Genomic DNA, 72,089 nt, shown 5'->3' on the forward strand with positions numbered 1-72,089 from the left:
AAATTAAAAAATCTAAACAAACCATATATAAAGTGCTTATTGAAAAAACTGAGCAAACTATTACAGCATCAGCAATTAGATCTATTGCACATATATAAATCAACCAAAATCACAAAAGTTCTAATTCTCAATCAACATATATAAACTATTGCAACATGGCAACATTAGTAATTAGAACCCAAAAGTCAATAACGATTTAAAATGAAAAATACAAAATGAACTTTATGTAATGAGAACATTCACATTTTAACAAAGAGTCAATCATGAAACATATTTATTTTTATATAAAATAATCTTATAATCATCATGAAAAATATTAGTTTATAATATCAACAGAAATCATTGAAATGTAGATTAGACTCACTGGACACATATAAACAAAATTACAATACAAATTCACAACTTCATCAATAAAATTGCAACACAAACTCACAACTTCACCAAGTACAGATTCAATGAAATACAGATTCAGTCATTCATAATGTGAGAGAAAGAGGAAAACTTATCTACGGACAGATAAACAGAGGAGGAAGACAGCGACACGCCAGGAGAAAGGGGCTCCGGTGACAGACTCACACAAAGCTGCAGCGACAACCAAGTGATGAGTCTGTGAAAGAAGAAAAGAAGAATTTAACAAACTCACAATGTGATGGGAGAGAGAGAGGGCGAGAGGAATTTACCTAGAGAAAAGGGGCTCAACAGGAGGAAGGCGGCGACAGGCTTAAGGAATTTACCTAGAGAAAAATGGGCTCAGCTGGAAGATAGCGACGGGCTCAACAACGACGGTGACGGGCTCAACAACGACGGTGACGGGCTCAGCAACGACGGCGACGAGAGCTGTGAAGGTAGGCAGTGACGGGCTCAGTAGCGAGACGACGGAAGCTATGACGGCAATGAGAGCTGTAAGGTTTTCTGTGGAGAAGTCGAGAAGAAGAAGACCCTGGAGTGAGGATGACTGAGTCTCTCTGACGTGGCTATGGAGTATGGACTCAGACTGTAAATCAATAAATATGTGATGTGAGGTAAATTCTAACCCATAAAAGGTGTTTATATGTATATACCCTGAGGGGGGTACACCTTAAACCTGACCCCATTCTTCCCTGCTCGAACACTCGCCCTGAACGAAACCTGCCTCGCTTCGGGTCGAGTTATTATTCGTCTTGACCGGGTAGGGACGGGTCGGGTACTCACGAATTTCGATACTCCTGCAAAGTCTAACCACGTAGTAATACTCCATTTATTAAGGGTCAATCGCTTGCCAATAGATTGCTATGCACGCAAAGCGAGATTCGAACATCCTAATACTTGCTTTAAGCGGATGAGTGAGATGGTCACTCAACAAACTCAAATTGATTAAGACAAATATTAATTATTTTTAATATTAAAAATCCTTAGAATTTAATTTTAATTATAACTTTGTAAAATATTTATAATAATTATTATATATATTTTTATTTATTTTTTTTAATAAAAGTTTTTATATAATTTTATATATTATCCCGTACAGAGTACGGAAACACTAGTAAAAATTAATTTTTGGAAGTTACCTGCGGTAGAAAATTTTCTTTCATTGAACGTTTTAAAAGTTTTCAATTTCAAATTGTTTAATAAAAATTTTCTACATTAATACTTTAACAAGTACCCTTAACAAAAAAAAAAAAACTTTATAATTTACTATCCTAGTAACTTTAGAAGTTAGAACTGTTTTTTATTTTATCTGATTTTAAATTAAGTTTTGCAATTTGGTGACGGCAATAACACACTCATATTAGAGTTAAAAAAAATCAGATAAATAATTCTTAAAAATTGATGCTGTTGTTAGGCATGCTTAAGTTCTAGTAACTACCTTTAGCTAAGTCAGTTAGAATGCAACCAGTTCCGTTTCAAGTAGGGGTGGCAAAGCGGGCCAGCCCGTCCCAACCCGCCCCGCCAACTAAAATGGGTTCAAAATGCTAGCCTGTCCCGCTTTATGGCGGATTGGCGGGTTGGCGGGCTAGCCCGCTTCTTTTTTTTTAAAATAAAATTCATTAAAATTAACCAAAAAATAATAATTAAAAAATCAAATACAAATAAAAAATAGTCAAATTATAATATAATTTTTTTATTATTATTTTTTTAATTTTTAACTTCAATAAAATTGTTCAAAATAATATTTGTCAATAGAATCATCTTTATTTTAAAAAATAAGTCACATAATTTGAGCATATATACGAAATTGTAAAATAAAATAAATAAAGTTAATAACTAAAAGAAGAATAAAAACAAAAAATGAAAAAAAAGTGTTTAAAAATTCTATAATTATTAATTTTATAATAGTAATCACTCTTTTATTTAATAAAAAAAATAAAAAATAAAAATCTTCGGCCCGGCGGACCGGCCCGCCCCGCCCCGCCAAAACCCGCCAATTTGGCGGTGCGGGTTTGGCGGGTTTTTTTAATTTGGCGGGCTCCAAATTCTAGCCCGACCCGCCTTTTTTAGCGGGTTCAGCGGATCGGCCTGACGGGCTCGACCCGTTTTGCCACCCCTAGTTTCAAGTTAACACAATAAGCTTGAGATAATTGGTTAGCCCATTAGATTGCTGAACTGGAATTAGTTAGTGGTTAGAAAACTCTAGAAACTCTTGACTATAAGTAGCAATACCCACTGCTACAGTAACTACTTTTTGGTTCACAACACAATTCACAGATTCATCCCTTTCTCTCTCGTCTCTACTTCTCTCTCTCTGTTCTCTAAACCTTCTCATCAGATCTCTGAGTTTTCTTGGTTCAGGTTCTTGATACCTTCAGCTGTATCAAGATTTGTTTGGACGCTATTTTTGAAGAAGATATTTTTTAAATAAATTTTTTTTAAAAGATCTTTTACAAAAATAAAAGTGATTTTATGTTTAGATATCTCATATAAAAAAATCTTTTATTTATCAATTATATTTGGATAAAATAAGATAAAAATATTTATTTATTTATTTATTATGTGAAAAATATCTTTTTTTTTAAGAAAAAAGATCTTTTAAAAAATATATAAATTGTAGCTTTACAAAAAAAAATATTTTTTATTTTTCTAGTATATTTATTTTTACTATTAAAATTTGCTAAACACACTAAAAAATAAAAAAAGAATTTTGTATTTAAAATTTTTTTTATTTATTAATTTAATAGCGATCAAACAAACACTTAATTATTTTTTATCAACAATTCAACATAATCAAGTAAAGTTGTATGAAGCCAATGAATTATAACTCAAATAACATAGTCTCTTCATACTCAATTAAGAGGTTGTGGGTTCGAGCCTCCTATTTTTGGTGAAAAAAAAAAGGTTGTACGAAGATTATGGGATGCATTTGTTTTAAAGAAACATTAAAATATAGACATAAACACTTATATATTTTTTGAAAAAAGTGGTATTGATTTCTTATCTAAAAGTTTCGTGCTTGTCCATATATATATATATATATATATGCTTAATGTTGTGCTTAATTTTTCTTATTTAAAATGAAATTTAAATAGTTATTTCGTTAAAATCAACAAAGACGACAGAAAAACATGGACATGTAATTTTTTTTTTTAAAAACAAAAGCCTATATGTACAAGAGTTTTTGAATTTGTTTAAAAGGTTAGAAATTAGAATTTACTCAATAGTTTTTTTTTTTTAAATAACTAAAACTAAATGATTTGAATTCCTTTGGAAATTTCAATTTCTATCTTTTTTTTATTTGTAGATCGGACCAAAAAAAGTCTGATATTTAAATTAACTCTTACATTCTTAAAATTTAATATGTTAAATATCAAAAATAGAATTCCAACCTATTAATATATTATAATAATTTTAAATTATAGAATTAAATTTTAAATAAAAATGAATTTTTTTAAAAGAAACAAAATTCTTTTTTCTCATATTAAATAATTTCTAAACAAATTCTTTGTGAATCAAGTCCAATTAAGTTGAGCAATAAAATATAAGTGAGTAAGAATAACTTTTGTTGATATTACACCGATTTAGTTAAACTTCGTTTACAAAAAATTTTATACATGTAGTATTACTTTTTTTTTGTTACAATTTCAACTTCTCTATTTTTTTTTTTTATAAATCTATTACATAGTGTCTCCATTTGCTATCATCAAACACTTACTAAATACAGCACAATAGTAAAATAGTAACACATTTACTTGACAAAGGATAAATTTACCATCTTAAAAATTATAATAAACTAGTTCATCCCTCAAAATTATTTTAACCAAATGACTCTTTTAAGTGTTTAAGTGTTCAAGAATAAAAGAGGATAACGGATCAACTAAACATAACAATAGAGTTATAGACACAACCTTACCTGCTTAAGCTATTGTCCCCTCTGAATTACTCCTAAATCCGAAACCAAAAGCAAAGGGAATTATTAATTGAGCAAAAGTAAGGGGGGGAAAATGTGTTGCATGGTTTGGATACAGCCACTGCAATGTCTTCAACTTATGCAGGACTACACTAAAATATGTTAAGGAAACACTGTTTTTGTGTTTCATTGTTATATATATAGTTTATTACTCACACTGCTTTATTTAGAATAAATAATAAAATAATTTCTACTATTTGCTTTTTGAGATATATTGTTCATTTTCACATAAAACAATATCATTTTCATGAAGAGTCAGAATTATTGAGTTCCTTCAAATTACATCTGATCCTGTGTTTGGATGAAAAAATATTGAAATACCTCAAAAAATAATTAATTAGAAATTGCATGGTACTTTATAAAAGAGTAAATTATTATTTTTGATAATAAAAAATTTAAACGTTTACAAAATTAATAATAGAAAAATTAAATTAATGTTATACCCATAAAAATTAAATTTCATTAAACAAAAATGATAATCATCAAATTTTTGTTGATTCTATTAAAAAGATATTTTAAATTTCTAAATTTCTCTTCAATCTTTTAAAACCATAATTTTTCTTAGAACATCCAAAAAGTCAAATCAATTCATCTGGTTAACATACACAAACTATCATTACCCATTTTAAAGGACAAATTATTGGATTTTTATATTTAAATTAAATAATTATGTAATTTATCGAAATACATAAAATACAGAATAATTACTTAAATAAACAATATATCACATCTCAAGTTTGAGGCAAATGCGAATATGGGCTATCCTGAGTATTAAGACTCCAAAATAAAATATCTAAAAAATCTAACGTATTCAGGATATAGCTGGAATACGTTGCAGGAAGAAAAACGGGTACTGAGTATTCGAAATACGTTCAACAGTTGATGTGCATTACAGTACCCGAGATACAGTCAAAACAGGAATTGGGTTCACAGCACCCGAGATATACTCAGAGGTCTATATATATTGGTTGTAGTCGAGATTTTCGTTCATTTAAAGAGTTTTGAAAAGTTTAGTAACTTTGTAACACCTTTAGTTCGAATTTTTTAAGTACAAGTGGCTTCCTGACAATATGCTCGCAACGGAGATATCAACTGACTGAATGCGATTTGGCATATAGCTAGAATTTTGGATTTTAAGGTTAGTTATATTTATTTTTTCCTATCTTTTATTTTGAGTAAATAATTAGTTTATGTATTTAGGCTTTATTAATTTAGTTAATGTGTAATGTATTTTAAGTCGGTTAGTTAGAAGTTTTATCAATTTAGGTAGGTAGAGTAGGTGTTAATATTTTTAGAAATAATTTTAATTTAACTTAGATAAATATAATAGTTAAACGAACAATAATATATTAGTTAAATTAAAAAATATATTATTCAAATAAAATAGTTGTTACATCATATTTTTTTTGCTAAAATCTATTGTTGGATGGATATCAACTAAAAAAAATCAGTAGTTAAGTTAGAATAGTAGAACATGAATGACTTATTTTTTAAAACTTGCTTCAAGTTCTTTTTTTTTATTTAATACTTTGAATATTAGTAATGAATATTAATATTGTATAAAATATAATATTTTATTAACGATATTTATCTACTAGGTTTAGAATATTTAATAATTATTAAACCTATATAATAGGTTAGAAGAGATTAATTTGCGAGAGTAAATGTTGCGACTATCGCAAAGACCTCGGTTACTGTTGCCATGTTGTTAACCTTGGGTGTCCCCTACTGGATATCCTTTTGCTTTATATTAGGGATGTTGGATTTGGACATGCAGTAGAGTTGAGGGATTTTATGTTTGACAATTTCTTGATATCTACATTTGTCGAGCTGTGGAGGCCTAAGACCCACAATTTCCATCTTATCAAGGAGGGAATGCCCAAAAGACCTTATCAATCTAGCTCCAAAATCCGTCAACCATGTTGCAGTTATAATAAGGAACAACGTAATCGTGTATCGTACCGGAGAGGTATTCTTGCAAAACTTGTAAGTGACTGGGTATCTTGTTGTACGAATCTTTTCAATCACCATAAATCTTAGCAATCGTTTTCTACTTTGCCATCCACACATTTCGATATGATGGCTTTAAATGTTAACTCTGATGCACCACACTTTGCAATACTGGGATACAGATAGAGGGATCAGTATGTGTTATAGGTAGGATGACCTTGCAAATTAAACTACTATCCAATTGAGTATGATCTTAAGACATAGTTGGTGCCAAATAGGTGTATGATCCACCAAACCTACACACCTTCCTACAAGATTACTCGTGCATGTCAGCATTTAGTACATGACATAATCAACGCTTTTAATTTCATAAAAGTTAACAAACAAAATATACAAATAGTTCAAATTCTGACAAAGTACCACACGAAGACTCCATAGACACCCGTTGGTGAATTACTTGCAACGACAATGGTATTTAAGCATATCCGACTCCAGAACTCTGTACTGCGCATTTCTTCAAATACTGTAGTTCTTCACCGCCATCAGAACAACATGACGGTTCTTGAACCTATGGCCAACCCGGAATTCTAATCCATCATTCGTGTTGTAACCCTCCCCTTCGTCGATATTGAAAGGATCATCTAGCTGCATTGCGTCCAAATTCAAAGTGTGATAATGACTTGGAACTTCTGACAATTGTGGAATGGTGAAAGGGGGAGGCAGGAGAAACTGAGCATGCCCGCCGGTGGGAGTCTCTGGCACATACTCATCAGAGGATTCTGTCTCGTTTGACGACCCAGTTTCGCCACATAATCCAAATTGCCCTCGCTGTCGTCTTCTTCGACACTATTACGAGGCTGGACGAAGTGGATTGGTCTTGCATCCATCGAGGCCACAACTGGACTCGAGGAGGACGGCCCACCACCACCACTCACGTCACGAACCGCATCATACTACTCTATCACATGTTGTGGTATTAGCCTTGCATGTACGTCGAACATTACCTTCACATGTTAATCAGCTTCAAGCTAGAATAACTTGTTAATAAATCCACCACTCGAAAGTGCTAATAAAAATCTATATGCAACCCGCTTAACCTCATTGGAACCTATTCCCCTCATGTTGCTTAGTATGACTGTTTTTAGCGCATGTATAGTATTAACACAACAAGTGCGCAACATCACAGTTGAATTAAACTCAAAAATCACTTATTCATCATCGTTTTTTACTATTCTATTGGGATAAATTACAACAAAAAAGAACTAATTATTATCCATACGAACAAAATAGAGAGAGAGAGAGAGAGAGAGAGAGAGAGAGAGAGAGAGAGAGAGAGAGAGAGAGAGAGAGAGAAACGAATGAATTGTGATTAATAGTTAAAGGTGGGAGTCTATATATATAATTTTCTCCAAGATATTTAGGGTGCGGAGACACCTACACCGTAATATACGTATCTCGAGTACTGTGACATTTATTCGTATCCACACGTATTTCGGATACTGTGATCACAATTCCTATTTTGACCATATATCGGGTGTTGTGACCCGCATCAGTTTTTGAACGCATTTTAGATGTTCAGTACCCATTTTTCCACTTGCATGTATTCCGACTGCACTCTGGATACATCAGATTTTTCATGCGTCATATCCATGGTTTCAATACATGAGATACACCCATATTTGCATTTACCTCCGAGATGTGGTACATTGTTTATTTAAATAATTATTCTGTATTTCAATAAATTATATAATTATTTAATTTAAATAAAAAATCTTAAATTATTAAGAAGAGTAGAAATTATCCAAATTACGAAGAATCCAATCCAACTTTTAACCAAAGCACTCACATGTCAAATCTTTACACTTTAATTAAAGGAGTGAGCTCAGCAGTCAGTGATACTAAAGGGAGAGTGGGTTGAGTGTCAAAGTAGAGCCAGAATGCAAGGAGCATGGAGAAAATAAGTCAATAAGGAGCGTGGGCATGTGACGGCGCAATAGGGTTTGATCCTGACGCCTCCGAAATTGCAAAAAGGCACTGGATCTGTCCGACGAACTCTGGTGAAGAGGCGAAGAGGGAAAGGCAGTTGCGACGTCTTTCACTATCATAACCGTTTTATTCTTTCTAATAGCAGTGGTGTTTCCTGTGGGTACTAATGGCGATGATTATTTCATTGGATTAGAGTGTCTTAAAGTGGTTCCTTTTAAATTTGTTATGCAGGTTTTTGCTAAGTTTAACAATAGTGGATTCAACGATGATTTTAGTGTCTAATGCTGTTTTTAAATATGTCAATTTACTTGACTTGTCTTTTGATGAGTTTGATTGATTTTTTTCTATCAACTCATAACTCCAAAGTTGAGTACATTTTTCTACATTTTCTAATTAAGAGTAACATTACATTTTTTTTTGTCTAACTTTGAAAAATAAATTAATAATGGAATTAAAAACAACGCACGGCATGAGAATGCTTTTTTTAACTGCTTTGTTTGTTCTTAGCTTTTTTTTTTTTTTTTTTTTACCGAAAATAGGAAGACTCGAATCACAACTTTTTAAATGAGTATGCCATTTAAATTATAATTTATTAATTTGTTATAACTCATTTGTTCTTAGCTTCTTGCCAACTTAAAGAATAGAGTCTTGATGAATATAAATTTTTATAAGAAAAGACAGTTTTATTTTAATATAGATAGTTCACAGATGACTTTTGATTTTTTTTTTCCTAATGTTCTTAGAAAAAATAGGATTTTAAGAGGTTAAAGATGACCATTGAAAGATAATTTAAAAATTTAAATTGTTTTTTAATAGAATTAATAAAAATCTGACAATGAAATATTTTTATATTTTGTAGGTATACTATTAATTTAGTTTTTTATGATTAATTTTAAAACATTTAAATCTTTAATGGATAAAAACTGTAATTTATTCTTTTGTAAAAATAACAAGAATCAGTTGAATATTTACTCTTTTATTTTACACAAATATATTATATATCTAAAAATTAATTATTAAATTAATCACTATATATTTATATATATTCTTTTGTTAAATAATTAACCGTCAGAATAATCAAACCTCTAATAACCAAATATTCAAAATTATTTACATATTATAATTTTTTTTTAAATTGCAAATACATTTTTATACTTGATGACTAATTGGTGGTTATTTTTTTTGTATATATATATAACGTGACAATTTTATAATACTACTGTTTATATATCTTATATTTTTTAAAATGAATAATAATTAAAAAAAACTAAAAGATCAGTACTTTTAGTAAAAACTAAAGAATTAGCTAATATTTACTCAAATATAAAAAAATTAGTCATGCACATTTTATTTTAAAGTAATAAATAAAAATATTAAATGGATCCAACAACCCTAAAAAGCAGCCCAATCGGATTTGAATCAACCCGCTAACCCGAAAATCCGAAATAGCTAAAAACTTGTGTTGTGCCGCCGCATTATAATGCAACAAACGAGACGAGTTGTTGGCGCAACGCTGGGGTTCGAATCTTCGCGGATAAGCACATCAAACGGACACAAATGGAACGTGGTCAATAGTCTGAGGGCAATTCCGTCAATGTAAAATATCGAATTCAGCTATATAAACACTCTTAACCCTATCAAACTCGCACACTCTGCTCCCGTACACTCTCCACGCACACTTGCGGCTAGGGTTTTTAGCTCAGCTCCTTCTTCCAGGTTCGTTCCTTTGTTTTTCTTTCTCTCTTTCCGTTCCTTTGATTCGTCGTTGTTGTGTTGTGATAATCCATGCAATAGTTTATTTTTCGATCTATTTTTTCAGCAAATTATAGTTTTTCGATTTTTCTTGGAGTACTTTCTTTAGTATAAATGTTCTCTTCGGTTATTCTGGTTTTCTTGATTTTTATGTTGAATATTTGAATTGATTTGGTTCTTGTTTCGATTTATGAGCATGTTTAATTGAAACAATAGATCCAGAATTTTGAAAAATCGTATGTACTTTTGAATCTGGATATTCGCCTTTTTATCTATGTATAGATCTGGGGGATTTGGTTTGAATATGGTTCACAATGATTTGCTAAAAAGGGTAATTATTGGTTCGTGGTGATATTCGTTCGATCTGTTGTGACGCATCTCTTTGCTTTTGTGTCTTGAACATTTCAAAAGCGTTAATCTCTACATATTTTGATCAAAACTTATTATTTGATTTTGCGAGTATGTATTGTAATTTTATATGTGAGTAAGATTGTTCTGAATGCGAATCTCACGGGTCTATTTTATTTGGCAGATCTTTGTTTAAGGTTTTAAGAAATCATGGGTAAAGAGAAGACTCACATCAACATTGTGGTCATTGGCCACGTCGACTCAGGAAAGTCGACCACCACCGGTCACTTGATCTACAAGTTGGGAGGTATTGACAAGCGTGTGATCGAAAGATTCGAGAAGGAAGCTGCTGAGATGAACAAGAGGTCCTTCAAGTATGCCTGGGTGCTCGACAAGCTCAAGGCCGAGCGTGAAAGAGGTATCACCATCGATATTGCCTTGTGGAAGTTCGAGACCACCAAATACTACTGCACTGTCATTGATGCTCCCGGACACAGGGATTTCATCAAGAACATGATTACTGGAACTTCCCAGGCCGACTGTGCCGTTCTCATCATCGATTCCACCACTGGTGGTTTTGAAGCTGGTATCTCGAAGGATGGTCAGACCCGTGAGCACGCTCTCCTTGCTTTCACCCTTGGTGTCAAGCAGATGATTTGCTGTTGCAACAAGGTGAGATGATTAAACAGAATATCAGTTGATTGTCCTTTTCTGATTACTTATTCATTTTCTAATGCTAGCTTTTCTGTGCTATAGATGGATGCCACCACACCCAAGTACTCCAAGGCCCGTTATGATGAAATCGTGAAGGAAGTCTCATCCTACTTGAAGAAGGTCGGATACAACCCAGACAAAATCGCATTTGTTCCCATCTCTGGTTTTGAGGGAGACAACATGATTGAGAGGTCTACAAACCTCGACTGGTACAAGGGACCAACCCTTCTTGAGGCCCTTGACCAGATCAATGAGCCAAAGAGGCCATCAGACAAGCCCCTCCGTCTACCTCTTCAGGATGTGTACAAGATTGGAGGTATTGGAACTGTGCCAGTGGGACGTGTTGAGACAGGTGTCTTGAAGCCCGGTATGGTTGTGACCTTTGGACCTACTGGACTGACAACTGAAGTTAAGTCTGTTGAGATGCACCACGAAGCTCTTACAGAGGCCCTCCCCGGTGACAATGTTGGGTTCAACGTCAAGAATGTTGCAGTGAAGGATCTCAAGCGTGGTTTTGTTGCCTCAAACTCCAAGGATGACCCTGCCAAGGAGGCTGCTAACTTCACCTCCCAAGTCATCATCATGAACCACCCTGGCCAGATCGGAAATGGCTATGCGCCAGTGCTTGATTGCCACACCTCCCACATTGCTGTCAAGTTTGCTGAGCTCGTGACCAAGATTGACAGGCGATCTGGTAAGGAGCTTGAGAAGGAGCCCAAGTTCTTGAAGAATGGTGATGCAGGTCTTGTTAAGATGATTCCCACCAAGCCCATGGTTGTGGAAACCTTCTCTGAGTACCCACCTCTTGGTCGTTTTGCCGTCAGGGACATGCGTCAAACTGTGGCTGTGGGAGTTATCAAGAATGTGGAGAAGAAGGATGCTACCGGAGCCAAGGTCACCAAGGCTGCCCAGAAGAAGAAGTGAATCGTGCAGGGTGGTTTGAAGCAAGGGTACCAGCACCATCTCTACAATAAGTATTTGTCCCTTGTTTGCAGTATCTGTGTTTCTCGATTAGGGAGCTTGTTTATTGGACCTAGTTTCAAGTCTTCACCCTCGTCTCGTAACTTTTGTTCCCAGAACTGGGTTCTAGATCGACGGTGGCAAGGCTTTTTGGTTTTACCATGATTTTATTTTCTGCCTGCTTTTAGTTTTGATGTGTCTGAGAATACTTTTAAGTTTTGTAAACTGCAGTGAATTTTAGGACTTGTCCTACACTGCTAATTTGGATTTTGAACATCGAGTCTATATCATGTGCTTTAAACTTTAATTGTATCGACTCTTGATTGTGTTTTAATCAATATCCTCTATGTTTTAGTTTACTTTTGTTTCGTGATGGGGTTATGTTTTGTTATATTAAGTTGAAATTAGTTGTTCAAAAATTTTTCCCCGGTTTTCGTTAAATGGTCTTTTCCGAAACATTTGTTTTTGAAATTAAAGGACCCAAAACCTATCTGAAATGTCGTACCCCGATATATATTACAAGTTGAAATTAGTTCTTAAAATTTCTTCCAGTATTATGCATAGTTTTTTGTAATCTTTTGGAGGAAAAGTGTAAAACTTACATTTTTGCGAGTATCAGTTTTCTTTTATGCATCAAGGACTTCAAATTTGAACAACGCAGGAAAGAAGAAACAAAAATGCAAATCGAAGGAAAGAAGAAACAAAAATGCCAACTGAAATAAATATTTTTAATAAAGAACGAAGGAAATTGCAGAAAAGAAAATGGAAGTCTTCAACGAAGTTAAGGGTTGAAGATAACAATTCGAAACTTACAGAAAAATGAAAATGACTTTGCGAAGAAAAATAAATTGCTTGAAGAGAAATGACAAGAATTTGAAAAGAAAATATTAAGACATGGAAGGAACCACAGGGAATGAACTAGTGACAGGCTCAGTCAAAAGAATTCGAAAATAACTGTTCTCCCCTAATGCAAACTAAGTAATTGCTCGTGCATTATATTGTTAAACTCCACATGTCAACTGTTATCTTCATTCTTCGACGAGTTATATCAAATCAAGTCCCTTTTGACAACAACCTCACAAATTCCTCTTCTCGAATTGACCAGCAATTTTTCTACTTACAAATTGTCCCTTAGGATCGTTATTATCTTCGAGAACGAAATAAACGAGATCCTAAACAGGGCTCATTTTAAATCCTAATAAAAATAAAAAATCCGTTTATATGTTTAATAATTGTCCTCATCATCACGATCCCATTAATTACGTGCATATCGCGCATCTAATTATTTGCTCTTTCTTTCTCTCTCTTTTGAACTTCAATTTCCAATATATATATATATATATTTTGAAACAAAAAATTTCAACACACTAAAGTGGAGCAATAAACAAACCAAATATAACAAGAAAATAAACCAAAAAAGGCAAACCCAACACTAAGAATCAATCTCCTGGTATTTTTAACATTGTCATTAACAACCAAAATGATTAATACCAGTCCATTCTTTGTAGCTCAAACATTCTTCTTTGTATAAACTTAACACCTGCTTCTTTATTGTTAAAAATTCTTTCATTACATTCCAACCATATGTTTCAAATTACTGCAAAAAACCCAACTAGCCACGTCTTCTACTCCTCTTTTCTATGAGACATGTCAGTCCAATTTTCAAACAATTCTTTAACGGTTCCAGAGATCGTCCAACTCTATCAAAACACCTCAACCAAGCGCACCAGCCAAGTAAACTCACAAAAGAAAAATAAATAAAGGACAAATTCCATCTCTTTTTTACACAGCACACATATCCAATAATTATATATTAACCCAAAACACTCTTCATCTTCAAAAAAAATTTTTCAAACAATCAACCGTCACTTTCAGCAACACAAGTTCTTTGCACTCTTTCTTCTGATCCACCACCATTGTTGTCAAAGATTTTATAATTCCCTTGCATTTTTCTGGTACGTGCTACTTTGTTCTATTCTCATTTTTCCATTCAAAACTACCCCATCATCTTTACCAAGAAGGGCAGACCATCTCAAAAACTTCTGAGAGATCAAGCTTAAAAATTCTTTCAACCACCATGGACACTATCATCAAAGACCCAGTCGATACCACGAATGACAAAAAGATTATTTTCTTCCCTTTCTCTGTTGAAAACAAACTTCATTATTTCGTCAGCCCTCTAAACTCCCGAGAACAAGCAAAAAAGGCTTTTCATTATTTTTCTTGTAGTGAAAATCAAGACCTGCTGAACAAACAAGATTTATTTGTAGCCTCTTTCATCGACCATGTCGAACCTTTTGTAACAACCCTAAGATTTCTTTCAAAAATGCAAATTTTCTTACTTTAAAAGAATGGAACCCTTTAAGACAGATGAGTGAAAATTTGCAAGAATCTATGACCTTCTCGTACTCTCTCAATTCCAACTTTCAACGCATCATTTGATGATTGGGGCTGCATTATGTTTTTGGAATAAAACCACCAACAACTTTCATCTATTTTGTGGTATGGTGGGACTCACACTTTTCGATGTAGCAACTATCACAGAGCTTTCCCCAATCGGGCCTATAATTACTTTTGATATGAAACCTGAGTACAAATACAATATTGTCCTAAAAAACTCTTATTGGAAATTTATCTGGCAAAACATGGGAGAAAAAGATAGTCCAATCGTAAATGATGAGCATATAACCTTTCTATGCTATTGCCTCAATGCTATAGTCTTTTGCTCAAGAAGTGTTTCAATACAAAAACTATACATCACACTAGCTGCTTTGATTCATGACAAGCGCAAACTTAACTTGGCCAAGTTACTTTTGGGAAATCTTTATGATGAACTCGGACAAATGGTCGATAGCCTCCGTAATAAATCTTCAATCAACATTGGGTAACCACTCTGGCTATTGCAACTCTGCCTGAATGCAATTTTTGAGAAACACATGAAGCACAAAGGAGTGGCTCCTTCTGAAAGACAGAGTCTTGAAGAACTCCGATTGGTTACTTTGCAACCAAATCTTGCTCATTCGTATCCACCAGTGAGCTTTTTTGGGAAGTTGTTTTCAAAACTTCATTCAAGCAAAAGTTTTCAAAACAAAGATCTAAATTTTGCTCCATTTGTCGACAGCAAATGTGGACCAACCTGATTTCGACACCCTATAGTTCGAAAAGATGAAGATGAAGATGCATAGCGGGTGAATGATGAAATGTGGTCTAACTTTCTCACCATTCAAGTGATACTGACAGGTATTCCTCAGTTCAAAAAAGATCAATTCCGAGTCACTCTCCATGCTTCCCATTATGTTGTAAGATAAATGGATTTTTCTCAAGCTTTTTCCAGCACCATTTCCTTGCAAAACCCCTCCTCTTTGTCAAATAAATTTTAACAGGAAGAAAGAAATTGACAAGTGTCTTGATTATAATGAGAGATGTCAAAGTCATTACTGTCCTCTCTCTTTCATTTGTAGCAGCTATGTCACTAAATCTTTTGTCAAGTGGTAGACCAACTACTATTCTCACTATGATCGATGACTAGAGAACATCTTTAAGGGATTCATCAAATCTTCTTCAGGTACCCTTGAAATGCCGATTTCAAAATCTTCAAAAAGAAAAATAAGCCATCAAAGCATCAAAAAGACAAAAAGACACCAAAACTCTCACCAGCAAGGTAACTCACCCAATTTCGTATCCATTTTCTTATGAAAATTCTATTGTCACTCTCTTTTGGTAACTATGTGCTTATTTCATCAAACTTCAATCTAAGGGGATTCTTCCATTCAAGAAGCTACTGACAGACCTACCATCTTACCCACAAAAGAAGCTCTCAGCAACTCTAGTGAATCTTCTACTAATTCAGACACCTTGAGTTCTAAGAAAACTTCAACAAATTCAATGCATTCATCGAGCTTTCAACCCCAAGAAATTGAGGTATTCCAATGATCTTCAACTTTTACATTTTACAAAATTATATTATCACCTACAAGGATTGATGTCGATCTTACTGAGTTCCTTCTTCCCCTTCCGTGGAAAGTAGTCCGACTGAAAAAGCCAAGAAAGCAAATAAACCTGCCTCTAATGCTAACCTGCAGACTGATGAGACACAAAACCTTGTTGACAAAGTCAACCACGATATTGCCCCACAACAAGGATGCAAATGATCTGCACCAGACAAAGTTTTCAGTCCACAAGAGGCAGATTTAGAGGAACGTCTTTTTGCTGTATCAAGTTTATCTCACAAAATAGAAGTAGGTCCTCGAGTTCCATCTACTAATGAGTCATCAGGACATGGACTTTTCAAAGAATTGACTCCCCAGGATCTTGAGAGTTTAAAGATGCTTCTTCATCTTTTAAAACATACAATTGATGAATGAAAAAATCGAGACGAATACTTTGCTTTCCACCATATGGAGTACCACTCTCGAATATCAAGTACCTATAAGCTTTTCTGAGCAAGTGAAGAAATTTGAGAAAATTGCTAACAATTTATTTATTTCTCACAGCAAGCTCACTGACTACAGGAAAAATATAGGAGAAATCCAGACAGAATATGCGCAAGTCGAAGCTTCTTTGGCATCGACACATAAAACTTATAACAAATATGAAGCAAGTGTTGCTTGGTGACGGGTAGAAATTAATGTCGGTTTAGAATTTCTCAAAATAATTGAATCACTTTGTTGCAAGCATAGTCTAGATGAACAATGGATTCTCTATCAAAGATTAACTTATTGTCCCAAGTTCAACCCAATAAAAGTGCAAAAATTTAAATAAATAGAAAATAAATCAAACAACTAAAGATAACAAACACTAAAGAGACATTCATTGCAAGGATTGAGAATCAAGGTTTTCTATCTTAGTCATTAATCATAATACAATAATTATCAAGAGCTAAGCCAATTACGTTATCTTTCCATTGGAAGAAAGTCAAGTATGCCTAGTTAACCCAAATCCATAAGTAATGTCAATGAAAATAAGATTAACTAACTCTAGATCATCAATATAAATTGGGTATCAATGACTCAAGATTACCTAACTTCTCTTTCTAAGCCAAGAATGCTCAAAATCTACTCTAAAACTAAGCATTTTATCAAACATTTGGTGTGCAATAAAAGAAAAGCATATTAAATTGCAATAATAATAAAATCTACTACTACCAAATGCAAAAAAATAACAATAACAACTCAATTAAATAATAAGAAATATAGAAAGACACTAATTACATGAAAGAAAATGAAAATTAACAATAGTGTTCATAAACTAAAAAGTAGCTCAAATGAGAAATTAATAAGAGAAACTAAGAAAATTAAAGTAATGGAACAAGGAAAAGTAAAAGGTACTAGATCAAAGCAAGAATTAAAATCTAAATCTAAGAGAGATTAGCCTAAATCTACCCAAAATCTTCTCTCTCTAAAAAATTATCCTAAAACATGTTTCTACACTAATCTAATTGCTCTCCCCTTGTTCCTCCTTGAATTTGGCTTCAAATACTTCAGAAATGAGTTGGATTTGGGCCTGGATGAGCTTAGAAATCGCCCTCAGCGTGTTCCTTTAATGAAGTCACGTGACAAGTGTCACACAGATGCGTAGGCGCTTGACAAAAACTCTGATCACACGTGCGCAGAATTGGGCAGATTACCAAAACCTCATTTCTTTATTAATTCTTCATTTTTGCATGCTTTTTCTTCATTCCTTCAACCAATCTTTGCCTTCTAAACCTGAAACCACTTACAAATACATCAAGGCATCGAATGAAATTAAAAGAAATTAAATTTAGCAATTTAAGAGTCTAAAAAACATGTTTTTAATCTTAAACACAATTTAGGAGAAATTCACAAAACCATGTTATTTCATTGAATAAATGTGAGATAAGTTGATAAAATTCATTAAATTCAACACAAGATTAACCCTAACATTAGGGTTTATCAGTTGCCAATGCTCTTGAACAATGGGCTCGATCCAGAGAAGAGCTCAAAAAAGAACTTGCTAAAGTTCGTGCAGATGAAGCTCTATTATAAGGACCTTTCCTCAAAGCTGATAAAAGAAAAATATATCTTAATCGAGAATTATGTGAAATGAAAAGCACTCGAGTTAAAATCAAGAGAAAATATGAGAAATTACAACTTGAAGAACACGATGAAGTTGTTGTCTATAGCTTGATCGATGAAGAGAGAGTGCGTCTTAGATTCGATTTAGAAAAACTATTGGAGCCTTATTTATAAAGTCTTAGAATGCTAAGCTTCCTTGTATTTAGTCTTTACTCTTTATTATCTTTATGCTATCAACGATCCGCTCTTTATTTTAAATATTATCTTCCAGACACCGATATTATTTAAATATTTTTTATTGGTCGATTTAACTTCGGCACCAATATTAATATACTTGATTTTATGAGCATTTCCTAAATACAATTTAATTACCCGATAAGGTCCTTCTCAATCAGGAGACCACTTCCCATGCATAAACCCTCGATTTCTTTTCTAACAATTAAATAACTTTAATAAATAATTCGCTAATATAAAAACTTTTTCCTTCACCTGTGGATTATAAACACGAGCTATATTCTCTTTTTGTCAAATAAGATTATCGAGTGCGAAAATGCACTCATTATCTAAATCACTTAATTTGTCAAACATAGCACTCCAATAATCTTTAATTGGCAAATCATCTTGTCCCATTACTCGCATAATATTGAGGTTAATGTCCAAAGGCAATATTGTGATCATAAACCAGCTTATAAGGGGATGTATTTGTTAACCCTTGTAGTGAGTTTCAATAAGCCCATAAAACTTGACTTAATGTTCCAAGCCAAGTTTTTGGTTTTATACCAATTTTCTTTTTGATCAAATTAATCAAAATCTTATTTGCAGTTTCGACTTGACCATTTTCTTGTGCATAGTATGGTGTCAAAGTTATTATCTTTATGTTCCTCGATGCTGCAAAATTATTTATTCGTTGACCAGTAAACATTGTCCCTTTATCAACACTTAAAGTTTGAGGAATCCCAAAATAATAGATTATATTTTTTCGATAAAATTATAATTTCATTTTGATTAACTTTTACTATAAGTATAGCTTCTACCCACTTAGTAAAATAATCAATTTCCACTGGAATGAATTTATGATTTTTCGACGATAGAGGATGAATTATACCAATCAAATCTAAACCCAACCTCTAAACGACCAGGGTTTAATAATTGAATGCAATTAAGAAGCAAGTGCCTATTGTATTATTCCATATTTTTGACATTCTTGACATGATTTTGCATAGTTAGTACAATCTTTAATCATAATCGGCCAGAACACTCGATCACGCCGTAATACCCATTTCATTCTTTCACTTATTTGATGTGTTCCTCAAGTACCCTCATGAATTTCTCCAAGAGCAACTGTAGGTTCAGAATTTCCTAAACATCTCATAAGGCTTCCTTTAACACCTTTCTTATATACTTCATCCCCTAAAATCACAAAACTCATCGCCCTTAATTTTGTTTTTTGTTTTTTTATCAACTTGAATATTAAGATTCTCTAAATAACTAGAAATTGATTTTCTCCAATCATCATCATCACACTCATCATTACCAAAATCTCTCGTTCTTTGACAGGCACAAGAATTTGTTGCACCTTTGCCAGCTTCTCCAAAGTCCCAGGAGAAATTTAATATTTTAAAGCAATCTAAGCTAATTCATTTGCTTTTTCATTTTGAACCCTTGGAATTTGTGTTAGTGATACCTTTCGAAATAATACCAACAATTCTCATACTATAGACAAATACTTTTGCAATACTTCACTTATATATTTAAATTCTTTCGACAATTGTTTTAAAACCAATTGAGAATCTCCTAAAATCTCAATGTCCTGTGCCCCTTTGCTAGTTAAAATTTCTAATCTTAATATCAAAGCCTCATACTCAGCCATATTAGTCAAACATGGATATTTTAATTCAAACAAGAATTTCAATAGAATCTCATTTGAAGATATAATTAAAATACCCACACCAGCACTGTCTTTGTGCTTCGAACCATCGAAATACAACTTTCAAGGTTTAACCTCAACAAGGTTTCCCCTGATCATTTAGATTATTTGGTCTATCGACCAAGAAATCTACAATAACCTAACCTTAAACTGCTCTAGCAAGAAGATATTGTAAATCATATTCTGTCAAGGTAAGCACCCATTTTTCAATTCGACCAAGCAGAATAGGGTAGAATAACATATATTTAATAAAATCAGTTTGTGCAATAACCTTGACAGTTTTGGCTACATGTAACACTTGAGTTTAGTACAAGCATAATATAGAGATAGACAAAGTTTTTCGATAGGGGAATACCTCATCTCAATGTCAGACAAGACTCTGCTTAAGTAGTAAATAGACTTTTCATTTCCTGCTTCATCATCTTGTGCTAACATATACTCAATCGTATTCGTCAAAGCTGTGATATACAATTTAATTTTAATGGTTCTAAAGGGCGAAGAGCAACCTTGATAGGTGCATTCAAGAGATAGGCCTTAATTGAATCAAATGCCTCCTGATGATCCTTAGTCCACACATATTTCAAGTTTGACCAGACAAATTCGAAATAAATCGTAGTAAAAAATTTACTTTTTCCAAAAAAAGATTGAATTGCTTTTTTCGTTTTTGGCGGTGGTAATTCCAGAATAGCTTTAGCCTTATTTTTTGGTCTATGGCAATCTTTTTTCTCTGAACCACAAAACCCAAGAAAATTACCTGCAGACACACCGAATGCACATTTTAAGAGATTCATTTTTAAACCATTTCGACGCATCGTATCGAAGGCTTTGCGCAAATATTCAAGATGTTGATCGAATGAATTTGACTTGACCAGCACATCAAGGATATAAAACCTCCATAAAATTTTCAATGTATTCGTGGAAAATTGCGCTCATTGCGTATTGATATGTTGTCCCTGCATTCTTTAAACCAAAAGGCATTATTACCCACTCATAGGTATCCAATGCACCTGGGCATCGAAAGGCTATTTTCGACACATCTTCCTCGATAATGAATATTTGGTTATAATCAGAATAACCATCCATGAAACTTAGGATTTCATTACCGGCTGCAAAATCAATTAACATATCTACTATAGGCATAAAATATTTATGTTTAGGAGTTTCATTGTTCAAATATTGAAAATCAATACACACTCGCAACTTCCCATTTTTTTTCATTAGATGAACAATATTCGACACCCAATCAACATAACGAGCAGTCCTAATGAATTTAGCTTTGATCAATCGTTCAACCTCATTTTTAATTTTGAGATTTATTTCAAGTGCAAAACCCCTAGGAGCTTGTTTTACTGGTCGAGAGAACAACTTTAATGGCAATCTATGTTCGGCTAAAGATCGATCAAGACCAGACATCTCATATAAACCCAATAAAGCAATCTTTGTATTCATTTCAAAAGCTTAATTAATTCCATTCGAAATTCCAAATAAATATGTTTACTTATGTAAGTAGGCCTTATGACACCATCAACTCCTAAGTTAATTTCTTCAAGTGAATCTTTGGATTCAAATCCCCTTTATGATCATGATTAATTAAAGTTTTTTCAAAACACAAAGGTTCAAGATCATAGATACAATCGAAAAAAAAATTAACTGAGTTACAAGAGGAAATACAAAGCTTATTAGGATCATCAATCAAATCAGCTATCGAGTCATTTACAATACAAAGATTTTGAGATATATCAACATTTGGCTGACTGATGATCTTAGACTTATCAATCAAAGTAGTGCCTACGACATTATACTTAAAAGGGAAAGTACATGCTATAGAAGTAAATTTCTATCAGGTTCGATCTTAGTAATCAAAATTACCCTAAAAATTGAATTACATGTCGCAGAATTGAAATCCTAATAGATTTAACTTTATCAGGAGAATCATTGCTAGAAGAAGAAAAACATGAAGCAAAAGTTAAATTATTCAAACAATTTTTTAAAGACAATAAATAGTTTGACATGTCCTTTTCTTTAGACATTTCAAAATGTTGCTAATTGAACTATTTCTCAGACATCATAATTACTCCCAAACTGTAGGAGTATATTCCAACTTCGGGTCCTAAGCTTTATGTTGAGCCCCTTAGAAGTTAGGAAACAACCTTCACAGTTGTAATAATTAAGATTCCTATCAACATCAAGAGGCTTTAGCTTGTCATTGTAAACTTTGAAGTGGATGTGTATCTGCTCAACATAAAGACTATAATAAGCCACTACCACTTCAGTTTTTCCCTCACAAGTCCAAAGGAGAAGTTGTTAGTGCACAATCAAAGGTATAACTCCGACATCGTGAATCCAATCTTGACCTAACAGTGCATTATAGCTAGCCCTCGATGATACCACTATGAACACAATTGTTCGTATCGAAGAATCAACTTGAACTTGTAGAGTAACCAATCCTTTTGCTGGTGTTGAGATACCATGATAATCAGTAATTAAGATAATGGTGGGAACAAGATAATCAAAATGCTTCCTGGCCTTGACTAACATTCTTTCCAGAAGCAAACTGATCGTTGCACCACCATCGATCAACACTTTGTCGACAGAAATACCTCTTATCGTGGCCTTAATATGCAGTGGTCGAAGATGTGCTCTTTATTTATTGGTAGGCTTATTAAAACATCCTACTTCTTCATATTCACAGATGAATGCAAACGCATCCTCATCTCCAAACTCAACATCATAATCCCCACTGAGATTTTCTTCATAATCACCCAAAAATTCTGAAGGAATAATGGAGACTGTACTGACCATCTCGTCATCCCCTTCCTCAAAATATTATTCATCGAGATCAGGGTTTAAAACAGCATTCTCGTTAGGCTTAGCAGGAACTATTTCGACTACTTTTTCTTTTTCCATAGAACTTGAAGGCTTTTTGCCTTTAGGAATAGTCTCACTATTAGTTGGGAACACAACCCTCGTTAAAGCAGAAAGTTTTTCCCCCTTGTCCATATAAGTCAAAGGCTTATCTGACACAACTCGACAAAAATGCCTTCCACCTCGATTACCCCCTCTCCTTCCTCGGGGATACAGATATCGACCACAACCATGCCCTCGACGACCCCTCTGAGCTTGTTAGTGTTGATATTCTTGAAATTTACACTCCGAAATTCTTGACAATTTTTTATCCATCTAACTCTAATAGCTTGGGAACGACAGAATGAAGGAGAACAATTTTCTTGAGGATTTCAAGAACTCTGACCTTCTGGGCGTTGAGGAGGGTGCCTCTGACGAGCTTGCTCCTCCTTATGAGTTAGCTCTTTCTTCATCCTTTCCTTCTCGAAGATTGCTGCAACTTCTGTATCAAACACAACATTGTACCTTGGACAAAATGACACGTCTCTATCCTTTAATTTCTAGTGCATTAAGAAATCCAACATCCCATCACCAACACTAGGGCATAGTTGTAAAAACCGGACCGGACCGGCCGACCGGTGAACCGGATCCTATATTGGTCCGGTCCAGTATTTGAACCGCACAAGGAATTGAACCGGTCAAATTCGGTGTGAACCGATCAAAACTGGTGAGGTGGTCTGACCGAACCGCTTGGAAGAAAATATTTCCAAAATGCTTGAAGTAGGGTTTGAACCCCTGCCCTCAAGGAAACCAAAAGGCTCCACAACCACCAGACCACTATGTTTTCTATTATAATTTATGCAAATTATAATACATATAGATATCTTCTATCAAATAGTTTACTTTTATTTAATTTATTTTAATTTTAATTATAAACTCACTCATTCTTAAATTAATTAGATTTTTATTTAACAATAATGATACTCACTTATTTTTTTATAATTATATAATATCTATTAATATTATTTTTTAATAAATACTTGTAGTATATAATAGTATAAAAGATATAAACTAATTAATAAATTATTAAAATTTAAAAATAATAGTTATTTTAATATAAAAACAAAATAAAAATATTTATGATAGAGTAAAAATAATAAAATATTTATTGTTCATGTTCCATATTGTTTTAAAATAACTTGATATTTTAAAATGTTAGTAAAAATATGTATTTTAAATTTTAATTTTAAACTTTTAACTATTTTTTATTTTTTATTTACATAGGACCAAGTCAACCGGTTCAACCAGTAATCCAACGGTTGAACCAGTGACCCAGTGACCCAATGACCTGACCGGTTCGATCACCGGTTCGGTTCTGACAACTATGCACTAGGGTACACTTGTCAGACATTAGTCTCAAAATTTTCCAGAGTTGAATCGAACTCAAATAAAGTGAAACCAGCCATAGTCATCCCCAAGAAATGAGGATCAGTAAAATTTGCAGCTATATCAAAAGGTTCAACATCAACCTTCATGTCCTTTTTTCATCGTCAAACTTCAATCTTCCTTCTATAATTGCTTCTTGAATAAGATCTCTGAACCGAACACAATTATTAGTCGAATGGCTAGTTGCATGATGGAACTTACAAAAAGTTTTCCTTTTAAATCTTTAATGAGGGCAAAATTTTTTCCTCAGAAAAAAATCAATTGTTTATCTTTAAACAACACATCAAATATTTGTTCCGACTTTGAAATATCGAAACTATATTTCTTACCACCCTTAACTTAGTTTCGCTAAATTTATAAATATTTGCAACTTTTTTCAGCAAAGCACAAACATAAGGTGACCCTTCTTTAATTCAGCCAAATCGACTTCAAGATATTTGTTTTCCGAATCTTCACTCCACGATTCCATTTCTATCTAAGCAACTTTTTCCTTTCGAGCAAGAGATTTATAATTCTTAAATTTACTCTCATTTTTAAATTCCTCTTTTTCTTTCTTAAATAATTCAACTTGTTTGACTCTTTCAGCTAGATGAGCCAAATCAGGAATATGAACATTCAATAATTTTCTCTCATGGTTGCTATTTTAACTACTTCACTCTCGGGAAGTGATACATAGTATCAATTACATGCGTTTTTGAATCAAATCATAAAATCATCGATTGATTTACCAGTGCCACGCTTTATTGCAACCAAATCTGTTACTATTATGTTTAACTCTCCTCTATAAAATTGAGTATAAAAAGTATTCTCTAATTGTGCCCAAGTCAAAATTGAGTTAGGCCTCAGATTCGAAAACCAAGTAAGTGCATTTTTTTTGTCCTCACCAATGTAATCATGTAAATTTCCTCGATTATTGCCTAAGTTTTCTGGATCTACTCTAAGATTTTGATGAAGAGGTCGCCCTTCATCATAATCAACAATTCGAGCAATTCGTTCGACTTGCCTAACCAAACACTCATACTTTGTTTCATTATCAGCCACTATAGGATTTAGAATAGTAGTCATTTGTTGAGTTAACAAATTGACTAAATCATAATGGTTTTCGTTAATATGCTGTCGAAAGGTAGCAAAAGACCCTGTGCTATTCGACGTCAAACCAATTTGGTAATCTTGACTCATATTAGAATGAGAGAAACTTGGTTTATTATTTACTGCAACTAGCTTATTTTCAAATCGAATTGGAGGCGTATAACCACCCATAGGTGGGGTATAACTTGGAGGAAGACCAAAAGGAAGCCAACCTGCAGTTACCGGCGATTGAATTTGAGTTAGAGAAATTCGAGGACATGAGTTATGCCCACTATTCCGAGCGGTTGCATTATTAACCGCAGCATTCTCCCAAAACTATTTCCAGAATTCTGAATATTTCCGTCTATGTGGGATGTTGAACTTGCAGAAGTCTGTGCTGCAATTACAATTTGATGATGACTCAATATTATTGTTTGAAGTTTCTTCAGTCATATTGATGATCTTACCACTCTGAAGTTGCATACACTAAATCAATACCATGATAAAAAGAAAAATATTTGACACAATTCAAAGAAAAGAGTCCTACCGGATGTGCGAATTTGTTATGGAAATTTTTCTGTAATCTTAGTTAGTTCGATATCTATTATTTGAGAGCGAAACCTACTTCTCTTATGCGAGTACCAATTTTCTTTTATGCACCAAAGACTTTTACTTTGAACAACTGAAGAAAAAGAAGAAACAAAATGCCAACTAAAATAAATATTTTTAATAAAGAACAAAAGAAATTGTAGAAAAGTAAATGGAAGCCTTCAACGAAGTTAAGGGTCTTTTGAAGATAAAATAACAATTCAAAACTTAAAGAAAGAAAAATGACTTTGCGAAGAAAAATAAATTGCATGAAGAGAAATGACAAAAATTTGAAAAAAAAAATATAAAGATATGGAAGAAATTCTACAGAAAATAAACTCGTGACAGACTCAGACTTAGAAAGTCGCTGAAATGCGAGGTGCATGAGAATATTTGCCGAAGAAGAATTCAAAAATAACTATTTCGTCTTAATACAAAACTAAATAACTGCCCTTATGCATTACATCATTAAATTTGACATGTCAATTGTCAACTTCATTCTTCAAACATGTTACATCAAATCAAAACCCTTTTTGACAACAATCTCTCTTCAAATCGGCATTTAAAAAATTCGACTAGCAACTCTTTGACTAACACCTACTTTTCGTTAAATGGTCTTTTTTATTTTTTAAAACTTGTTTTGTATAAATAGCCTAACATATCAGAAAAATATGAAACGTCAAGGCAAAAAGAAGTGGAGCTATGTACTCAGGAAACCTATAAGCAAGTAGCTAATCCCAACGAGTCACAATGTTGGCATCTCTTTGAAAGAAGAGTTCCAGACTCAGCTTCGTCATTGTTTGTTGTTGCTCATGGGTTTTTCGCGCGGCCTTCTAGTGATGTTCAAGATTGTAAAGGCGTCGAAATCTGCTCCTCTTATATAAGTATTCAAAATAAAAAAATTAAGTTAAATAATATTCATACACAATTGTATAACAATTAATTTAATATTTAATTATATATATATATATATATATATAATATTTTTACTAAAAATATGAATACTAATAATACAAAAATATAAAAAATCTAAGATAAAGAGTACAAAAGATACCAAAAATTTTATAATAATAAAAGCTCAAAAATATTAAAATATAAAAAAAAAAGCAAAATTCAAGAGTAAATTAAATTAATAAGCATCTATTTATATGAATTGTTCTATTTAAGTACTATTTCAAAGTGAATGAAAATGTAAATCGAATTTACTAATTCAATTTACATAGAGGAAATTGTAAATCGAATTAACTTCATTTATTTAGTAGTGTACTATGTAATTTGAATCATATTGATTCGATTTAGTACTATAATAGCTCATTCAAATTCAATATGAATTTGATTTATATAGAATTATGAATGAAGACATACATGTAACATTATTTGATTTAGAACTTTCATGTAATATTATTATGTGTTTGGTTTATGCATGTGTTTTATCCTATTATTACATATAATTTAGAGAGAATACTAATGTTGTGATTAAAAGTTAGAATCAAGATTCAATTGTTTTAAAAAAAATAATTTGAGTTAATTTTATAACTATCAATATGATTTTTTTTGTGCTAATATCTAATTATATTTTTATATACATAGAGAGAAAAAAATATTATTTTAAATATCAAGCATAAAAATTAATTATTTTTATTTGTACAACATACTTAACACCTAATCAAATATAAAAATATACACGTTAAATTCTTTCAAGTTTAGAAACGAATATTAAAATTAATTATTAGTAAAAAAATTAAACTCTTTTACATTAAAATAATAACTAAAAATCATATTATTTAATTTTTTTAATCTACAGAGATCTTCTTAGTCAACGAAAATTGTCACTTACAACTTTTTTGTAAAAATAATTTAATTCTATAAATTTTTTGTGGCATAATTTATAATATCAGGAACTTAAGATAAAATCAACATAATTTTAAAAAATTTATATTAAAATTACGGATAAAAATACTAGTAAACTTCTAAAACACATCCTTGATGTAATACCATAACTAATCAACTTAGTAATTATCATTAAACTTAATCAGAACATGGTCATCCTATTTAAACATATGAAAGAAAGAAAGTTAAGCAAGTCACAGCCAGCTTTTTAAAGGCACACCAAATGGAAAACACGTCTTTCAAAATATACTCCCATAGTTTTAACATCAAAATAAACCTAATTTCAATACAAAAAATGCTCTTGATGACTGGTTTTAAGTTTTAACTTCCCCTTGGTATTTTTGGCTGATTGCTCTTGATCCACTGCCACGTGAAAAAATTCATTACGATGGAGCATAACTAGTCCTATATTCTTATTGAGAAATATACTAACGATTAAATTATTTGTTTAGTCCTTATAATTCATTCAAATTTGTAATGAAATTCTTACATTTTAGAAGTTTTTAATTGAGTCTTTATATTATTTTAAATTTGTATTAGATCTTTTTCAATAATTATGTTCTAAAAATATTTTCATCCATCTTACACTATTCGCAAATATTTCTTAACATATATAGTTAAATTAAATGCTTTTGGAATAATTAAAGTTAGTGCAGAAATCTAATTTAAAACTTTTAAAATGTAAAGACTTAATTACAAATTTAATAAAATTATAAGGTTAATCAACATAACATGCTGTCTTTATTATGTGTTAATTGTTGATTGGAGGCTATTTTTTTTTAAATGAAAAAAAAAAAGAATAAATTAAAGTAATATAATAAAAAATTTATTATAATAGTTTATTATAATAATACAAATTTTGAAAATTTTTTTAAATAAATAAATTAAATATTTTATTTATCAAAATATATTATTATAAGAATATTTATTAATTAATGTAATATTATTTATTCTATTTATATTAAAAACAAGATGTTTATACATATATTTTGTTTATATTATAAATAAAATAATATAAACAAAATATTAAAAAATTCTATTAATGTTTGAAATAATAATAATAAGTATAAAATTAATTAAAATAATAAATATTTGATATTTTTTATTATAAAATTGTTAAAACATAAACTTAGATGAGTTATATAAATCGATTTTATTTTTTAAAATAATCCAAAATAAACTATAAATACTGTCTTTTTAGTTATCTAATAGTCTATCATAAAAATTAAATACGTATCTCATTTACATCCTAAAAGAAAATTAAATTAAATGTCACGATAAGAATTTTAGTCAGGTTAGGATTGCTGCATCCATAGCACCATCATGAATAAAAAAGGAATAAAATATTATTTATTAAAATTGTATTAATTAATAAAATTAAAAATTATTCAATAAAATTATTTATTATATCATTTTAATAATTTTATCAAATTTAATTTTAATGAATATAAAATTAATTTATATATTTTGTGAATTAAAATATCAATGCTTAAATATTTTATATTAAAATTTATAATGATTAATCAAATTATTTAAGTTCAATTATTTTTTACGATAAAAAAGTAAAACGAGGACTCATATTATATTTGTATAGATAACAACGCTAAAAAGATTATACAAGATCAATAGTTTAGAGTTAAGTATTAATTTCTCGTAGAGCCATATTTTTTTTTTGTCGTACTTAAGATGTAAACGAGATACATATTAAATTTTTTTTAGTCAATTTTATTTAAAGTGTAAATGAAATATTTATATATCTATTTAATTTTTATGATAGACTATTGGATAATTAAAAAGACAATATTTATAGTTTATTTTAGATTATTTTAAAAAGTAAAATCGATTTACAGAACTCATCTAAGTTTATGTTTTAACAATTTTATAATAAAAAATATTAAATATTTATTATTTTAATTAATTTTATACTTATTATTATTATTTTAGACATTAATAGACTTTTTTAATATTTTGTTTATATTATTTTATTTATTTTATTTATAGTGTAAATAAAATATATGTATATACATCTTATTTTTAATATAAATGAAATAAATAATATTACATTAATTAATAAATATTCTTATAATAATATATTTTGAAAAATAAAATATTTAATTTATTTATTTAAAAAATTTCTCAAAATTTTTATTATAATAAACTATTATAATAAAATTTTTATTATATTACTTTAATTTAATATTTTTTTTCTCTTTTTTATTTAAAGATATAGCCTCCAATCAATAATTGACACATAAGGATAACATATTATGTTGATTTTCTTAGTAAGCACCATAGAATCTCCCAATAATTTAACCTATGGCGACATACTCTTATGTTCTTTGGGGAAAAAAATCGGTTAGTTTTCATTGTTTGAGATACATTGGCAAATTTGCAATCATGTTGCTTGGAGTTACCAGCAACTTTTAGTATTTAAGGTTTCTTCTTATCTTCAAAAAATTAGTATGATTTTAGTGCCTGATCTTTATGAACTTGTCGGTTAGATCCTGCTGTGAAAAGTGAAAACCACATCGTTAAGTTTGATAGTATAGCTAAAATAAAAAATGAGGTAATGTACTTAGACTTCTAAAATTGTATCATTTTTAGTTTTGGGACATGTCATCTAAATCTAATCTATCACTTTTTCAAAACATTTCACATAATGAGTTACAATGTGGCACCCTTTGCTGATCTTGATCCTTCAAATAACAACTTAACTGGAAGGGTACCTTCAAGCATAGCAAATTCTTCTTTTCTCAATGTACAACTCAGATCAAAACCCCAACCCTGAAGATTCATTTTGATGAAAGACGCTTCTTTTTCTTCTTCTTCCAATTTGGAAACAAATCAAAGGGTAGCCTGGTGCACAAGCTTCCGCATTAACGGAAGGTCCAAGAAAAGACCGCACTCAAAAGATGTAATTTGGACAGGCTAACCTGTTAATTGCATATTGCTAGCTGCTTCTACGTTTTGAACCTGTGATCTTGAAATCACACAAAGACAGCCCAACTTATCTTATGTTTAACCAAGATCAATTGTTTGGAATATGCAATATTTAGTATTTCCCTTGTTGTAGCTTGAGGCTTAGTTCAGATGGCACATTAGGATGTCTCTTAAATGCTGCATCCGAGTTCAACTTTCATCTAAGACTGGATGTAATTTAAGAATCTCATATAGTGTCACGCTTTGATATTTTATAGTTAACTAATATGCAAAGGATGTTCTAAAAACCCTGCTTTGCATCTTTAAGAAAAATATAATAAGATAGTATTATAGCAAAAGAATCAGAATTATGAAATTACATGATTGCATGAAAGTTCCCTGACAAAACAAGCCATGCTAGATTAGATACAAAAAAAAGAGTATTAGAATGATACATTTCCTTCCACAAGTCTCTAGGAATGTGCTTAGAACCAACTATTTTCTTCATGATGAAACTGAATTGTTGCTGCTTTTGTTCTCAGAGGAACTTTGCTTCCTTTCTGCCTGAAGCGACCGGCATAACGACTCAAGCTTCTCCTTCTGTTTCGTTGTTTTCTCCAGTTGTTTCTTCAACCGCTCGCGCTGCTCAGATCAGATGTTAACAAGTGAAATTTCACACATTTTGACAATGAAAACACTCGTGGAAAACAAGCAATACGCGCAATGAAAAAATGGAACTGCAAGCTATACCTCATCAACTAACTCTATAAGCGTAATATCAGACTTTTCAGATTTACTCTTCAAGAATTGATTTTCCTTCTTGAGTTCCTTGATTGATTTCGCCATCTGGTAGTTACAACCACAATAGAGGAAAAGATCAAAGACTTTATATATGCACTCAACATAGTAAAACCAGCATTACTCCAGGAAGAACCCAAAGAGAAGTGAAGTATACCTTCTCAATTTCGTTTTTAAATGTTTCGAAAACTTCATTGCTTTTTGACAAGGCTTCCTGAAACTCAATGCATCAAAACTTGTAGTCATAAAATATAAGCATCTAGCAATGATATGTACAACAAGTCTCTGTATCCAAACATCACGTCAATATCAACATAACATAAGATAACAATGAACTCATTGGCGTAAAATAGATTTTAATACAAAGAGAATCAAATGAAACCTGGAATTGTTGGAATTTTTCCCCATCAGTCGTCAGCTGCATGCGTAAATTCTTTTCTGTTGCTAATAGCTGAGACACTTGTTCTGCATATACTTTAATCTGAGACTGTTCCTGAACCAATTTTTCCTCGTGTTGCTTAACTCTTAAATCAGCGAGCTGAAGTTCCAATGTCTTTTGCTTCAACTGTTGATTCAGACATAAAATAATCACTACAGGTTATCGATTCCAAAAAATGAGTAAACATGACTAATCGTAGGATGATACAAACATTACCTTCTGGGCGTACTGCTGTTCAGATAGTTCATATTGATCAGCAAGCTGCTTTAGCTTGTTTCTTAACCTGTATTGGAATCATGGCAAATTATTTTCTGCTCAACTAAATACAATTCCACAGTTAAATAAAACAATATTGTAGGCATTCAGTTACTGTTTTTTTAAAGAATAAATGTACCGTACAATAAATAAATAAATGATAAATAAAGAACAAAGCACTACGGTGAGCGGATTGAGACAGGTTCAAGACTCATGTTGTGTGCAATAATTTTTTTTCCAGAAATTATATAAATTCAGTGACAATGGTTGGATCAGCTAAAAGAGCAAATCTATGCACAGGTTAAAAGTTTTGATAACAAAATTCTGGTTATTATTGTGATTAAGTATTTTCCAAAAATAAAATATGCACATGTTTGAACATAAATATATCAGCTGTCGAGGTCTTACATGTCATTTTCCTTAAGCTGAGTAAGACACTCATCCTTTCGCTCTTCAAGCTTATTGCTCACATCCTGCAACAGAAATTGGTGAGAGAAATCACCAAAATACTAATCGTTACAAATGAGAAAAAGAAATTTTAAAAGGAAAAAAAGTTTCATTTATGGTATTATTACATTGAAACATATTATCTCAATCTCAATCATTATTGCTGTGCAAATATCTGTGACCATTACACCAACTGTAACTTTGTGGTTTCTTTATAACAACTGAAAAAGCTAATTGATGATACAATCATGGGGCAGCTAGGAAAAAATATTTCTTCTTTGTTAAAATCATGGCCCTTTTAGGTGATACTTTTTGTTCATGGTAGCCAGTGTTTCCTCTTTATAGAGTATATTAGACTGTAGTTAGTTAGATCTGATTGAGGTTTATTGTTTTGAGGGAAGTTCGTATAAGATAAAGGTTAGGAGTTAACTTGTTTAGGGATCACACCGCTTTATGTTTGACGAAGATTACACTGCTCGAGCAGCAATTGTATTTCAATGACAAGGGAGATATAAGATTCCCGATCACAGAGAAAGGCAACTCATCTGATCCTCTCAGACCTCTATGCACAGCTCAAAGATTAAATTGAATTAATGTGTTATACATTTTTATTGCTAAGTTAAACTCAAGCCTTTAAGTATCCTTTACATCTTCCTAATATACCAAATGTGCACTATATTTCAGTATCATACACGCTAAACAAGAGAGAATGATCAAACCTTGATTGCATCTTGAAACTTGGCTGAAAGGTCCAGCCTCAAGTTTTGCCCCTCGGTCGATACACGTTTGCATTCTTCCTGAAAATAGTTTTGATACAGACCATAAGATTGGCCCAAGAAAAGTAGCCACTCTAAATGCAAAGATAAGAGAGCTTTAATTTGGCAACTAAACAATCTTAAGATGTAGCAGCGCAACAGAAATATACCATCAACATTTTATTTTGACGTTGTAACTCCCTACAAAGTGACTCAAGCTTATCTCGAACAGCAAGAGCTACATAAAGAAGGCAACAGTCAGTGGAAAGAAAAAATTAACATCAACATTTTATCAAATGAGATGCTTCCCTTTATTTGAGATTCCATAAGAGTATAAGGAATCGACGGGTATTTCCAGATATATTACTTAAAAGAATCAACACAATACGCCCAGTCGATTAGAATTAAGAAAATATGTCTTACACATATATCTAATTATTAATAAAATTGGATTTCGTTTTTTATTTTATTAATATATATTATTCTTTTTGAATAAAAATAAGTATAAAAATAAATATAGAAATATAAAAAGAAATATATAAATAAGATATTATATAGATATCTTTCTATTAAACATAGCTGCGTGCGCAGCAGCACCAACTATGAGAAATCCACCAATCCACATGTGATGTGTGAACAATGATAGTTGGGTCCCATAGTCGGTAGGTAGGTATGGATAAGGAGGAACGTTACTGTTCTTTTTTTGTTCTTTCGTCCTCCTCCTTACTTTCTTTTGTCTTAAAAGATACTGGAACATAACGTTGGAAGAGATGATGGAAGCGGTAGTTCATTTTGGCCATGGTACTAGAAAATGGAAAGATCTTGTTCTTTTGAACATAAAGAAATAAAGAAGCCATTGCAAGTGCCGGAAATACTAGGCCCACTAAAGGCACAAAAATGGAAGGTAAATTTATCATAGAATAGGTACCTCAATTTAATATTTGTAAGAGAAATAACATAACAACAACTAAGCTTTTTCCTGCTAAGTAGGGTTCAATAAAAGAGAAATCATACATACAGAAGGAAGACCAAAACAGCACAATAAAATGACATAATCCATTACAAATTACCACTGTACGCACTCAAATTACTGAGGTAATTGATCAATGCAGCAAAAATCCCTTAAAATTCTCTAGTCTAATACTGATATGAAGTAAAAATTCCAATAATTTGAAGCTTTGCAAAGGCTTTGTAGAGTATATTTCAAATTAATAAGCAAAGTCAGATTACTCATTGCAACATACCAGCATCTCTTTCTGCCAACACTTGTTGATACTTCAGTGAAAACTCCAAAAGCTCCTTTTCTGATTTAAGTGTACGCTTTGCACTCTTACGCTTTTCACCAGTTTCCTAAGAAATTAAGTTTAACTGTTCAGTCCCCTCCAAAGGTTGTCTCATTCTCATATGTTCATATGTAGTATTAAACAAAAATAAGGGAACATGACACATCTGCTAATACTGACGAAAATGAGGAAATATATAGCAAAAAGTATTCACCCAATCAAATCTCTTTAACTCAAATATGAATACTGCAAAAACAATCCTTTTAAACTTATTGAGCAAGAGCATCAGAATGTATAGAACGGCTGATATATTTATATGTACTAATCCATGTGTGAATAGATGAGAATTAACAGGATAAATTTACTAACTGGTTTTCTGTTTTTTGAAGAGTCAACCATATCTGGTGAAGATGTATCCTTTGCTGCTTTTGTCTCCGAAGGTTCAACAGTTGCTGCAAAGGAAAGGATAAAAAAGAAACAAAACCATGTCGGATACTATAGGAAAGCACTAGAACACATAAATGCAATGAGGGGATATTGTAACAACTAGCAAATAAATATTTTGCAGACATGAGCAATTCTTTACATTTATCTCTATTATTTTTCTGTTGTATAAAAAGCGCACATGAAAAATTATCTTCTAAGTTCAAGCAAGCATGAATCCATCGATTGAATCGAGTTTCCGGAAGCTAGTTAGTGTGGTGCATTGTCCAGCAGCACAAGAGAAATATAAGAAATATTTGTTGATGAGATATTGAGATCTCATTCATCTGTAAAACCGAAAAAGTCTTAAACGTTTGCATACTCAATTTGGTTTTTGCCAGCAAAGTAATCATGGATATTAGTCTAGGTGATCCAAATGTTTTTATCAACTTCCCATGAAGTTATCTAGAACTGATTTGACCTCAATGTAAAACAATTTATGTTGAATTTGTAGTAAAAATAAAAGAGAAAGAGAATGTAGGTGGAGAGAAGCACCAAAGTGTGCAAAATTATTAGGTCTTAGTCTTAGGTGCTATGTTGATATAGTTTCCAGAAGCATCATACACGTATCACTAGGAAATAAATACATGACATAGTTTCACCAACATGATCAAAATTGGCTAACCTGATGTAACTGATCAAGTCTTTATTCAAGAAAAATGTTATTCATGCAATTCCCAAGATATATAATAATAACAATTACCATGCATTTACTGGTTACAACATCTACAAAAGGGAGCATTAAGGCTTAGGATAATTACATTTATCTAAACTTTGAGATTCACCATGTTGCTTATCCTTCACTGTACAGCATCCAGATTGCATAGCATCAGAACCAGACTTGGCCACAGGAGGTGTAATCTGAGTGCCTTCTTCCTGTCGCATACAGCTATCATTTTGAACTTCCACTGAGTAGTCTGAAGCATCAAAAGTATGTGCTTTAGACAATTGAACGTGAGAAGTTTATAGTTTCTCCCTGATTTTTCTTACCATGATTGTTTTGAAACTCTTTTTCTCCCAACTCATTTGATAATTCACGAGTTCGAGTGAGGTCTGAGGAACCATCCTCCGTGTAGTTATTCGGGGGTTTCTCTTGTTCAGAAGATGGTGTTGGAGGAGCAACAGGATCTGTAGTGCTCTCCACAAACCCATCCGGCAAGGAATCAACCTCGGGAAGCCGATTTGCATCTGGACTCTGCATGTTTCCTACATCTCAGGAAACAATTCTTAGAACTATATACATAATACACACAAGAAATTTAGTACTTCAGTTCAATATTTTACCTAACTGTTGTGAAGATAAGTAAACCGGTCATGACTCATGATTGCTTTTAAAATTCTAATTAGTGCCTAATTTGCAATAACTGCATTTATATTCTCATTACAAAGATGACACACACACACATGTGCGCGCGTGCATGCACACAATTTCTCCTCAGTGAAAGGGAAAACAAAATAACAGATTCATGAAAATCATGGCCTCTGAATAGCCACTGAAACATGGCTCCAAAATCATTCAAAAGGCCACAACATCAAATGCCGGATTCATATAACAATTGCACCTGGCTAACTAAATCTCTTCCTCCTACTTGACCTTTCCAAAAGGGATTTTCAACTGACAAACAAAATACAATCACTACAAAAGAAAGGAAAAGAGAAAACAAATAAATAAAAATCCATCTGAGTCTATCCAATGTCACTGAATGCACCACCATATCCAGTGCGATTGCATGAAAAAATTAAAAATTCAAGCGAGTGTTTTCTCTTTCTTTTTTTGAAAGGAAAATATATAACCTTTTTTTGCCCTATAAATAATTTCTTCCTAGAAAGTGTACCAAATGAAACATGTTCTTCGTGAAACCGAGAAGCTAAACATTGAATAATTTGGGCACATACAAAGTGAATAGCTCATGTGGAAGCATTGAACGATCTGGGCAATCGATAATGAAATAAAAATGGCTACTTTGTAAAAACAAAAACAAAAAACCCGAAAAGGTGAAGGGATTATTACCAGAGATGTGAGAAGATGAATGTTGAGCGAGAAGTGAAGAAGAAGAAGATCCAACAGTGCAAGGAGCTCACACCAAACCTCAGAAGGTGTTTGTGTTTCTCTTCTCTCTCTCTCTCTCTCTCTCTCTCTCTCTCTCTCTCTCTCTCTCTTCTATTGCTCTTTCTTAACACCAAAACCTTCTTTACCTTTGTTTTCTTCCTTCTTTGTTTTATTTACCTTGTTTAGTGTTTTCAGAAGCTATATTCTTAAATTATTTCATATGGAGTACATGACTTTTTAAATAATAAGAGCAAGGTTCTCTAGGTATAACAATCTCTAATTAGGTAATAATATAAAGGGTTTAGTTAATATGTCTTAAAAGGTACATGAAAAGTATCATTAGTAAAAAGTATTAAATTTTTTTATTTAATATAAAACAAATACATTAAAAACTTAAATTTTTGTATTTTCAATAAAAAATTTTTTAATTTGTAATCTTAACTTATATCTTTAGAGCACATGATGGATAAATCCTAATATAAACAATCTAATTTCTACCTCTTTTATAGTAGATATTATTTTGACAAAGATACAAGAATTTGGAATTAAGAAGAATATCAATGGATAGAACATGAGTCTTTTTCTATTTTTGTGGATATTCTTCATGAAGATATCTCAAAGAGAGAACTGTTTCAGTTGTTCAATTGGACGGAATGCATAAATGACATATATTTATCACGTAAACAAAAAAGGGATAATGTATATATTTTTGCGTTCATACAATACACTACGAAGGGAGGGGCTTTGAAGGCGATAAGGGATATGAATCGAATGAGGTTGAGAGGAAAAAATGTATTTGTGAAGGAAGCGAAGTACAGGAGGAAGTCGGATGTGTGTGACACGAAGAGGGCGCTGAGACGAGAAGATAATCAAAACAATACTGTTCGACAGCCACAACGCAAAAAGGCTCATGTTGACGCACGACTGAATACAAAAGAGGCCAGAAAGGAGAACAAAGAACAGGATCCACATAGGAACAGGTGGACAAAAAAGATGGAGGTAACAGTGGCAAAAGAAAATTTGGATTGGTTGCCGAGAAGCCTAATGGGAGGGACGACAAAAGCCATCGATTTTAATTCTTTAAAAGATTGCGAAAAACCTGCCTCAAGTCATCCAAGTACAAGAATTGGGTGCGTATAAAACTCTACTAACGTTCGACTGTGTGCTGAGTGCTGAAGAAACTTACTTCTTTAAGATGAATAGTCTCCTACAGTTCTTCCATAGCGTATGGAGATGGGAGGAAGCGGAGCGGAGTGAAACTAGAAGAGTGTGGTTAGAATGCTTTGAAGTTCCTTTGCATGTCTGGTCAGTAGAAACTTTCAAAATGATAAAAAGTCAATGGGACGAAGTAGTTGTGTGTGATAATATGACAGAATCGTGCAACTCCTTCAGTGTTGGACGCGTGCAAATTGATACCTGCATGTTGGACGTGATCAATGAATGGATACATACTATAATAGGCTTCAGTGGATTTGATGTATTGGTAAAAGAGGTGGGAGGAGAGACATATGATTTGGGATGTAACTTGGAAAATATTGCTGCTAGCAGCAAAAGCAGCAAACAGCGACATAGCGGTGCAAAAAGTGACTATGCAGAAACGGTTGTAAAGTCAACAAGGGAAATAGACATGCCGGAATACAGTGACCAGGTGACGGAGTTGCTCATGACTGTGACGAGAGAGAGTGAAGAAGATAAGGGCAGATTGGTAATTTCAGAAGATATTTTGAATGAGTGGTGTAATGACAATTCAAAAATAAATCTCATGAAAATGGTAACATATGATTCAAATCTACATGATATTAAAAGAATGGCTGGTTTGGTGGAAGGGGATATTATAAGTGATGAAGAAGATTTTAAAAGAACCAACACTACAAGAAAATAGAACATTTGTAACAAAAATTTTGTATCAAATTTAAACTTGTTACAAAAAAATAATTTTTTGTAATAATAATTGGTGATTGTTACAAAAGATAATGTTTTGTAGCAACATTTTAAGTTGTTACAAAACATGATAATCTTTTGTAACAACCTGATTTCTTTTGTTATAAATTATGTTAGTTTTTGTAACGAGATGGTATTTTGTTATAAAATATTATAATATTTTGTAACAAAAAAAAGAAGTTGCAAAAATTTAAAATATTTTGTAACAAAATATGTTTTTTTTCAAAAACTCTAATTGTTTTGTAACAAATAATTAATTTGTCACAAAATTTAATATTGTTTGTAACAAGTTAATTGTTTGTCACAAAATATAAGTATATTTTATAACATTTTTTTTCAAAATGTTAAATACTTTAAGAGTAAAAAAATTATGTATATATTTTTTTCAAAATAATTTTATTTTGTTTCAAAAAATAAATTTTTTTACATACTGATAATATTCATTAATTTTTTAAAATTGTAAATATTATTTTATATATTTTTAAAAAATTAATATGTATATTTTATTAATAATCAGATTTTTAAGGTTAACTAAAATTTAATTTATGTAACTTAAAGAAATTTTATTAAATTATAAATATAAACAACAGTAACTAAATATAAAAGAAAAAAAACCAAGATATTAAAAGCAAAAGTGTAAAACATAATAAAGTAAAGCAGTAAAAAACCTTAAGTCCCCACCCCTTCATTCTGAGTCTCACTCAACTTTATCCCTGCGCCGTTTACTACTTCACGAAGGTTGACAAGGGCTACTGCATCTAGTTCTACAATACCAGTCCCGATAGCCCCTATTTCGGCACCAGCCACTGCCCTTGTTTCATCGCGTATTGGTAAAAGGGGACCTTCGCGTGGGATTGTGATGAACTGAAGATTGATGGTTTAGAATTTACAATAAATTCTCGTTGCAAGTATAGTTTCTAAACCAAGCAATAATCCTTTCATACAAAAAAAAACTTGTTTGTCACTTAAGCAAACCCAATAAAAATAAATAACCGAAGTATTTAAACCTCGGGTCGTCTCTCAAGGAGTTGCAGGGCAGTATGATTTATTATTGGTTATGGAAAAGGTAAAATTTTTGGGTTTTCGACATAAGGAACAGGTAATTTAAATGATAAGAAAAATAAATTAATAATAATAAAATTCTCTTGGCAATGTATAAGAATTGGAATTTCTATCCTAGTTACCCTTATCAGGTGTGATGAAAATTGGGTTTTAATTCCACTTAGTTAACCCTTACTAAAGCAAAGGAAAGTCAAGTAGACTAATTAATTTGATTCTCAAGTCCTAGTTAACTTCTTTGGGAAAACTAGCTTTTAGAGCGATTCAAACCAATTAGCAAATCCAATCTCAACCAACAGCTGAGTTTGATAACTCAAGTGTTACCAATCACTTAACCAAAGCAAAGGGAGAAAATAAATCTAAATTAAATTGAAAGCATCATAAATGGAATAAGATAATCATTAATCTGAAATACCTCAATTAATATTAAATGGAATATTCAAATCTTGACATAAAAAAAAGGTTCGTAAGCTAAATTGGAATATTAACAAGTAAAAGCATTGGAATAAACAAAAATAGAAGAGGAACATTAATTAAGGAAAATCTTGAACCTCGTATTGAAGTGATAAAAATAAAAGGAATCCTAATCCTAAAACCTAAGAGAGAGGAGAGAACCTCTCTCTCTAAAACTACATCTAATCCTAAAATTATGAGAGTTGTATATCGTCTCTAAGTTGTTTCGTTCTTTGATTCCTCCATTCTCTGGCTTATATTCTATGTTTCTGACTTGGATTTGGACCGAAAAAGGGTCCAGAAATCACTGGGGGTGTTTTCTGCAGATTCTTGTACGTGGCGTCTGTCACACGTTCGCGTGGGTCACGCGTTCACATCATCTGAGAGTTTTCCTTGTCACGCGTACGCGTCAGTCACGCGTACTGTCATTTGCGTTCTGCTCAAGGCACGCGTCCGCGTCTTCCACGCATTTGCGTCGATGCCATTTCGCGCCAGGCACGCGTTCGCGTCGTCCATGCATTCGCGTCGCTGCCTTTTCTTCAAAATTCCATTTTTGTGCTTTCCTTCCATTTTTGTATGTTTTCTTTTTGTTCTTTAAGCCATTCCTTCCCTATGAGATCTGAAAATACTTAACACATAAATCACGACATCGAATGGTAATAAAGGATAATTAAAATTAATATTTTTAAAGCATAGGAAACATGTTTTTCACATATATCATAAAATAAGGAAGGAATAGTAAAACCATGCAATTTACATGAATAAGTGGGTGAAGGATTGAATAAATCATTTAAATTGAGCACAAAATACATCATAAAATATGGTTTTATCAACCTCCCCACACTTATACAATAGCATGTCCTCATGCTAAATCCAAGAGAAAGGGTCAAGTTAGAATGATGGAATCTTATGCAATGCAATTTATTCTAAATGCAATCTACCTACATGAATCATGCAATATTAATTATTATCCACCTATATATATAGAGCTTACATGTGGTTAATTTGATTCATATTTTCAAGGAATCATATATGCATAGCCAAGCCTAAATCATGTTAAAGCACTGTCACAATTGAGTTGGGTTAAAATATTTCATAAGCTTGTAAGACAATTAAACAATTAAGCAGAGATATATGATGATGAGCTGTTGAACCCTTACTGGATTTTGTATTTACTCTCTAGTCACTCAGTGTTTGGGGTTAATCACTCTATTCTTTTCTATTCTTGCTTTCTAAAACTTTGTTCTTCATCTAACCAATCAACAATTATACAATGTATACATATAAACATCATGAGGTCTTTTTCAAGGTTGTAATGGGGCCAAGGTAGAGGTAAGAGTATATATATAAGGCTAAGTGAGCTATAAGTTGAACCTTTAATTAGTCTAAGATCTCACCTAACATATACATATTCTATATAATTTATAACTTTCTTGGGGTTCCCAATTTTTTACTTTCTTAATACATACTCATGTACCAATTTTATTTTGATTCTTACCTCATGTGCATTGATTTCTTCACTAAACTTATTGTTGGGGTAATTTTATCCCCTTATTTATCTATTTATATTATAAAAAGGATTTTTTTAAAAGAATAACATATATCAATGCACATGGTATTTTAATTCAAATTGGTTTCACATGAGTATGCTCCCAAATTTCTGACTATTTTACTAATTTAGTTCTTTCCTACCAACCCATGTTCCCACGTTTTCCCACACTTAGTGTGTATCACAATTTCTATCTTAAACTAACTAGGGATTCAACTTGGGATTTTTATTTTGTTTTTCTGCTTAAGGCTAGTAATGTGGTTATAAAACAAAAGGGGATTAAAAGGCTCAAGGGGGCTAACAAGGATGATGTAAAAGGTAGGCTAATTTGGGATAAATGAGCAATTTAAATAATGGTCTCAATCATATATTGGTATGTATCTACATTCTATATTAGACATATAGATTAAAACAAAGTAAAGTCACCAGAATAAAAAAGAAAGGCGAACACACAAGAATGAAATAATTATGGTTAAATAATGTAACCATACAAATAAGCTCAAAAACTCACAGGTTGTGTGTTCTTTGGCTCAAAAATCATATATCAGTTATGTATGCCATGCAAGTAGAAATCAAGAGTTCCCATTATGCTCAATGTGAATCTTAGGGTGGCTCTTAAAATCTTAGTGTTCTTCCTTGAAAAATGTTGTGTAAATTAACCAATCATTTATTGCTATATATATATACAGTATGTGGATTGTTGTGATTCCGTTATACTAAAGTTTCTAGTTTACTCTTTTTATTTCCAATTAATCCAAGTTATCGTATGCCAAAAAAAGGGTAAACCAAACTAATTAATCCATATATTCTATATCACAACTTAATAAGCTAAAATTGCAACTAGACTAAACTAAATATCTAAGATAAATATATAAACCAAAGTGCAAAATGCGAAAATACCGTAAAAATACAGAAAAAATGTGCAAGTACTGGAAGATAAATAAGATAAGGTAAAAATAGTAATATAGAAAATAAACAAAATAGGATAAAAAGAGAGTCTGAAAAGTGGTTCACCAAAATAAAGTACGCCGGAGATGGCGACCTCCCCACACTTAAATAATAGCATCATCCTCGATGCTCACTCAAGTTGGGTGCGAAGAAGTGTCATCTCCGGAAGGATGGGCTGCCGGTGACTCTGCGGTAGGCTGAGGGTCTGCAGTCTCGATAAGTGTAGGAGGAGCTGCCTGCTGAAGCGGAGGCTCTGTTTGTAGAGGAATCTCCAGATCTGTAGCCTGGATCTGGTGGGGCTCCTCATGGTGTGGTGCAGCCTGCTCAGGTCCTCCTTGCTCAGCCTGGGCATGTGCCTCTTCCTCATGATCATCCGCCCCCACATCAGATGGCTCAGAAGCGGTGTCAGGCTCGGAGTGGATGTCGCTGCCGGATCAGATAATCAACTTTAGGTGCTCATAGCGTCACTTGTTGCGATGCTCCATATGATCCAGGCGTGCGAAGAGTCGGTGCACGAGATGATAAATGGGCTCAGGAGCAGGTGGAGGTGCAGTGGATGGAGCTGGTGCAGCAGTGGATGCAGAAGGGGCAGCTGAAGATGTGGCTGCCTCAGCAGAAGCAGTAAGAAAAGGCGGCCTATAACCCAAGGCTTGGAACTTCCTACTGTGAGGTATGATCTTCTTGCAGTCTACAGCAGTTGGCTTCTCATCAGCAAGCTCCCAAGGCACGTCAGCTCAGCGGCCTAGCTGGGTGATTAGATAAGGGAAAGGGAGAGTGCCTCTGACATGGACCCTGGCCATAAAATACCTGATGAAACGTGAAAGATACAGGTCCTTACCCTCCATCACAAACCAGATGAGGGTGATCATAGCAGTGGGCACCTCTGTCTCATGAGTGCTCGGCATCACGTAGTTACCTAGGATCTGCTGCCAAAGCCGAGCCTCATCATTCAAATATATCAGCTTGATTCCCTTAGGCATTGGTGCACGAAATTACAATCACACTTTTGCAACTCTGCACAACTAACCAGCAAGTGTACTAGGTCGTCCAAGTAATACCTTACGTGAGTAAGGGTCGATCCCACGGAGATTGTCGGCTTGAAGCAAGCTATGGTTATCTTGTAACTCTTAGTCAGGATATCAATAATTCTTAGATTTAATTGTAAAAAGTAAAAGAACATGAAATAAATACTTGTTATGCAGTAATGAAGAACAGGTTGAGGCTTTGGAGATGCTTTGTCTTCTGAATCTCTGCTTTCCTACTATCTTCTTCTTCATGCACGCAAGGCTCCTTCCATGGCAAGCTTTAAGTTGGGCATCACCGTTGTCAATGGCTACTTCCCGTCCTCTCAGTGAAAATGTTCCAAATGCGCTGTCACCGCACGCTAATCATCTGTCGATTCTCGATCATGTCGGAATAGGATCCATTGATCCTTTTGCGTCTGTCACTACGCCCAATACTCGCGAGTTTGAAGCTCGTCACATTCATCCCTTCCCAGATCCTACTCAGAATACCACAGACAAGGTTTAGACGTTCCGGATCTCAGGAATGGCCGCCAATAATTCTAGCTTATACCACGAAGACTCTGATCTGAATCATGAGGCTAAGAGATATGCATTCAATCTAAGGTAGAACGGAGGTGGTTGTCAGGCACGCGTTCATAGGTGAGAATGATGATGAGTGTCACGGATCATCACATTCATCAGGTTGAAGTGCGAATGAATATCTTAGAATAGAAGCAAGCGTGATAGAATGGAAAATAGTAGTAATTGCATTAATTCATGAAGAACAACAGAGCTCCTCACCCCCAACAATGGGGTTTAGAGACTCATGCCATAGAAAATACAATATAAAACGTGTAAAGTGTCATGAGGTACAAGATGAATCACTAAAAGTAGTTTTTATAGTAAACTAGTGACCTAGGGTTACAGAAAATGAGTAAGCTAGGGTGTTTAGTGTAAAAATCCACTTCCGGGGCCCACTTGGTGTGTGCTTGGGCTGAGCATTGAAGCTTTCATGTGTAGAGACTTTTCTTGGAGTTAAACGCCAGCTTTTGTGCCAGTTTGGGCGTTTAACTCCAGCTTTTATGCCAGTTCTGGCGTTAAATGCCAGAATTCTTAAGCTGACTTAGAACACCGGTTTGGGCCATTAAATCTTTGGCAAAGTATGGATTATTATATATTTCTGGAAAGCCCAGGATGTCTACTTTCCAACGCAATTGAGAGCGTGCCAATTGGGCTTCTGTAGCTCCAGAAAATCCACTTCGAGTGCAGGGAGGTCAGAATCCAACAGCATCTGCAGTCCTTTTTCAGCCTCTGAATCAGATTTTTGCTCAGTCCCTCAATTTCAGCCAGAAAATACCTGAAATCACAGAAAAACACACAAACTCATAGTAAAGTCCAAAAAAGTGAATTTTAAATAAAAACTAATAAAAATATAATAAAAACTAATTAAAATATACTAAAAACATACTAAAAATAATGCCAAAAAGCGTATAAATTATCCGCTCATCGCAACACCAAACTTAAATTGTTGCTTGTCCCCAAGCAACTAAAAATCAAATAGGATAAAAAGAAGAGAATATACAATTAATTCCAAAAACATCTATGAAGATCAATATTAATTAGATGAGCGGGGCTTTTAGCTTTTTGCCTCTGAATAGTTTTGGCATCTCACTTTATCCTTTGAAGTTCAGAATGATTGGCTTCTATAAGAACTCAGAATCCAGATAGTGTTATTGATTCTCCTAGTTAAGTATGTTGATTCTTGAACATAACTACTTTATGAGTCTTGGCCGTGACCCTAAGCATTTTGTTTTCCAGTATTACCACCGGATACATAAATGCCACAGACACATAACTGGGTGAACCTTTTCAGATTGTGACTCAGCTTTGCTAGAGTCTCCAATTAGAGGTGTCCAGAGCTCTTAAGCACACTCTTTTTGCTTTTGGACCACGACTTTAACCGATCAGTCTCAAGTTTTCACTTGACACCTTCACGCCACAAGCATATGGTTAGGGACAACTTGGTTCAGCCGCTTAGGCCAGGATTTTATTCCTGTAGGCCTTCCTATCCACTGATGCTCAAAGTCTTGGATCCTTTTTTTTTATTTCACCCTTGCCTTTTGGTTTAAAGGGCTATTGGCTTTTTCTGCTTGCTTTTTTTTTTTTTTTTGCTTTCTCTTTTTTTTTCTGCAAGCTTTTCACTGCTTTTTCTTGCTTCAAGAATCAATTTTATGATTTTTCAGATTATCAAATAACATTTCTCCTTTTCCATCATTCTTTCAAGAGCCAACAATTTTAACATTCATGAATCAACAAATTCAAAAATATGCACTGTTCAAGCATTCATTCAGAAAAACAAAAGTATTGCCACCACATCAAAATAATTAATCTGTTTTAAAATTTGAAATTCATGCACTTCTTTTTCTTTTTCAATTAAAAATATTTTTCATTTAAGAGAGGTGATGGATTCATTTTCATAGCTTTAAGGCATAGACACTAAGACACTAGTGACCATGTAATAAAGACACAAACATAGATAAACATAAAGCATAAAAAATTCGAAAAACAGAAGATAAAGAACAAGGAGATTAAAGAACGGGTCCACCTTAGTGATGGCGGATAGTTCTTCCTCTTGAAGATCTTATGGAGTGCTTGAGCTCCTCAATGTCTCTTCCTTGCCTTTGTTGCTCCTCTCTCATGACTCTTTGATCTTCTCTAATTTCATGAAGGAAAATGGAATGCTCTTGGTGCTCCACCCTTAGTTGTCCCCTATTGGAACTTAATTCTCCTAGGGAGGTGTTAATTTGATCCCAATAGTTTTGTGGAGGAAAATGCATCCCTTGAGGCATCTCAAGGATTTCATGATGATGATTTTCATCATGCTCTTGTTGAGGTCCATGAGTGGGCTCTCTTGTTTGCTCCATCCTTTTCTTAGTGATGGGCTTCTCCTCTTCAATGAGGAGTCTTGGCCACAACTTCATAGAAGTGGTCTTGATGGACCTTTGAGATGAATCTCTCTATCTCTCATGACTCGAAGGTGAAAGCAATTGCCTTTTCATTCCTCTTTCTAGAAGTTTCTCCGGCCTTAAGTGCCATAAATGGTTATGGAAAAAAAAACCTGAGCTTTTCCACACCAAACTTAAAAGGTTTGCTCGTCCTCGAGCAAAAGAATAAAGAAAGGAGGAGAAGAAAAAGAAATGGATGAGATAGAGGTGTGTGAATTATTCGTCCAAGGGGGTTTTAGGTGGTTATGATGTGGAAAAGGAAGGAGTGATGGTTTGAATTTGAGTGGGTGGATGTAGGTGGTTTGTATGATGGTTTTGGAGGAGTAATGGAGGTGATTGGTGGAGGTTATTTGGGGAAGAGTATTATGAAAAGGTGTGAAGAAGTGAGTTGAGGTTGGTGGGGATCCTGTGGGGTCCACAGATCCCGAAGTGTCAAGAATTTCCCATCCCTGCACCAATTAGGCTTGCAAAACACCCTTTGCTGCCAATCCTGGCATTAAACGCCAGGTTGCTACCCATTTCTGGCATTTAACGCCAGCTTCTTGCCTTTTTCTGGCGTTAAACGCCAGTCTGGTGCCCATTTCTGGCGTTAAACGCCCAGAATGGTGCCAGACTAGGCGTTTAACGCCCATTCTGCTGCCTTTACTGGCGTTTAAATGCCAGCAGGCTTCTCCTCCAGGATGTGCTGTTTTTCAGTTTGTTTTTGCTTTTTCAATTATTTTTGTGACTTCACATGATCATCAACCTACAGAAAACATAAAATAACAATAGAAAATAGAAATTAACATAGATAAGTAAAATTGGGTTGCCTCCCAACAAGCACTTTTTTAATGTCAGTAGCTTGACAGTGGGCTCTCATGGAGCCTCACAGATACTCAGAGCATGATGATGGCCTCTTAACACCAAACTTAGAGTTTGGTTGTGGCCTTCCAACACCAAACTTAGAGTTTGAATGTGGGGGTTTTATTTGACTCTGTATTGAGAGAAGCCTTTCATGCTTCTTCCTTTTCCTATCTGCAAACCATGGTGCTTCCTGAATGGCGAAGAGTTGCTCATCCGAAAAGGTTTCAGAGATCTCAGTAGGAGGGTGGGACGCCCCTGCTACTGATTCTATCTGGGACAGGTGATCAGCTACCTGGTTCTCTGTCCCTTTTCTGTCTCTTATTTCTATATCAAACTCTTGCAGAAGCAATACCCATCTTATGAGCCTGGGTTTTGAATCCTGCTTTGTGAGTAGGTATTTAAGAGCAGCATGGTCAGTATACACAATCACTTTTGAACCTACTAAATAGGATCTAAACTTGTCAATTGCATAAACCACTGCAAGTAACTCTTTTTCTGTGGTTGTATAATTCTTCTATGCATCATTTAAAACACGGCTAGCATAGTAAATAACGTGCAGAAGCTTGTTATGCCTCTGTCCCAACACTACACCAATGGCATGGTTACTGGAATCACACATTAGTTTGAATGGTAATGTCCAGTCAGGTGCAGAGATGACTGGTGTTGTGACCAGCTTGGCTTTCAGGGTTTCAAACGCCTGTAGACACTCTGTGTCAAACACAAATGGCGTGTCAGCAGCTAGCAGGTTGCTTAGAGGTTTTTCAATTTTTGAAAAATCTTTTATGAACCTCCTATAGAATCCTGCATGTCCCAGAAAGCTTCTGATTGCCTTTACATTGCCAGGTGGTGGTAATTTTTCAATTACTTCCACTTTAGCTTGATCCACCTCTATTCCCTTGTTTGAAATTTTATGCCCAAGGACAATTCCTTCAATCACCATGAAGTGACATTTTTCCCAGTTTAAAACTAGGTTGGTCTCTTGGCATCTTTTCATAACAAGTGCTAAATGGTCAAGACAGGAGCTGAATGAGTCTCCAAATACTGAAAAGTCATCCATGAAGACTTCCAGAAATTTTTCCACCATATCAGAGAAAATAGAGAGCATGCATCTCTGAAAGGTCGCAGGTGCATTGCACAAACCAAAAGGCATCCTTCTGTAGGTAAATACTCCAGAAGGACATGTGAATGCTGTTTTCTCTTGGTCCTGAGGATCCACTGTAACTTGGTTGTAACCTGAATAGCCATCCAAAAAGCAGTAATATTCATGACCTGCTAGTCTCTCTAGCATCTGGTCTATGAATGGTAAAGGAAAGTGATCCTTTCGGGTGGCTGTATTGAGCCTTCTGTAGTCAATACACATACGCCACCCTGTAACTGTTCTTGTAGGAACCAGTTCATTCTTTTCATTATGAACCACTGTCATGCCTCCCTTCTTGGGGACAACGTGGACAGGGCTCACCCAGGGGCTATCAGAAATAGGATAAATAATCCCAGCTTCTAGTAACTTAGTGACCTCTTTCTGTACCACTTCCTTCATGGCTGGATTTAGCCGCCTCTGTGGTTGAACCACTGGCTTAGCATCATCCTCCAATAGGATCTTGTGCATGCATCTTGCTGGGCTAATGCCCTTAAGGTCACTTATGGACTACCCAAGAGTTGTCTTGTGTGTCCTTAGCACTTGAATTAGTGCTTTCTCTTCCTGTGGATTTAAAGCAGAGCTTATGATCACTGGAAAAGTGTCACCCTCCCCTAGAAATGCATATTCCAGGGATGGTGGTAGTGGTTTGAGCTCGGGTTTAGGAGGTTTCTCCTCTTCCTGAGGGATTTTCAGAGGTTCTTTTATTTCCTCTGATTCCTCCAGATCAGGCTGAACATATTTAAAGATGTCCTCTAGCTCTGATTCAAGACTTTCAGTCATATTGACCTCTTCCACCAGGGAGTCAATAATATCAACGCTCATGCAGTCATTTGACGTGTCTAGATGCTGCATAGCTTTGATAACATTTAACTTGAACTCATCCTCATTGACTCTCAGGGTCACTTCCCCTTTTTGGACATCAATGAGAGTTCGTCCAGTTGCTAGGAAAGGTCTTCCTAGAATCAGAGTTGCACTCTTGTGCTCCTCCATTTCCAGCACTACAAAGTCAGTGGGAAAGGCAAATGGCCCAACCTTGACAATCATATCCTCAATTATGCCTGATGGGTATTTAATGGAGCCATCAGCAAGTTGAAGACATATCCGGGTTAGTTTGACCTCTTCAGTCAAGCCAAGCTTTCTGATGGTGGATGCAGGTATTAGATTGATACTTGCTCCAAGGTCACATAGAGTTGTCTTAGTACAAGCACCCTCTATTGTGCATGGTATCATAAAGCTCCCTGGATCTTGAAGCTTCTCTGGTAAGCTTTTCAGAATGACTGCACTGCATTCTTCAGTGAGGAACACTTTTTTAGTTTCTCTCCAATCCTTCTTATGACTTAAGATCTCTTTCATGAACTTAGCATAAGAGGGTATTTGCTCAAGTGCCTTTGCAAACGGGATCTTTATTTCAAGAGTCCTGAGATAGTCTGCAAAGCGGACAAATTGTTTATCCTGTTCCGCTTGGCGGAGCTTTTGAGGATAAGGCATCTTGGCTTTATATTCTTCAACCTTAGTTGCTGCAGGTTTATTTCCTACAGAAGTGGTTGGAGAAGCCTTCTTAGAGGGGTTACTATCAGCACTTGCAGGTGTCTGATCCCTCATTGGCGTTTGAACGCCAGGATTGGGTGCTAGATGGGCATTTAACGCCAGCTTCTCACCCTTTTCTGGCGTTTGAACGCCATAACTGGGTAAGGAATGGGCGTTTAACGCCAACTTTTCTCCCTTTTCTGGCGTTTGAATGCCAGAATTATTCCTCTCTGGGCTCTTGCTGTCCTCAGAGGGATTTTGGGTAGTGGTTTGGTCATCCTCTGTCAGTTGTTCCTTTCTTGGCTTTCTGCTACTTGGAGCTGATTTATTCAATGTCTTCCCGCTCCTTAATTGGACAGCTTGGCATTCTTCTGTTATCTGTTTAGATAGCTGCTGTCTTGTCTGATTCAATTGTGCTTCTATATTCTTGTTAGCATTTTTAGTGTCTTGGAGCATCTCTTTAAATTCTGCTAATTGTTTTGTCATAAGGAGTAATTGTTGATTAAGCTCAATAATCTGTTCTTGAGGATTCAGATCAGTAGATACTACCCTGGCCTCTTCCTTTATGGAGGACTCACTGCTAGAGTACAAATGTTGATTTCTAGCAACCGTATCTATGAGTTCTTGAGCCTCTTCAATCGTCTTTTTCATGTGTATAGATCCACCAGCTGAGTGGTCTAGAGACATCTGAGCTCTTTCTGTAAGTCCATAGTAGAAGATGTCTAACTGTACCCACTCTGAAAATATTTCAGAGGGGCATTTCCTTAGCATCCCTCTGTACCTCTCCCAGACATTATAAAGGAATTCATGATCCTCTTGTTTAAAGCCTTGGATGTCCAGCCTTAGCTGTGTCATCCTTTTTGGAGGGTAAAATTGATTCAGGAATTTGTCTGATAACTGTCTCCATGTTTTTATGCTTGCTGTGGGTTGGTTATTTAACCACCTCTTAGCTTGATCTTTTATAGCAAATGGAAACAGTAATAATCTGTAGACATCCTGATCCACTTCTTTATCACGTACTGTGTCAGCAATTTGTATGAACTGTTCCAGAAACTCAGTAGGTTCTTCCTGTGAAAGACCGGAATACTGGCAATTTTGCTGCACCATGATAATGAGCTGAGGATTTAGCTCAAAGCTGCTTGCTTTGATGGGAGGTATACAGATGCTACTCCCATATGCAGCTGTAATGGGGTTAGCATATAACCCCAGAGTCCTTCTGGACTGTTCACTTCCACTTATGTCCATGATGGAGAAAAAGGAATTTATATGAATTATATTTTTTTTTATTTAAAAGTAACTGAAAATAATAAGTAAAATAAATGGAAAATAAAATAAAATTTCGAAAACAAAAATAAAATAAAATAAAATAAAATAAAAGCAAATTGAAAACTAAATTAATTAATTAATTAAAAAGATTTTGAAATTAGCAATTAAAAAGATATGATTGAAAATTATTTTGAAAAAGATATGATTGAGAAGATATGATTGCAAATTAAAAAAAAAAAGATATGATTGAAAAGATATGATTGAAGAAATTAAAAAAATTTTATTTTTAAAAAAGATTTGAAAAGATCAATTTTTGAAATTAGAATTTTGACTTGACTAAAAAAAAGATATGATTTTGAAAATCCTTGTCTAATTTAATGCAAAATTTCGAAATTTATGAATAAAATAAGGAAAAGATATTTTTTTGATTTTTGAATTTGAATGAGGAAAGAGAAAAACAATAAAATGACACTAAACTTAGAAATTTTAGATCAAAACAAAGAGAACAAACAAGAAAACTTTGAATGTCAAGATGAACACCAAGAATACTTTGAAGATCAAGATGAACACCAAGAACAAATTTTTGAAAAATTTTTAAGTAAATAAAAGCACAAGGGACACCAAACTTAAAATTTTTAGAAAATCAAACACAAATTTTCGAAAATTTAAAGGAAAACACAAAGAAGACACCAAACTTAGAATTTTTAAAGATCAAGAAAGAACTAAGAACATGCAAATTCGAAAATTTAAAAGAAAATAAAAGCATGCAATTGACACCAAACTTAAAATATGAAACTAACTCAAATTTAGTGACTCTAAACCAACAAAAATAAATTATTCCTAATCTAAGCAACAAGATAAACCGTCAGTTGTCCAAACTCGAACAATCCCCAGCAACGGCGCCAAAAACTTGGTGCACGAAATTACAATCACACTTTTGCAACTCCGCACAACTAACCAGCAAGTGTACTAGGTCGTCCAAGTAATACCTTACGTGAGTAAGGGTCGATCCCACGGAGATTGTCGGCTTGAAGCAAGCTATGGTTATCTTGTAACTCTTAGTCAGGATATCAATAATTCTCAGATTTAATTGTAAAAAGTAAAAGAACATGAAATAAATACTTGTTATGCAGTAATGAAGAACAGGTTGAGGCTTTGGAGATGCTTTGTCTTCTGAATCTCTGCTTTCCTACTATCTTCTTCTTCATGCACGCAAGGCTCCTTCCATGGCAAGCTTTAAGTTGGGCATCACCGTTGTCAATGGCTACTTCCCGTCCTCTCAGTGAAAATGTTCCAAATGCGCTGTCACCGCACGCTAATCATCTGTCGATTCTCGATCATGTCGGAATAGGATCCATTGATCCTTTTGCGTCTGTCACTACGCCCAATACTCGCGAGTTTGAAGCTCGTCACATTCATCCCTTCCCAGATCCTACTCAGAATACCACAGACAAGGTTTAGACGTTCCGGATCTCAGGAATGGCCGCCAATAATTCTAGCTTATACCACGAAGACTCTGATCTGAATCATGAGGCTAAGAGATATGCATTCAATCTAAGGTAGAACGGAGGTGGTTGTCAGGCACGCGTTCATAGGTGAGAATGATGATGAGTGTCACGGATCATCACATTCATCAGGTTGAAGTGCGAATGAATATCTTAGAATAGAAGCAAGCGTGATAGAATGGAAAATAGTAGTAATTGCATTAATTCATGAAGAACAACAGAGCTCCTCACCCCCAACAATGGGGTTTAGAGACTCATGCCATAGAAAATACAATATAAAACGTGTAAAGTGTCATGAGGTACAAGATGAATCACTAAAAGTAGTTTTTATAGTAAACTAGTGACCTAGGGTTACAGAAAATGAGTAAGCTAGGGTGTTTAGTGTAAAAATCCACTTCCGGGGCCCACTTGGTGTGTGCTTGGGCTGAGCATTGAAGCTTTCATGTGTAGAGACTTTTCTTGGAGTTAAACGCCAGCTTTTGTGCCAGTTTGGGCGTTTAACTCCAGCTTTTATGCCAGTTCTGGCGTTAAACGCCAGAATTCTTAAGCTGACTTAGAACGCCAGTTTGGGCCATTAAATCTTTGGCAAAGTACGAACTATTATATATTGCTGGAAAGCCCAGGATGTCTACTTTCCAACGCAATTAAGAGCGTGCCAATTGGGCTTCTGTAGCTCCAGAAAATCCACTTCGAGTGCAGGGAGGTCAGAATCCAACAGCATCTGCAGTCCTTTTTCAGCCTCTGAATCAGATTTTTGCTCAGTCCCTCAATTTCAGCCAGAAAATACCTGAAATCATAGAAAAACACACAAACTCATAGTAAAGTCCAGAAAAGTGAATTTTAAATAAAAACTAATAAAAATATAATAAAAACTAATTAAAATATACTAAAAACATACTAAAAATAATGCCAAAAAGCGTATAAATTATCCGCTCATCAGGCATCACTGTATTCTTTCCCATGACCCATGGGGCAGTAGGATCAAGGGCTATTCTCTGCTTGACTACGTCCCAGTCAAATCTCATGTATCTCATATCCTCTTCAGCCTTTTGGTAACCGTCAGGCTGATCTGACTTAGGCTGAAGCCGGAGGATATCCTCAATAGCTTTCTCAGTGACTAAAATTTGTTTTCCTCTGAGGTGTACTGCATCCAGGGAAGTCTTGAAATAGTTACAGTAAAATTCTCTGACCCAGGATGCATTGACCTCTGTCAAGTTCCTTTCCAAGAAGAACCAGCCTCTTTGTTTTATTTGTTCGGAAGTGTACTGGGTGAGTTCTTCTGGAATTTTAAGAGTTCTTTCCAGGTAGAGGTTCCTGGAAGTGGCAAACACTGGATACTTTAGCTCACAGTATCTGTTTGCAAAATTGACTTAATCTGTAGCAGTGAGGAGTTGGTCGGCCTCTTCCTGCAGGGTAAAGTTCTTTTCCTGCCAGAAATCGTCGTGAAGGATATCCAGGATAGAGGTAGAAGATTCTCCTCTTTTCCGTTTTCCTGTAGTTGCCTTGCCTTTTCCCTTACTTTTGGGATCAGACATCCTGAAAAGCAGAAGTAGCAGGATATAATTGAAGAACTAAAGCAGGAAAACAAGTAGGCAAGTAGGGTTTTGTCAATGTAAGCATAAAGGCAAAAAGAGCAATAGAAGCATGAAATGAGGTAAATATATGTACATTTTGGATTGAATTTGAGTTAAAAGTTTGAGATTAAAAATCACAATCCAAAATATAATAGAAGTGGAATTCAAGTTAATTAGGAAAAACAGTAATCATGCCTTGAGTTAGAAAGTTAAAGTAGTGAGGTAAAAACCAAAAAGAGAAGTTAGAAAGTGAAGCTGGTTAGGAGTTACCAAGAAATTCACAAACTTGAAGAACAATCAACTCATATTCAAGCAAGGATTGCAGTTTATTGATGATAATTTCTATAGATAAAGTAAGTGTGAAATGAGAATGAAATCATCAATAAGCAATTTATTACTCAGGGAACCAAAAAGAATAAGAATGCTAGCCCGTGCATTCATGAATTGGTTTGGTTGTAGCCAAGTAATGCAAAATACTGAATTTTCAAACCAATACATGAATGGGGGTAGATTAAACCATAAATTTGCAAAAAATTGGGCAGCATTCCAGCTAAAATTGGATGTTCCCGGGTAGTAAACAGCAGGAAAAATCAATTCATATGAAATTAAATAGTGCTAAAAAGATTAACAAATAGCAAGAACATTAAAGAACAGTTTAACAGCAACATCTAATATGAAGAACAACATATGAACAGCACATCATCACAGTAAATTCAGAATTGCGAATCAGATAAAAACAGGTAGCAAGAACAGTGCAATTATCAGGCCTAAATTCACTAACCACATCCTAGCTACCTAACCACCTAAAATCTACTACAATCATGCATCTCTAACTATCCTATTTCGAACAAAAACTGTAAAATATGCAACTAACTGACTAATTGGAAAATGAAATCGGTGTTCGGCAGAACCTGGTGTGTAGAAACAGAAAGTAGGCTCAGAGAGATGGTGGCGGTATAGTGGTGACGCAGCGGCGATGGGTGGCGGACGCAGGGGCGGCGATTCGGTGGATTTTGGGGTGAATTGGGGTGAATGAGAGAAGATGGGGACGAGGGTTTTGGGGGTTGGGGTGTGATGGCCGGCGGTGTTCCGTGGTGGGTGGCGCGGTGGTGGCGGCTCGGTGATGGGGCGGCAGTGGGTGAAAGGGGAAGAAGAGAGGGGAAAAGAAGAAGAGAAAAAAGAGAGGAAGAGGGGGTTTCGGCGAGGAAGGCGTGACGGTCGGGATGGCGGCACGGTGGTCGGAGCTGGGCAGCTGGGGCGATGGTGGTTGCAGAGGGGGAAGGAGGTGCAGAGAGGAGGGAAGGGGTTGAATGGATAACGCGAGGGGTAGGGTTTCGCGTGAATGGGGGTTAGTATTTTTGAATCCACGCAAACGCGTGGAGCACGCGATCGCGTGATTTAGGCGAAAAAGGGGTGTGACGCAGTCGCATCGTTGACGCGATTACGTGAATTAGGTAAAAGGTAAGGGACGCGTACGCGTGAAGCATGTGAATGCGTCGCTGAAAATTGTGCTAAACGCACAGTTCCAGCGTTGTTTTGGCGCAACTCTCTGTTTCCAATAGGGTCCATAAAATCCACGCGACGCGTACGCGTCGCTCACGCTTTCGCGTGGGATGTGTGTGGTGTAGGTGACGCGTTCGCGTCAGGGACGCAAACGCGTGGACTGATTTGTGCTAAACGCACACCATCCGCACGATTCCAGCCCAACTTTCCGGGCGTTGGATCTTTACGCCGATTTCCAGTCGACGCCCACGTGGCCTGCGCGCTCGCGTGGGGTGATTTTTTTTATATGCAATTATGCAGTATGCAATATGCAGTGCTAATATAGGTGATATGAATAATTCCAGGTTCAATGAAAATAGAATAAAAGTAAATTTAAAAACAAACAAAACGAAATAAAATTGAAATTGAAAAAGGAACGATCATACCATGGTGGGTTGTCTCCCACCTAGCACTTTTAGTTAAAGTCCTTAAGTTGGACATTTGATGAGCTTCCTGCTATGGTGGCTTGTGCTTGAATTCATCAAAAAATCCCCACCACTGTTTGGAATGCCAACAGCCTCCGGGGTCCCAAACTAGGCATGTAAAGCCTTTGAGTAAATTCAAACAAGTTCTCAGGTTCCCGAGGTGTTGAATGTCAGAATAGATTTCAGGATCTCAAACCTTGCTTTTATATCTGCCTTTGTCTTGATTTTTATTTTTCCAGCCGGGCGGTTTGGAAGTTGCATTCTCACCAAGATGACCATACATTTTTCGAGACCCATTCAATCGAACTCGAAACCAATCCTTACACTTCAGATTGAAGCGTGGAACCTTATTGAATCTTGCATACCAACCTTGAGCACGAACCATTTCCCTTTTACTCTTAAAGCCGCAAAGAGCTCTAAGCTGGCCATTTGTTTCAAGCAAACCATATTCAAGTGGAAAAGTAAAGATAAAAGCTAAGGATTTTACCCACTTGAATTTAGTATTGGATGGTAATGGCCTCGGGATATGTGTTTCTAGCGGTTTTGCAAGCTCTACTCCCTCGTGTTCTTCTATGAATTCCTCCACTTTGTTGCAAATTTCTTCAATTTCAATCACATCTTGATCCAAGTCTTCGATATATTCCTCATCACTCAAGTCATAAGTTGGAAGTTGCGAAAAATCTACCTCCGCATCATCTTCGTATTCACTTAGGGAAGATTCTCCCATCTCAAAGAGTTCACTTGCGGATGCAAGTTCATTGCTAGGAAAATTTGACTCATGATCTTCATTATCAAGGAAACTTGCTTGTTGAGTTATTCCGTCCAGTTCTTCATAGGATACCTGCTTCGGGGGTTGTGCACTATCTTCCTTAGCATCAACTGCACTTTTCCTGACGTAATTCTCCACAATTCTGGATTCCCATGGAGGTTCAGCGTCTCCTAAGTCTTCAACCAATTCTTCTTCTTTGATAATTTCAGCTTCCTCCACTTGTTCCAATACAAAGTCATGCTCCGTACTGTCCAGTGGGGTTTCTAGTATCTCCTTCATGCTGCGTTCTTCATTAGATTGCCCACATAAAGCCATGGGGGTTCCTTGAGTGTCCGAACATCAGGAAGGTATTCTATTTATCGCTTGATTCAATTGGTGAAGTGTGGCATGAAATTTTTCAAATGTTTCCTTGAGTTGCTCCCTTGATTCTTGGAGTGATGGATATGGACTTGGTGCATAGGGAAGTGGTGGTTCTGGGGAGTAATTGGGTTGGAATTGGGGTGGATACGGGTTATGGTCATATGGAGGTGAATGGTGGTAGTTGACTTGTGAGTGTGGTGGTTCAAAGCTGTGTTGAGGAGGTGGTTCACAGGCGTATGATGGGGTCCATCATATCTATCATCTTGGTATGCACCTCGGAATGGTTTTTGACCATAGTAATTTGGTGGGTGATGGTTGTCACGAAGGGGTCTACCATACCTATTGTCTTGACATGCATTATGGAATGGTCGTGGTTCATGGTATCTTGGAGGGTGTTGTTGCCTAAAGGGTTGATCAGATCCTCGTGGCTCCTTCCATCTCTGATTGTTTTGACCTCGATGCATGTTCTTGTTATAATTTCCATTCCTTGCAACAGTATTGGAACCAAACTCAAAGCGATAAGGGTGAGAATTCATAGTAAATAATAAAAATTAAAAGCGAAAATAAAAACAAATAAACAAGCAAAAGAAAATATTTACAATAACCAATAATAAGGCACACAGTTGCAACTCCCCGGCAACGACGCCAGATTACAACAAATAGGGTGTTGAAAGCAAAGACAAATGAAAAATTGGAATTGCCAATCTCTTTGGACAACTTAGCTCCTAATGGCATCCATATTGATCTTTTTGCATCCAAAGTGGGTATAGTTACAAGATAAAATGCTCCTTTAGATGTAAGAAATGGAGCCAAGTTGGAGATGATGTCAAGCAAAAAATATGCGACATTGTTTTGGTAATACATATTTATATTTTCTGCTATTATGTATATTAAATCTTTATTTGTGCTAACTAACTTCGACCAATCTTATGTAGGAAAAGTTTGATACAGCAGATACGCAAGTAATATGCAAAATGATTTTAGCTAAGACTAACATTTGTTATCGAAGTTGGCGTTCAAGATTGTGTGAACATTATGAGTTGTATCAAACTGATGAGGAGCGCCTTCAAAATCCACCGAACAATGTTCTTTCGGAGACACGGGACAATTTGGTGTGAACTCTTTCATAGGGCGCTTTGACAACGAAAGAAACTAGACAATTAAAGGTACTCCTAAAATTGCTTAAGGTTTTAATACATATTCTTAGATGATTCATATATTATTAATATAGTTTAATTTGTATATAAATCTATTTATCACATTTTACTTGTGTCATGGTTGAGAAATGACAAATGTCCTATTATTTAGTTTGATAAATTTGGTTGTGTATTGGCTGAGAAATAAATTGTGAATTGGTTGTTTTTGTTGGAACCGTAGACAGTGAAAATATTCAAGTTTTAGGGGAGGCTCTGTCAAAACTTTTCTAAATTTTGAATAAAAGTTAATGGAAAAAGTTATAATTAGTGTTATATCTTGTTTCTAATTTTTTATTTCGCTTTTTCTTATTTACAGGAGTGCTAAAATAGTGACAACATGCTACCTTGAGGGTTCAAGAATATTTTGATTCATAAAGACACTAATTTATGTTAGACTTTTAACTTTTGGTTGAACTTGTGCAAGAAATATAAATTGTAGAACTAATCAATGTACTCAGTAATGTTATTTTGTTTTAAAACAATTTTAGTTAAATGAAGCATGTTTGAATTATGTATGTTTTTACATATTATATAAATGTTGACTTCCTTAGTAAAATAGTTAATATATCATTTAATTAAAAAAATAATGTGGTAAATTATGCATGCAATTTGTATTAAAAAAATGTTACAAAATAATTATTTTGTTTTTGTAACTAAAGAAAAAAAATGTTACAAAATCAAGTTATATTTTGTAATAAAATTTTATGATAGGAAAAAATATATTGTCACCAAAAATATTTTGGACATCAAAATTTGTTATCACTTTTGTAATGACTTTTGGTTTTTTGTATTAGAAAAATGTGTTACAAAATATTACTTTGAATTGTAATAGTTTCATTTTTTGTTACAAAAGCTTTTTGTAACGAGACATACTGCAACGACCCCTTTTTTGTTACAAAATTTTTTTGTTTCAAAATTCTGATTTTTTGTGACAATCTTTTTTGTTACAAATATTATTTTTTCTTGTAGTGCGAATCGGGACTTTTTTATAAAAGGCTTTATGGGCTGGAAGGGGGGAGTCATAAGGGAAAAAAATCCCTAATGCTAATGAAAACTGGGCCAGATACATAAGCTATTACAACAAGGGCTTGATGTTGCAGCTGGGCCCAATTCCTTCTTCAAACCTAATCCTTAGTGGTGCTGGGTTAGGAGGTATGGGTGGGTTGCACCGTGTTCTATCGGGTCGGGTGGAGTGTGCAAACAAGGAAGAAAGGAAGTGCGTTCTTAGCGCTGTTGCACGTGGGGGAGAAAACGGGCATGGAGGCGGTGCTTCAAACGCTGATTCTTGGTCATGCCGAGACGAAAAAGCAAGGGTGCCGAACCATGCGAGGAGTGCCATGGTGCTTCAGGTTGATGTCTGCCCGAGTAGCTCAAGTACAGAGGAATGCGACACACCGACTAAGGTGCATAGAAATAAGGGAACCGGTGACGATGAAGAGTTTGATAAGACTAAAGCTCTGTCGAAACGGCTTCCTATTGGGGACAGACTGAATGCAGGTGAAGCTGGGATTGAGGACATTGCGGGCTCAGTGACGAGTGGCTATGGTGATGATGAAGAGGACGTCGATATGCCCGGAGGGATTGGAGAGGCGAGCGATGTAGGGGATGATGTTGGGAACATGGCCACGGAGGGGGAGAACTATGTTGGCAGTGAAACTGAAAGTAGAACCTGGGTAACGGAGCAAGTAGATCATGAATTTAATGTTGCTAATAAAAGTATAGGCCCGACGGTAGGTAGGGAGAGTTTGATGCAGGGTGGGGATGAAATTGGGGAGGCTATAACGGTAGGAGTAGGTGATGATAATGATGGCAGAGCGGAAGATAAACGGAATTCAAGAGTGAAAGAGCAAATTATAGAAAAGAAAAGGACATGGGAACTAGTAGTAGAGTTCGATGCAATCTTATACAATGAAGAAGATGATATTATGGCAATCCTCCAAGATCAGAATGAAGAAAATGCTCAAAAAAGAAGAATGGCAAAACAAAAGGCGAAACAAGACGATGCAGGCCCAAGAATAAAAAAAATGTGTGTAATAATCTTTTAAAATAATTTTTAGTTCATGGAATATTAGGGGGTTGAGGGGGGATAGAAAATTGAGAATGGTAAAGGACTTAAAGATGAAAAATAGACTGAATATGTTAGGTTTGATTGAGATTAAAAGGCAAGTTGTGACGAGATTTGATGTAGTACGACTTTGGGGGTGTGATAGTGTGGAATGGGAATATGTTGTGTCTGATGGTACATCGGGTGGGTTGTTAATGTGGCATGAAATAATGTTTAAGATGAATAATTGCCATAAAGGAGAGAGGTAGTTGTGTGTTGAAGGGGTTTTAGTAAACAATAATTTCAGTTGCACATTCTTCTTGGTTTATGGCACTCATACTAGAAATGAAAAACTTGCTGTGTGAGAGGAGTTGAGCTATATTGCTGGATTATGCCAAGCCCCTTGCTGTTTCATGGGAGACTTTAATGAGATTGTACAGGTGGAGGAAAGAAAAAGTGTAGATAGATTGACAGTAACTACTGAAGAATTCAAGAATTGGATACAAGATATGCACTTAGTAGACCTGTCGCTTAATAACTGTAAGTATACATAGTTTAGAGGACGTTCATGTAGTCGGATTGATAGAGTGGTGGTTAGTTTGGAATGGATTGAGGAGTCTCCAGAGACTTGACTAAGAGGAGGCCCGAGGGGTTTGTCATATCACTGTTCGATGATAGTGGAAGATACAAAGATGAGAGGTGACACAAGACCGTTTAGAAGTCTTGACTCATGGTTTACTTATGAAGGTTTTCTGATAATGGTTACAGAGGAATTGAGGGGTCTAGGAGAGGTAGGCTTCACAGATAAACTAAAGGCTTTGACAGTTTCCTCTGGGAAGATGGCACAAGAATAATTTTGCTGACATGGATAAGAAAATTTTGAAGTTTGAGGAAGAGATAAAGAAGATAGATGACATGGTAAGCAGTGGGGTGTAGGACGGAACAGTGGAGGCAAGAAGGAAGGTGTTGGTAACTTGCTGTGAGAGATGGTATGTAAGAAAAGAATTGCACTGGAAACAGATGTCACGATCTAGGCATGCAAATGACATGGACAAAAACACCAGATACTTCCATCAAATAGCTTCTTCAAGGAGGAGGAATAAGTGATGCACTGGTAATTAATGGAAGATTGGTTAGAAATTCAGCCAAAATAAAGATTGCCATCAGAGAGTTTTATAAGCAACTGTATCATCAAGAGAAGTCTCCTATGGTGGGCTTCAGGGATGGACTGGTGGCTAGAATATCTGAAGAGGATTCTATAGCGTTAGAGGTATTACCGTCAGTTGAAGAGATTAGTGAGACAGTGTGGGACTGTCAATCATCAAAAGCACCAGGTAGTGATGGGTACAACATGAACTTTATTGAGAAGTGCTGGATGAGATTAGGACCGAGTTTATGCCAGTTGTGACCGCTTTCTTTCAGACTTCAAGACTACCAAAAGACTCTAATATCACATGGGTTATGTTGGCACCAAAGTTCATTAGGGCTAAGGAAATCAAAGAGCTTTGTCTGATTAGTATGGTTGGATGTGTGTACAAGGAGATTTTGAAGGTGCTAGTTAGGAGGATGAGAGCAATGATGCCAGGACTGGTTGGGGAGACACAGAGTGCATTTGTCAAGGGTCGTAAAATAAATGATGGGACACTTATTGCGTGTGAAACTGTGCATAGCTTAAGTTAAGGAAAAAGGAAGCAGCAATTATCAAGCTAGATATTTAAAAGGCATATGATTGAGTTAAGTGGAGCTTTGTGGACATCGTTCTGCAGAAGATGGGGTTTGGGTAAAGATGGAGGGAGTGGGTTATGGAGTGTATCGGTACAACCTCGATGTCAGTATTGATAAATGGCTCACAACAAAACCGTTTATAATGGAAAGAGGTTTGTGACAAGCTGATCTACTATCGCCCTTTTTGTTCATGCTCGTTGTTGACGTCCTACATAGAATGGTCGGAGAGGCAGTTAAAAACAGACGTATATCCCCTTTATTGATTGGGAGAGACAATATAGAATTGTTGCATCTTCAGTTCGCAGATGACACTATGTTGTTTTGTCCATCAAAGGAGGAGACTATTAAAAACTACAAGAGACTTCTACGTTGTTTTGAGTTGATGTCGGGGGTTAAGCATCAATTTTAACAAATCCAAATTGATTCCAATTAACTGTGATCAACAGTGGGTGCGACGTATGTGCATCTTGTTGGAGTGCAAGGAAGCTACTCTTCCAGTCAAATACCTTGAAATTCCTCTAGGAGTTAATCCAAGGTTGGTCAAAGCTTGGAAGCCAATAATAGACAAGGTGGAGGAGAAACTCAGCTTATGGAAGTCGAAGGTGCTCAACAAAGCGGAAAAGTTAGTGCTTATCAAAGCTGTCTTAAATAGCTTGCCATTATATTATTTAAGTTTATATAAGATGCCGAAGGCTGTTGTTGAGAAATTGATTTCATTACAGAGAAAATTTTTGTGGAGTAAGGAGGATGGTAGGAATGGCATAGCTTTGGTTCGATGGAAAGTGGTTCAAGCTCCGAAAAAGCTAGGTGGTTTAGGAGTTGGAGATGCGATGATCTGTAATACAGCACTCTTGTTTAAGTGGTTGTGGAGGTTTTCAAAGGAGGAATGTCCGTTGTGAAAAATGGTAGTATGCTCTTGCAACAATCTCAATCCTAACGAGCTGCTATTCACCCAGGCATTACTTACTAGAAGGGGGTTCATGGAAGGATATCTGTCTACTGCAGATTAAGGAGCAACACGTAAGAGACAAGATGATAACTGGGTTGTTCATGGAGGTTGGAGACGGTAGAAGGACTCGATTTTTGGGAGATGTCTAGTTATATTGTGGCCCTCTAAAGGATAGGTTTCCAAGGCTCTTCTCGGTTTCAATCCAAAAAGGATCTGTCATAGGGGTATGTGGGTTCTGGGATGGGTTAGAGTGGATTTGGAACTTCCAATGGAGGCGTGAGCTATTTCAATGGGAGTTAGAACTTGTGAATTAGTTGCATAACACTTTGAGGCTGGTTAAACTAGCGGCGGACAGAGAGGATAGGATTGTGTGAAAGTTTGATAGACAAGATGTTTTTTCTACTAACTCATTTGTGCAGGTATTGCAGGAGGAAATGATTCCGAATGACGTAACAAGTTATAGTTTTACCAAGACTATTTGGAAAGGATTAGTCCCCCCAAGAGTGGAGCTGTTTGTTTGGTTTGTCTTGATAGGCATAGTGAATAAAAAAGAAAGTTTGTGTCAGCTCGAAATAGTTAATCATAAGGATAATATGTGTGTTCTATGTAATAAGGATGTTGAAAGTGTTCATCACTTATTTCTTAGATGTGAATTTTCTTGGCAAGTATGGTGTGCAACTGCGCATCGTTATCTCATCTTGACAGACAATAGTCCTTTCCCGGTACTGTGAAGGAACATTTTTTAAGCTGGATAGGTGCAACAATTAGGAAGGAGGAGCGCAAGAAATGGTTTATTTGTTTCTTTGCAATAGTTTGGTCCGTATGGATGAAAAGGAACACGAGACTATTTCAGAATAAAGAAAAAGGTGTGGAAGACACCATTAATATGTCTTTCCTTAGCTACCAAGAGTGGAGGTGTGAAGATCCATTTTGTTGTTGATGGCAACGTTGAAGATGACAAATGAAAAATGTTTTAGGTTTTGTAAGTTGCTAGGTGGCTACTATTGGTGTTGACTTATTTTAATTCTTTACTTTTTCGCTCCATTTTTGTGTTGAGCTCTTTTGTTTAAAAAAAAATATTGATACTAATATGTTTTAATAATTAATATATGTTATTTGTTTTGTTAATTAATAATAATTGTAAGCAGAGGCGGAACTTAATTCAGACAAGGGGGCTATGACCCCAAACTTTTTATAAAAGAATTAATAGTACTTTTTCAAAAGATAAAAAATAGTTCAATTGGCTTAAATATTTTACTATGACTTAAAGTACCCAATAAATTCAATAAGCAACACTCTCTCTATCTTTAAGTTCAAATATAAAAAATTAGATATTTTTTATTTATTTAATTTAATATTATTTTATATTTTACTATTTATTTAATTTATTTTTTATATGATAAAAAATAATAAAATATTCAATAAATATTAATATTATTGTATTTGTATAAATTGATAAAAAAATTTAATAAATATTATAAATTTTAATATTTGTCCTTCTAATTTATTCTTTACATATTTTACAGGATATATATTTAATTTTTTATATAAAATAATAATGAAAAATCAAAGAATTGATGCATCTTTTAAGAGGAAGGCTAATATTTAAGGAGAACATATAACTTTTACAATATCAACACATTAGATAGTTCTTCTACTTTAATGAATCACGAAAAAAGTGAGAAACAACTTTCAAAAGTTCAAAAAGTTACATCTGATGAGTTTGACTTTAATTTTTTGAAACGAGATCTTGGAAAACGACTTTAAATTTGGCAATATCTCCCAAACCAGGGAGATGATGTTAGACGAGTTCATCTTAAATGGGTCCATATCAAAAGCATGTTGACAATTATCCTCTATTTGGTTCCCCAAAATTTTGTTTGACAATTATCCTCTATTTGTCCCCCCAAAATTTTGTTTCAAATCATTTGTAAGACCACAAACTAAAAGGAATCAAAGTAAACTCTTTAAATTATTCTAAGACTTTTCTTAAAAAGAAAATAATTCACAATAACCTTTATATTTCAATTCAGGATAAACTTTTGGTTATTCTGTAAAATTATAAATATATTAATTGAATTTTTAGTTAAAAAAAGATTTTTTTTTCCTGAAAATAAGATGAAACAGATAACATTCTTAGTTTATACATTAGAATTTAAAATAAACAACAAAAAAAATCTGTGTAAACAATGAGATGAATTGGTACATAGAAATAAGGAATGCTAATGTCACCAAAAAGATAAAGGGTGCACGTTTGAAAATTAACCTGCTATTAAAAATTAAAAAATAACAAATTTTAAATTATAAATTATAAAGTAAATTATTGAAATAAAATATAATAGAGTTAATATTTATTTAATTAATACTTATAATATTTTTTAAAAAAGAGTATTATATATTTTTAAAAAAATATTATATATTATAATTATAACTTATCAAATTAACTTATATATTTATATATAAATATATATTTTTTTATATAAATATATTTTTTATATTTTCAATATATATTATGTATTTTAATATATATTTTATATAAATAACTTATTTATATATAGGTAATTAGATTAGATTCATTTGGCTGAATGGATAAATCCTCCGACTCAAATGTGGTAAGTGGAAAGGGTTAAAATTACGTCAAAATAAATAATAAAAAAAAATAACTTCCGTAACACCAACAAACCCAGCAATAGATAAGTAAAATCTAATACGGTATCAAATATTAATATTTATGAACCTCGAAATTTAATTTAAACATTAATTTGTAAACAAAAATATTATACATTTCCAATTAAAGCTACATTTTAATGAATAATATTATGTTTACATTGGGAAGTCGGAGATTACCCTTACCCGTTTTATTATAATCTATTGTTATAAATATTAGCTCAAGAAGCAGATAATGTCTAAGTTCAAAGTTCTAACACATCGATCTATTGGTGTTATAAAACAAATTTATAAAACAAATTTAGACGCAATTAAGAATAATAACCGATTTATAGTATATTGTGATATCATTTTTCGAAAATGTATTAATAGTAAAATTTATTTACGAGGAAAGATGTACTATACGATTAATTAAGACTACCAAAAAGGAACCCATTAAAAAATATAACAATTTTAATCCCAAATAACTACCATTCGCAATATTAAGAAAATCGAATATGAAGATAAACACAATTAGACACAATAAAACATAATTAAGAGTTGGTATTTAAAATACAAATAAGCAGTGTAGGACTAATCCTAAAATTCACTGCACAGTTTACACAAAATTTAAAGTATCCTCAGAAAGACCATAAAAATATAAAAGTCCGCAGAAAATAAAATTCATAACAAAAACAAAAAAGCCTCATCTTGCCACCGTCGATCAAGAACCCAGTTCTGGGAACAAAAGTTGCGGGACGACGGTGGAGACCTGTAACTAGCTCCGACCAACACGCTTCCTAAACAAGGAGAACAGAAGCTTCGAACAAGGGATAAATACTTATTGAAGAGATGATGCTGGTACCCTTGCACAGATGAACAGCCCTGCAATATTCACTTCTTCTTCTGGGCAGCCTTAGTGACCTTGGCTCCGGTAGCATCCTTCTTCTCCACATTCTTGATAACTCCCACAGCCACAGTTTGACGCATGTCCCTGACGGCAAAACGACCAAGAGGTGGGTACTCAGAGAAGGTTTCCACAACCATGGGCTTGGTGGGAATCATCTTAACAAGACCTGCATCACCATTCTTCAAGAACTTGGGCTCCTTCTCAAGCTCCTTACCAGATCGCCTGTCAATCTTGGTCACGAGCTCAGCAAACTTGACAGCAATGTGGGAGGTGTGGCAATCAAGCACTGGCGCATAGCCATTTCCGATCTGGCCAGGGTGGTTCATGATGATGACTTGGGAGGTGAAGTTAGCAGCCTCCTTGGCAGGGTCATCCTTGGAGTTTGAGGCAACAAAACCACGCTTGAGATCCTTCACTGCAACATTCTTGACGTTGAACCCAACATTGTCACCGGGGAGGGCCTCTGTAAGAGCTTCGTGGTGCATCTCAACAGACTTAACTTCAGTTGTCAGTCCAGTAGGTCCAAAGGTCACAACCATACCGGGCTTCAAGACACCTGTCTCAACACGTCCCACTGGCACAGTTCCAATACCTCCAATCTTGTACACATCCTGAAGAGGTAGACGGAGGGGCTTGTCTGATGGCCTCTTTGGCTCATTGATCTGGTCAAGGGCCTCAAGAAGGGTTGGTCCCTTGTACCAGTCGAGGTTTGTAGACCTCTCAATCATGTTGTCTCCCTCAAAACCAGAGATGGGAACAAATGCGATTTTGTCTGGGTTGTATCCGACCTTCTTCAAGTAGGATGAGACTTCCTTCACGATTTCATCATAACGGGCCTTGGAGTACTTGGGTGTGGTGGCATCCATCTATAGCACAGAAAAGCTAGCATTAGAAAATGAATAAGTAATCAGAAAAGGACAATCAACTCATATTCTGTTTAATCATCTCACCTTGTTGCAACAGCAAATCATCTGCTTGACACCAAGGGTGAAAGCAAGGAGAGCGTGCTCACGGGTCTGACCATCCTTCGAGATACCAGCTTCAAAACCACCAGTGGTGGAATCGATGATGAGAACGGCACAGTCGGCCTGGGAAGTTCCAGTAATCATGTTCTTGATGAAATCCCTGTGTCCGGGAGCATCAATGACAGTGCAGTAGTATTTGGTGGTCTCGAACTTCCACAAGGCAATATCGATGGTGATACCTCTTTCACGCTCGGCCTTGAGCTTGTCGAGCACCCAGGCATACTTGAAGGACCTCTTGTTCATCTCAGCAGCTTCCTTCTCGAATCTTTCGATCACACGCTTGTCAATACCTCCCAACTTGTAGATCAAGTGACCGGTGGTGGTCGACTTTCCTGAGTCGACGTGGCCAATGACCACAATGTTGATGTGAGTCTTCTCTTTACCCATGATTCCGAACAAAGATCTGCAAATAAAATAGATCCGTGAGATGTGTATTCGGAACAATCTTCAACACATGATAAACAAACCAAAACCAGAAAAAACCTAAACAAATCCTAATATGCTCTTTGAAATAACTTCAAACAAATTTAAGACCACGATATCTACACAATAATAGAAATAAAGCAGACACAGAAAGTTTCATCAGATCGGGCGAATAAAATAAGATCTCATAATTAGTTCTCTATAGATTTAAAAGATAGAAACATGTTATTCAAAGAAAACGCAACAGATCTATAGAGAGATAACCAGGAAAAAATCGAAACGTAAAATATAAATGATTTTTCAAAGGTGTTTCGCTACCGTTTTCAATTAAACAAGGTCATAAATCTAAGCCAATTCATTTAAAGCCTCAATATAAGTAAGACAGAAATCAAAATCCGTTAAAACAAAATAACTGAAGCTAAACAATACAAAAATAACAAAAAAAAATAGCGAAACATATAAATCAATTGAAAAATCATGATTTGTGAGAAAAAACATGAAACATGAAAACCGAGAATTGCCTATCGCATGCAGAATCACATCACATCACTGAAACAAGAATAGCGCAAATCAAAGAAGGTAAATAAGAGAGAACGAGAGATCGAACCTTGGAAGGGCTAGATGCGCGAAAAACCCTAGCCGCAAGTAAGAGAGAAGAGTGTATGGGAGCAAAGTGAGAATGAGTGATAAGGGTTAGAGGGATATATATAGTAGAACCTAATTTGGTACTTTGACGTAATTGCCCTCGAATTTGTGAAGTAGATTCCGTTTGTGTCCCCGTTGTTGTGCTTATCTGGCGCAGATTTGAACCCCAACGATGAGCCAAGATCTCGTTAGTTAAGTTACGAAGCGGCGGCACAAGTTTGAGACCTCTCGGTTTAAAGGGTCGACCCGACTCCTTATGGGCCTGTTTTAGGGTTGCTGAATTCGTTTAAATTAGTCGGTATATATTAGGGGTTTACAAGTTAGATGCATTTCAAGACCAAATTAAAAAAAAAAAAAATTAGATGCATTTCCTATACCTAAAAAAAGAAAAAGTTTAGATGCATTAATTTTTTATTCTAGTATTCCTAAATTCGATAGTTCAACCAATAATTTGTTGCAGATCAAAATTTTATTTGATGTACCGATGATCAATAAGTTTTTGTATATATAAAATGGATACAAACTCTGGACACATATTTAAATTTAGCGTTTGTTCTGGCGTTATTATTTTGATAAAAAAAAGATCTTTTTTCAATGAAAAAATATTTTTTTTATTTTTTAGCGTATTTGGTAAATTTCTAGTCGTAAAAATAAAAGTACTAGAAAAATTAAAAAAGAAACATCTTTTTTGAGAAGTTGTAATTTACATCTTTTTTTAAAAGATATTTTTCTCTTAAAAAAATATGTTTTTCATATAATAAATAAACATAAAAGTACTTTTATATTGTTATACCCAAACATAATTGATAGATAAAAGGATCTTTTTGTATGAGATATCCAAACATAAAATTACTTTTACTTTTTTCATAAGATCTTTTAAAAAAAGATAACTCGAAAAAAGATATTTTCTTAAAAGCTCACCCAAACAAATTCTTAGTTTAGTAAAAATTTTACTTTTTTAAAGTAGTTTATAAAAGTTAATTTTAAAAGATAATTTTGTTTAAAAATTATAGTATCTATGATTTGATAAATTAAATAAAAATAATTTTCAACAAGTACAAATACACAACAAATACGTCTGATAAAATAGTTTTTAAAATTTAAAAATACTATAATAGACATTAATATAAGAATTAAACTTAGGGCAATGTACTTATATAAAATAAAACAGAGAAAGATTTACTTGATTAAAACATTTGCAAACTGGTTACGTGCATGTCCTTTTTTATTATTATGTAATTCGTGGAGCTAACCACGGTTTCAAAATTATATGTAAACCATTACTACCTGGCACGGTTTACGTGTGAAAAAGATTGATCATAAACCGTTGCAGGCCACTACGGTTTATCAAGGAAGATAAATGTGCATAAAACCTTGTAAGCAGCAACGGTTTATGAAGGGTTTTGAATAGGCATAAACCCTTGTTAGCTGCCACGGTTTATGAGGAGAGAAATTCAATATATATGTGAGTGAGATTCAAGCTGCTGAAGAGATCATTATCACAATGGCAAGTGATGAAGAGAGTTTTCTTGTCTTAGTGCATTGCTCTGGGAAAATCAAAAGAAGCAAAAAATATGGTGTGAAGTTCACTGACAGAGAACCATTGAGTGTATTCATCAGTTCATCAAGCACTTTGTCAGATGTGAAGAACAGCATCTTGCAGAAGCTTGGGGTATTTGGGAGCAAGTGGGTGAAGAAGCTATTCTACAAGATTCTCATCGCAGTTGTCTCGACCGGTGTTAAGTATGATACGTTTGTGCTAGCGGCTGATGAAGATATTAGGGTTCTGTTTCATTGTGTTAGGAGTTTTTCGGAGGTTAGAATACACGAGTTGTTCGCGAAGTTGGAGGTTGGTGTCAATAGTTCTGGGGCATCAGCTCCAGTTCATAGCTCAACTGCCGTGGGCGGTGCGTCTAGTTCGATGCCTGCGGTAAGACCATTTGTTCCGCAGGTCGCATCCCCTTCATTCGCGGCTGATTTAGATCGAACAAAGGCAATTGGTTCTGTACTGTTGGAGAATCCTGGGGTCTGGCAGCAGGCATTTGAGGTGGGCACCAGTGGTGGCATGATTCATGATGTTCAAGGCTTCGGAGAACCTGATCGAGTAGAGAATGCAATGTGGGATGATGACTCTAACTAGGAGCCTGTAGATATCATTGGAGACAGCGATGATGACACAGGTGCCAATCCACATACACAGCATGGGTCTTCAAGTTCTGGGACACAGCAGTACCCTCTACACTTCTCCACTCTAAACTTGGAGGCTCTGGGTCAACAGGCGGACAGTGGTGCTATAATTG

At 34.6% G+C, this 72,089-nt stretch overlaps 3 protein-coding genes and 1 pseudogene across 3 annotated transcripts; 1 reads left to right on the forward strand and 3 right to left on the reverse strand.

Moving 5' to 3' along the window:
• Positions 1-6,667: 6,667 nt before the first annotated feature.
• LOC148546753 (uncharacterized) lies at positions 6,668-7,218 on the reverse strand (annotated as a pseudogene).
• A 2,747-nt stretch (positions 7,219-9,965) lies between these two features.
• On the forward strand, positions 9,966-12,450 carry LOC107617327 (elongation factor 1-alpha). The gene is made up of 3 exons (XM_016319067.3): positions 9,966-10,033; positions 10,602-11,089; positions 11,174-12,450. Exons 2-3 carry the CDS (start codon positions 10,628-10,630, stop codon positions 12,053-12,055), a joined length of 1,344 nt encoding a protein of 447 aa, XP_016174553.3. The 5' UTR covers positions 9,966-10,033; positions 10,602-10,627; the 3' UTR covers positions 12,056-12,450.
• Positions 12,451-31,107: 18,657 nt separating this feature from the next.
• Positions 31,108-37,526, reverse strand: LOC107618938 (alpha-taxilin-like protein). Its single transcript, XM_088498372.1, has 13 exons — positions 37,280-37,526; positions 36,259-36,474; positions 36,030-36,185; positions 35,155-35,237; positions 34,747-34,852; positions 33,673-33,740; positions 33,467-33,544; positions 32,709-32,773; positions 32,262-32,328; positions 31,989-32,171; positions 31,764-31,820; positions 31,559-31,654; positions 31,108-31,450 (listed from the first exon to the last, which is right to left on the reverse strand). Exons 2-13 carry the CDS (start codon positions 36,467-36,469, stop codon positions 31,313-31,315), a joined length of 1,308 nt encoding a protein of 435 aa, XP_088354498.1. The 5' UTR covers positions 36,470-36,474; positions 37,280-37,526; the 3' UTR covers positions 31,108-31,312.
• Positions 37,527-67,320: 29,794 nt separating this feature from the next.
• LOC107617360 (elongation factor 1-alpha) lies at positions 67,321-69,819 on the reverse strand. The gene is made up of 3 exons (XM_088499953.1): positions 69,752-69,819; positions 68,647-69,124; positions 67,321-68,562 (listed from the first exon to the last, which is right to left on the reverse strand). Exons 2-3 carry the CDS (start codon positions 69,106-69,108, stop codon positions 67,681-67,683), a joined length of 1,344 nt encoding a protein of 447 aa, XP_088356079.1. The 5' UTR covers positions 69,109-69,124; positions 69,752-69,819; the 3' UTR covers positions 67,321-67,680.
• Positions 69,820-72,089: the final 2,270 nt, after the last annotated feature.

This window comes from Arachis ipaensis, chromosome B9 (genome assembly GCF_059453495.1).
Source record: "Arachis ipaensis isolate K30076 ecotype BB chromosome B9, ASM5945349v1, whole genome shotgun sequence".
Classification (NCBI taxonomy): Eukaryota; Viridiplantae; Streptophyta; class Magnoliopsida; order Fabales; family Fabaceae; genus Arachis; species Arachis ipaensis.

What these genes read in the sequence shown, in the direction of transcription:
- LOC107617327 (XM_016319067.3), top strand. Translation starts at nt 10,628, where the DNA reads ATGGGTAAAGAGAAGACTCACATCAACATTGTGGTCATTGGCCACGTC. An exon ending in TGATTTGCTGTTGCAACAAG is followed by an intron (nt 11,090 to 11,173) that starts GTGAGATGATTA and finishes TCTGTGCTATAG; the next exon opens with ATGGATGCCACCACACCCAA.
- LOC107617360 (XM_088499953.1), bottom strand. Translation starts at nt 69,108, where the DNA reads ATGGGTAAAGAGAAGACTCACATCAACATTGTGGTCATTGGCCACGTC. An exon ending in TGATTTGCTGTTGCAACAAG is followed by an intron (nt 68,563 to 68,646) that starts GTGAGATGATTA and finishes TCTGTGCTATAG; the next exon opens with ATGGATGCCACCACACCCAA.
- LOC107618938 (XM_088498372.1), bottom strand. Translation starts at nt 36,469, where the DNA reads ATGCAGAGTCCAGATGCAAATCGGCTTCCCGAGGTTGATTCCTTGCCG. An exon ending in GTCAAAATAAAATGTTGATG is followed by an intron (nt 33,545 to 33,672) that starts GTATATTTCTGT and finishes AACTATTTTCAG; the next exon opens with GAAGAATGCAAACGTGTATC. An exon ending in TTATAGAGTTAGTTGATGAG is followed by an intron (nt 31,451 to 31,558) that starts GTATAGCTTGCA and finishes TGATCTGAGCAG; the next exon opens with CGCGAGCGGTTGAAGAAACA.